The following is a 60948-nucleotide window of genomic DNA, read 5'->3' on the forward strand; positions in this document are numbered from 1 at the left end:
AGGAGATTTTTATAACAATCTAGGCAAAAGTTGATTATTACTTGGACAAAGTGGGAGCAGTGGATGTAGGAATGTATTGGAATTTAACGCTAAGGGAGGACTGAATTAAGTATGATTTATATTATATAAATGGTTTTGAAAGAAAGAAAGCAATGCTGACTCTTAGATTTGGGGGCTTGAGTAAGGAGGATGGACAATGGTGCAAGTTTCTTGGAGTAGGGAAGACGAGGGTAAGGATAGGTTTGGGGTGTAAGGTAACAAGTAGTTTTGTTTTATGCATGGTAAGCTTCAGATGCAAATGATCAAATTGAAGATGTTGAACTGGTAAGGGTGAGATCAATGCTTGGTATGACAGCCAAGGAGGGTTTTAAGTATAGTGCCACATAGACTGCTACAATGTGTAGCTTGAGGAATGGAATGTAGCGTATTTCCTAGGCTGGTTCATAACAGACAAATCCAGCCCAATCCACCTTTTACATGCCTGTTTTCTGCATTGATCTGGTCACCTCTGAGACACTCGGACCTCTAGAAGAGGAGCATTTAGTCCTAACAAAAGGAAAGTTCTGTATTGCTCTGGTTAGCAAGGCAGCTTTGTAATATTACAAGAAAGAACATGGACTGTGGAGTAGCACACTCTAGTCTGAATATTTTATTTACTAGTAGAGGTCCTTTTGCAAGATTTATTAATTTCTTTCAACCCTGAGTAAGAATGATAATAACTGTTAATAGAGTTTCTGATAAAATAAAAGCATTGGGGATAACAGTAGGCACTCCATAAAAACTGCAATCTATTATGTTAAGTTTAATAAGTAGGGAAGAAAGTTCATATCTTCATTGAGTTAGAACTTTATTATAAACCTACCCTGGACTAACTCCATCTATAATCTCAAATATTCAATTGCAGAAACACAAAAGGAGCCAGAATTCTAATAATGAAGCATAGCAAGTTCTAAGCCCATGGTTATTAAATTCTGGTATTAAATTCCCTAAAGACAAGGACCTATTTTATATTTCTTTTGCATTCTCCACAGTATCCTCCCTACCAAAACTCTTCTCTTAGAGAAAATCTCTAGCCAAAATCCAGAAAAGGAAATGCCCTAGATACTAAGTAACTCTGTCATCTTTAGATTGGACTAAGGGTGGACTTTGGCACAAGTGGGCCCATCAGAGTCTCTCAAGAATTAGAATTAATACAAAGGTTCAGCCTGACCTGTGGTGGCGCAGTGGATAAAGCGTCGACCTGGAAATGCTGAGGTCGCCGGTTCAAAACCCTGGGCTTGCCTGGTCAAGGCACATATGGGAGTTGATACTTCCAGTTCCTCCCCCCCTTCTCTCTCTCTCTCTCTCTCTCTCTCTCTCTCTTTCTCTGTCTCTCCTCCTCTCTAAAATAAATAAATAAATAAATAAAACTTAAAAAAAAAAGAAATTTCTTAAGAATATTTAAAAAAAATATTAAAAAAAAAATACAAAGGTTCAGAGAGTCAGTCAGATGCTATAGGGCACTTACACTGAAGGGTGTGTACACTGTCGGAGGGCAGGGGTATTGGCACCATGGCAGCTTTGTGTAAGCAAAAGTTATATTGGGATGAAATTAGAAAGCTGTAAAATAAGGTGGTCAGAAAAGAGGATAGATGAGCAAATACAGAGAGAAGAGCTGAACTGTCAAGACACACACAGCTTAAAAGAGAGACAAAAAGAGCAACAGAAAGGAACAAAAACAGACAGAAGGATAGACATTCAGGGAAAAGTGAGGAATATGGGGACAAAATAGCAAATGAGAAAGAATGGGGTTTAAGAATTGGAATTGTCATCTGAAAAGGATTCAGATAACTCCAAGTATCTGCTAACTGCAAACACCAGAGAGCCTCTGTTGTCCGCAAAAGCAGCCCCCTTACCCTTCCCTGATGGATGATGAGTCTACCCTGTTTGAAGACCTTGTAGTGACCCCACTTGAAGTGCTTTCCTGGCAAGTGAGTGTCCTATTCCACTCTCCTTCATTGCCTCCATATCTACAACTATAGACAGATCCTAAAATGTGTGTAGGCCAGTTGCCAAGTCTAATTAGGAGGCAAGAAGCTTGCACGGCAAGAGTTATAAAATAGCACTAATGTTTATCAGCAAGAATCTGAGAAATACATATGGAACTGAATTATAAGTGTACCAGACCAAAGATTGTAGAAAATAAACTTCAGTTATGCCAGCATTATTATATAGGTGCACTTACCAGAGATTCTGGATTCAATGTACTATTACATGCAGTTGGTAGAGTTCTAATTATTTTCTCTCTTTGTTGTTGATAGACTGAAAATTGGATTCATTCCTGGCCTATGCTGAGTTCAGATGTCAGAAATCCCTTGTAGAGGAAGGAATAGAAAGATTTAGGAAGATGAGAATGTTAGAATGAATCTATTAGGTATTACCCGTTTAGCCATCCTAGCCCCAAGGATATGCCTGTTGTAAGAGCATTGAGAAATGCATTAATAAAGGTAGTGTCAACAGCCAACATATTTTTAAAGCACTATAGTGGCTGTCTTCTGCAGGTCAGAGATGAAGGTGGAAAATACTGATATTAAAGTAGCTTCTATGATTTCTATAAAGCTAATGATATCTCAGAAATATTAAGTATTACCAAATTTTCAGAGACAACTGGGTTATTGGAATATTTTGTATTAAATAATTGATCATAGGGTCCCTAGTGCTAAAGTAGGAGGGTCCTTAAGTTTATCTGGGTAAAGAATGCTTTCTGTGAAGTAAAGGTCCTTTGGTGAACATTTACATAAGACAAATATTCTGACACTATGAGTTCATTCTGAGAGATCCCATCACATAACTCTTTCTCGTGACCAACTTGTTACCAGTTCTTATATCTTTTTTTTTTTTTTACAGAGACAGAGAGAGAGTCAGAGAGAGGGATAGACAGGGGCAGACAGACAAGAATGGAGAGATGAGAAGCATCAATCATTAGTTTTTCGTTGCACATTGCAACACCTTAGTTGTTCATTGATTGCTTTTTCATATGTGCCCCAACCGCGGGCCTTCAGCAGACCAAGTAACCCCTTGCTTGAACCAGCGACCTTGGGTCCAAGCTGGTGAGCTTTGCTTAAACAGATGAGCCTGCGCTCAAGCTGGCAACCTCGGGTTCTCGAACCTGGGTCCTCGGCATCCCAGTCCGATGCTCTATCCACTGTGCCACCGCCTGGTCAGGCACCAGTTTATATCTTATCCCTTTCATGTCTCCAACTGTCTTACCACATCATTAGCCCTGATCCATGTATACTACAGAGCTGCTCCAAAGGTCAGCTTTTCTATGGGCAAATGGGCAATGAGATGTCATGTCTACAATTCTGCTCATTGGAAGAAATTCCCTATTCTTTTATGGCAGGGCCACCCCTTGATGGGGCTACTGCATCGAATAAGTCATCTCCAGCTGCTTGCAAAACCATGTAAATTAGGCTCAAACATTTTATTTGCAGATTAACTTGCTATAGAGAACACTCCATTTGACTTAAATATGGAATGAGGGCAGAGTGGCAGTGCAATGAGAGTAAACACACCAGCAGTGAGAGCCATGTGTTCATTCAGTTTATACTTGTTTATGCCCAGTCCCAAATATATGACATGATGGATTGTTGCTGGGCCTGCCCAGGTCTATGGCTCAGTAGATCAGACACCTAATTCACGTGGGGCAGCTGCTATTCCACAGTCAAGTAAGTGTTCAGTCTCAATCACTCCTAATAGCAAGCCAAAACCTATCTCTCAAAATGAGGATAATTATTTTTCAAAATAGGCATAATTTTTCTCCAAAACCAGATGGATCTCTATTTGAATCTTCTATCAGGTATTCCACAGAGTCCATACAGCATCATGATCAGTCATAGATATTTTGCAAACCATTGGACTCAATGGTCATATATAGGGTGACCATATAATTTATCATTCAAAGTAGAACAGTTTTGAGATGGAAAGGAAGCACTAGTAATAAATATGCTGGGACCACAGGCATAAATTAAAACTATCCTGAGATGTATGCTCATCCAGTTGTGAGAGCCAAGTAATTTTCTTTGCTACACAGCCTTAACTAACCAGAGTGCACACTGAAAGATAGATCCAGAAAATTTTGACAGAGAGATCTCAATTCTAAGATTTCTTGGATTAGGTCATTGAATTTAAAAGTAACAAATCTTCAACTACAGGCAGAAAAAATAAATAATAGTTATTGAACTATAGTGTATATGAGAAGCATCTGGATGATTTATTAAAACATTCCTGGATTTTTAGAAAACCTGAATAGACCAATTACAACTAATGAAATTGAATCAGTAATCAAAAAGTTCCCAGCAAACAAAAGTCCTGGACTGGATGGCTTCACAGGCAAATTTTGCCAAACATTCAAAGAAGAACACCTAATCTCAAGCTATTCCAAAAAAGTCAAGAGGAGGGAAGACTTTCAAGCTCTTTTTATAAAAGGCCATATTTTTGCTGATATATCTCTTTGGGCAAGGGAAACAAAAAGAAAAATAAACAAATGGGATTACATCAAACTAAAAGGCTTTTCTACAGCAAAAGAAACCATCAACAAAATGAAAAAGAAACCCACTGAATGGGAGTACATATTTGCCAATGATGCATCTGATAAGAGGTTAATTTCCAAAATATATAAAGAACTTATAGAATTCAACACTAGGAAGACAAACAATCCAATTAAAAAACAGGCAAAGGACCTGAATAGACATTTCTCCAAAGAGGACACAGAGATGACCAATAGATATATGAAAAAATGCTCAATATCACTAATCATCAGAGAGATGCAAATTAAAACTAAATGAGATATCATCTCACATCTGCCAGATTGGTAACCATCAATAAATCAACAAACAACAAGTGTTGACAAGAATGTGGAGAAAAGGGGACCCTTGTGCACAGTTGGTAGGAATACAGACCGATGCAGCCACTGTGGAAAACAGTATGGAGTTTCCTCAAAAGATTAAAAATGGTATTGCCTTATGACTCAGCAATTCCACCTCTGGGAAGAATCCTGAAACACTAATTCAAAAGAACATATGCACCCCTGTGTTCATTGCAGTATTATTTATACTGCCCAGGATCTGGAAATAGTTCAACTGCCCATTAGTAGATGAGCAGATAAAAAAAAGCTGTGGTATATTTACACAATGGAATACTACTTGGTGTTAAAAAAAAAAAAAGAAAGAAAGAAATCTTACCTTTTGATACAACACGGATAGGCCTGGAGAGTATTCTGGAGAGTATTATGTTAAGTGAAGTAAGCTAGTCAGAGAAAGACAAATACCATATGGTCCCACTTATATGTAGAATCTAATGAACAAAATAGAAACAGAGGCATGGCCATGTGGAACAGACTGACAGCTGTCAGAGGGGAGGGGGTAGAGGAGTAGATGTAAGAAGGTGAAGGGATTAGCCAAAAAACGTATGTATTGTACATAACACATAGACAGAGACAACAGTGTGGTGATAGCCAGAAGGAAAGAAGGGTGAAGGGCAGGTGGAGGTGGGCAAAGGGGGATGGAAGGGGGACAAAAAAGGGCCTTTGCTTGGAGCACTGGGCTCATAACGCAGGGTGAAGGTGATGTTTTATTGAGTCATACACTTGAAACCTGTATGTTTTTACGAATCAATGTTACCCGAATAAATTCAATTAAAAAGAACATTACTGGATTCTATACCCTAAGGTCCTAATTCAGTAGCTGTAAAGTGAGGCCTGAGATTTGCATCGTAACAAATTCCGAGGTGATACTGATGCTGCTGATCTAAGGACCATACTTTAAGAACCCCTAATCTACAAAAAAGAGAAAAATATCCCCACAGACTGTCCTTAGTCATTTCCACAGCAAAAACTGATAACAAAAGATAATAAAGTGAAAATTATACCAAAATGTGGTTGAAATTTTAGGACCACTGACAGCTTTCATAAACATGAACAAACGCAAGGAAGACTGCCTTTATGAGAACCTCTTGCAAAAGCTATGTGATAATGAAATCTAGGTAAGAAGAGATGGATAAAAATAAAGAACTCAGGAATGAAAAAGCTATGGTAGATATAAAACCAGTACTGACTAATTATGAGAATGTGATTGGAAAGCACATTATATATAGAAAGTATAATAAAAAATATTGTACAGAAACAGAACAATATATCTCATCTACAAAGAATAAAATTTATGAACCTGACCTATGGTGGCGCAGTGAATAAAGCGTTGACCTGTAACAAACACAGGTCTCCAGTTCAAAACCCTGGGCTTGCCTGGTCAAGGTCAAGGCACATATGGGAGTTGATGCTTCCTGCTCCTCCTCCTGTCCTCTCTTTCTCTCTCTTTCTCTACACCTCCTTGCCTCTCTAAAATAAATAAATAAAAAGTTTAAAAAAATAAAAGAATAAAATTTATAAACCAAAATTCGAGCCTCCCTTTAACAAGGGCATCAACTTTAACTTAAAAAGAAACTGAACAAAATTAATAACAGGTCCTAAAAGTACTTTATTGTAAATCACTTCTTTTTCTGATAATAAAATCTAGGGGGTGCAATATATTCATGGCCAGAGTGTATATGGTTGTATTTATTAATTCAGGTGCAGATCAGGTCTCCAGTAATATAAAACTCAACTATGTTCTATTTTACCTACAATTTTTCTTTTTTGCTGCAGTTTCCTGCTATTCAAGGTAAATAAATTAAGACTTGTGCTGTGAAATAGTCTAATGACTCATCTGAAGTGTAAATCTTTTTGTTTGTCAAAAATTGTGAAATATGTTTGAGACAATGAAAATAAGTCCAAGGCCTGGCTAGTTCACATCTTGATGTAACTGAACTTAAAATGAACTCTATAAACTCAATCCTCCATGAACTCTACCCTAAGAAAAGTACAGTATTTTACTCTACAGAATTATAAAAGATGAGAAAAGCTTTTGCTTTTTAAAAATGGCTACCAAAAGTCTTTGTATCACTTTTGTAAATGTTGGAAAGTAATCCTGAATCAAAATTATGTCTTTTCAGGTTTACTAAAATAAATATACTGAAAAATTTGTTTACAGTGTGTCCATAAAGTCATGATGCACTTTTGACCGGTCACAGGAAAGCAACAAAAGACGATAGAAATGTGAAATCTGCACCAAATAAAAGGAAAACTCTTCCAGTTTCATACCTATTCAGTGCAGTTCGATGTGGGCTCACGCACAGATTTTTTAGGGATCCTTAGGTAGCTATCCCATATAGCCTCTACAGACTCGTCACTGACTGATGGCCTATCAGAACGGGGTTTCTCCACCAAAATGCCAGTTTCCTTCAACTGCTTATCCCACCGAGTAATGTTATTCCTATGTAGTGGCGCTTCATTATAAACGTGCCGATATTCACGTTACACTTTGGTCACAAATTCTAATTTAGCAAGCCACAGAACACACTGAACTTTCCTCTGTACCAGGGGTCCTCAAACTTTTTACACAGAGGGTCAGTTCACTGTCCCTCAGACTGTTGGAGGGCCAGACTATAAAAAAAACTATGAACAAATCCCTATGCACACTGTGTATATCTTATTTTAAAGTAAAAAAAACAAAACGGGAACAAATACAATATTTAAAATAAAGAACAAGTAAATTTAAATCAACAAACTGACCAGTATTTCAATGGGAACTATGGGCCTGCTTTTGGCTAATGAGATGGTCAATATGCTCCTCTCACTGACCACCAATGAAAGAAGTGCCCCTTCTGGAAGTGCGGCGGGGGCCGGATAAATGGCCTCAGGGGGCCGCATGCGGCCCGCGGGCCATAGTTTGGGGACCCCTGCTCTGTACTGTCCACATTTTGACTGGCATGGCTGTGGGCTGCTCTGCTGTATACACGGTGTTACGTCATCATCTGCGCATGCGCACATGCTGTCACATCATCCTACAGAAACTGGGAGGGTTTTCCTTTTATTTGGTGCAGATTTCACATTTCTATTGTCTTTTGTTGCTTTCCTGTGACCGGTCAAAAGTGCACCATGACTTTATGGACACACAGTACTTTAACAAGACATAGGTGTTAAGGAAGGAGCAGTGAAATTGGAGGAAATATGAGTTTCTAGTATTCTCATTTTTATACCAGGAAGTCCAGTTGCAACCTGAGGTTTTAGGCTTTGGCCAGCTGGCTCAGCAGTGGAGTGTTGGTCTAACGCAGGGGTCCCCAAACTACGGCCCGCGGGCCGCATGCGGCCCCCTGAGGCCATTTATCTGGCCCCCGCCGCACTTCCGGAAGGGGCACCTCTTTCATTGGTGGTCAGTGAGAGGAGCATAGTTCCCATTGAAATACTGGTCAGTTTGTTGATTTAAATTTACTTGTTCTTTATTTTAAATATTGTATTTGTTCCCCCCCTTTTTTTTTTTTAACTTTAAAATAAGATATGTGTAGTGTGCATAGGGATTTGTTCATAGTTTTTTTTATAGTCCAGCCCTTCAATGGTCTGAGGGACAGTGAACTGGCCCCCTGTGTAAAAAGTTTGGGGACCCCTGGTCTAACGTGTGGATGTCCCAGGTTCGATTCTCAATCAGGACACACAAGAGAAGCACTCATCTGCTTCTCCACCTCTCCTCCTCTCCCTTCTACTCCCACAGCCATAGCTTGTGTCCCTTATTTATTTATTTATTTATTTATTTATTTATTTAGAGAGGGAGAGACAGGCAGGGAGAGAGATGAGAAGCATTAATTCATGCAGCACCTTAGTTCATTGATTGCTTTCTCAAATGTGCCTTGGTGGGGAGCAAGTGGGGGCTCCAGCTGATACAGTGACACCTTGCTCAAGCCAGCGACCTTGTACCTCAAGCCAGCAACTATGAGGTCACGTCTATGATCCCACACTCGAGCCAGGGACCCCACACTAAAGCCGGTGACCTTGGGGTTTCAAACCTGGGTCCTCTGCATCCCAGGTCAATGCTCTATCCACTGTGCCACCACCTGGTCAGGCACATACCCCACCTTTAAATATCATTTTTTACAGTATTAGATAGTATTATAATTTTTGTCAATAATCAAATATGATTTGTAAAACCCATAAGGAAAAGAATTTATCCATTGAATGGACTCATAGTTCTGCTCTATTTGTTCCTTCTTGCTTCCTGATGCTCAAAGTTTCCTTGTTTTACCATTTCCTTTCTGTTTGAAAAATTTCCTTTAGCCAGTCTTTCAAGGATAGTTCTGCTAGTCACAAAATATTTTAGTTTTCATTCATCTGTGTTTTTATTTTCCCTTCATTTCTGATAGTTTTGCCAGATACAGAACTATGAGTCAACAGTTTTTTTCATTTAGCACTTAAAAATATTTTGTCATTTCTTTCTTTATGATTTCACTTGACAAATATATTCAAATTGGTGTTTCCCTACCAGGAATGCATTATTTTTCTCTGGCTGTTTTCAGGATGTTTTCTTTGTCTTTAGTTTTCAAAAATTCATTATTTTTCTTGGCATGAATTTTTTTAGTCTATCTTGTTGTTGAATTCATTATACTTCTTGGAGCTCTAGGTTGATGTCATTTATCAAATTCTAGAAGTTTTCAGCCATTATTTTTTCAAATGGTCATTCATCCCCACTCTTTCTTCTCTACTTTCTAGGACTCCAATGATATAAATGTTGGATATTTTTAAATTGTTTCACAAGTCCTGAGGTTCTGCTCATATTTTTAAGCCTATTTTCTATTGTTCATATTGGGTGAAATTTATTGTTCAGTCCTCAAGTTCACTAATTCTGTCCTCCATAATCTCCACACTATTGTTGAGCTCATCCAGAGTCTTTATTTCTATTGTATTTTTCAGTTCTATAATTTCTATTTTTTTCATAACTTTTCTTCCTTTTCTGAAATTTTCTATTTTTAATTTAAGAATATTTGTACTCGATTATTGTAGCATTTTTATAATGTCCACCTTAACATTTTTATCACATAACTACAAAATGATTTTTCTCAGTGTTGACATCAGTTGATTTCATTTTTTTTAATTCAAGTTGTGATTTTCTTGGTTTGTATCCTGGATCCTTTGTCTATCATGTTAGGACACTCTGGTTTCTACTTAAGTATTTTATTTTACAAGGAGTTACTTTACCTAGGTTTAGCATATGATTATTAGCCTACTTTTGTACATTCCAATGGCAGTCTGATTTTCAGAGTCTTTGTGGTATTATTTTGGTCTGTTTGATGTGTCCAGTGCTGCTGGGGCTTGCACTGGTCTGTTAATGCTGCCTTTGAGTGGGTGGAATTTTCTCTGGTTGGATAGCCAGTTATCTCTTGGTGAGGGAGGGGTATGGAAAACTCCTTCTGTTGGTATTCTCCAGGTACACAGGTTTCTCTGAGCCAGACTGGAGAGTCTCAGTTCCATGAAGACAAATTGACTTCTGGCACCAGGCTGCTAGTTATAGGGCCAACTGTGACAAGTTCTTTTTTCTGGCTCCACCCAACAGCCCTAGTATCTCTGGGCAGGGAAAGAAAGTCCCTAACCCTTAGGAATGAAGAGACTTCCCCAGCTGAGCCAGATGTTTTTCCTGTGTCTCTCTTACTGGTTCCCCCTATCTACCTTAGTCTCTGTCCATGGAAAAGAGGATTCTCTAGCCCAGGAGGGAAGGATAATTCATTCCTTATTTTTGGCAAGGCTCCCAGTTGGTCCCCCCTGCCTGAGGTTGTCCGACAGACTCCCACTAGATCCAAGGGGAAGAATGAGCTACTGGAATACCTTCTAGTAATAAGTGGGAAGTCAGAAAATGTCAGGTCTGGGTGACCACCTTTTGCTGATTGGGGGACGCAAGATGACCTGCCTCTGTGTTGTTCCTTTGATCCCGGATTCCCAAACAAGCTTGACTTCTTTTTATTACCCTTCGGAGTTTTCCTTTGGTTGTTTCTGGTACCATTTCTGAGGTTTATAAAGTTGTCTTTAGCAAAGAGGAGCAGGAAAAAAAGGTCTATGCCATCCTGCTCTAACCAGATTTCTTTCACCCACTAAATTATATTTATTCATCATCCATTAAAAATGTGTTTTCTGTTAATTTAGACTCAATTACATTATGGAGATAAAGAGTCCCAAAGAAACCTTTTCCCAAAGCAGGCATTTAACCTGTTTTTTTTTTCAACATATAATTAATGAGATGGGGGGGGGTGATATGTCAACACAATAAAATCTAAATGGAGCTGGGGGTCGTACACATAGATACTGTTGAGGGACACACAATCACATACACACACACACCACACCTCTTTACAGGCCATCTCATTCCAATTTTCTCAAGGAGGGCCTCTACATTAAGCACAAACGAATTTAGGAAGCCACCAAAAGAACTGGGGAAAATATGAGGGAGTGGTAGAGCTTATTACAGGGAGGGCACAGCCCCCTCTTTCTCCTGGCACCACTCAGCCTTCCTTCTTTCTGGGGCTATGAGTGGCAAGACCTGGCTGGAAGCTTCTGCTTAGGAAGGCTGAGTGGTGCCAGGACAAAGGCAGCTTCAGAACTACCCAGGCCGGTGGCTCTTCTCTGAGCATCAGTCCAAAAGCAGGCTTCATCCAGGCAACTGCACCAAAGTAGGTATTTATTTAGAGCAGAATCCTCAGGCCAACACACTTTATTTCTTTCTTATTTATATACTCTGTTGTTCTCAAGACACATTTAAAGTGATTTTAATGGATACATACCATATGCAAAAATATAAATTAGATATAAGCAAAAAAATAAAAAGAGGAAAACAAGGAACAGGAGTAGGAATGGTGCAAAACTGCTTCCCTGTGACTTTCTACATGTGCAATAAATAGCTCCTAAGAGCACACCGCTGGGGTATTTCCTGGGCCACTTCTTACCAGGCCCTCAGGAACACTCGTGCCCAGGCATGGGGGTAGCCAGGTGGACTCCTAACATGGAAGGACCCTCTATATATGCTATAGAGTGAGATAAGTTCCCATGGAAATTACTCTATAGTTCTCCATAGAGTTCCTGCTCCTGAATCATGTTTGATTTTTTTTGTTCAAGTTCCTGAGTTCTCACTTTGAGAATGGTCATGGTCCTGACCAGTATAACCTAGTTGAAGACTCAGGCTACTAAGTTCTTGAGAAATCACATCTCATTTGGGTCCATGACAATTTAGAGACTTAATCTAAATATTCAGAGAGTGTGAACCAATGCTAAAAATAAGTTATTAATTCATAAAACTCTTGTTTTAAAAATTCTTCTATTTGATTCTCAGAATGGAAGCCAAAACTTGTTAAATATAGACTTTCAGTGAACTTCCCAAGTCACCTGGAAATCTAAGTAATGCCGATGACAGGCAGGAGCTGAGAAGTAGTCACAGAAGTAGCGCTGTGCCCGGTGACTAAATGACCACACTCCTTCCACTATGGGAGCTCTCTCTCTCCTGAGGAATAGAAAAACACAAAAAATCCAGTCAGCTGGGCTCTGTCATCCACGTACACAATATACAAGGTGTGCTAGATTGAGGTGCAAATCCTAGGCACGTGGTGGCTGCTGGGGCAGCAGGTCTGAACCTAAAACACATTTCTTAACTCTGCATGAAGCCAGTCTCTCCGCCAGGGTTAGGTTTCTCTTCCCTCTTACCTCTCTGGAGCCTCCCTCAAACCCCTTTAATTTCTAAAAAATTTTCAAAGTCTCATTCACTCTGACTTTTGATTTGTAACATCTCCAAGCCTCCCTTACACTGAAAAAAAAAAAAAAAGCCACCCTGTTCCATTCATTGGTCTATCTGTTACCATTTGTTCATGAAAGCATGACCCAGTTCTCCTTTTCCTACTTATGTCTTCTGCATGATTCCTTCTTAGTCCTTGTTGACAAAGTTTAGCTTCATACTTTAGTATTTCTCGAGTTATTTTTCAAAAATCACAATTACCTCTTCCTGACCAAACTTTGTGGCTTTTCTTTTTTTTTAATGGTCTAGACATTGTCCTGTATGTATATGGTTGTTTTTTTTTGTTTGTTTTTTGTTTTTGCTTTTTATTAATTTTAATGGGGTGACATTGATCAGTCAGGGTACATATGTTCAAAGAAAACATCTCCAGGTTATTCTGACATTTGATTATGCTGCATACCTTTCACCCAAAGTCAAATTGTCTTCTGTCACCTTCTATCTGGTTTTCTCTGTGCCCCTCCCATCCCCCCCCATGGCTTTTCTTCAAACATTATTCCACTTGAGTTTTTAGCTTTTTCAATTTGCTCTATGAGGGCAAGGGCTATGGTTCATGTTTCTCTGTGTACTACAGGGATAGTTTTATTTAGGTTTTGATGATCGACAGCTGTAGTGCATGAACGTGACCTTTCTTACCTTATTTGAAATGGCAAGATAAGATACCTGTCCCAAAACATATGCATATTCATGTTGCTACTTAAAAATGTTTTCTGTTTCCATTTTATCAGAAAAGTGAGTTTTAGGGAATACAGTTTCTAATAAAAAAAAACTAGGGGTAAATATTCTCGGACACAAAGGAAAGCAACATGGGGCAAAATGAACTTGTCCTGGGCTTACTGAGGAAAAACCTAAACAGCTGTCCTCTTGCTTGGAAAACACATGCTCACCCCATTTCTTTGCAGCTCTAATGGCCGTCTGGGGCCCCGCAGTGGCACAGATGTCAAGCAGGGGTGGGGACAGGCTCTAAATGTGGGCCTGAGAATAGGACCAGCCTAGGCAAAACCAAAAAGATTATGCTGGCAAACTGGACTGAATCATGACACTAAGCTCTGGACTGGGCTTAATGAAGACAAGATTTGACTTTTCCCATAAAGGGACGGCCAGAGATAAGGCACTGGGAACCTGTGGGCAGCCTCCCATTTCAACTCCATTAAACCTTACCAAGCCATAAAAAGAAAAGATAGGAAAAGAAAAGGAAATCCTAGACATTATCAAGGAATAGACATTTTACTGAAAGGAAAAGATGAAGTATCCTGATCTAAAAAAGTGATTTTTTTTTTATTGAGTCAAGAAAAATAAAATAAATCCTGGATTCTCTACAGAAAGTCTGAGTTTAGCTTAGAGAGGAAAGAATGCAGTTTTTCTTAGAACAGGTGTGTACAGGCCAAGTCTGGAGCAAACCGGAAATGCCTCAAGAAGCCCTTTTTGATAGAGTGTGATTGGAAAAAAATCCATTTGAAGGAGCCCAGGAACATAGGGAACACCCAGTCTGAAACCACTAGAGTTTATTGGGTTTTTTTTTTTTTTTCATTTTTCTGAAGCTGGAAACAGGGAGAGACAGTCAGACTCCCGCATGCGCCAGACCGGGATCCACCTGGCACGCCCACCAGGGGGTGACGCTCTGCCCACCAGGGGGCGATGCTCTGCCCATCCTGGGCGTCGCCATGTTGCGACCAGAGCCACTCTAGCGCCTGGGGCAGAGGCCACAGAGCCATCCCCAGCGCCCGGGCCATCTTTGCTCCAATGGAGCCTCGGCTGCGGGAAGGGAAGAGAGAGACAGAGAGGAAAGCGCGGCGGAGGGGTGGAGAAGCAAATGGGCGCTTCTCCTGTGTGCCCTGGCCGGGAATCGAACCCAGGTCCTCCACACGCTAGGACAACGCTCTACCGCTGAGCCAACCGGCCAGGGCCAAACCACTAGAGTTTAAAGCTTGGTGTTACTGCATATATATGCGTATATGTATATCAGATTTTTATTTATTGATTTTGAGAGAGAGAGAGAGAAAGAGAGGGAGAGATAGAATGAGTGGGTAAAAGCAGGAAGCATCAACTTGTAGTAGTTGCTTCCTGTACGTGCTTTGACCGGGCAAGCCCAGGGTTTTGAACTGGTGACCTCAGCATTCTAGGTCGACGTTTTATCCACTGCACCACCACAGGTCAGATGCTTCTTATATTTCTGAGGTTTCAGCCTTTGGTAGAGTGAAAAGACCAGCAGACCTAAAAAGCGATCCTGGCTACCGCCCTAGTTCTGGAGTCAAATGGGAGATTCTTCAACATAACTTCCATTTTCCCATGGGCACTGTGCAGAGAATAGTTCTTACCTATTTTGTATTCCCATGAGGTCATTTATATGAGAGCCCTGTTTGTTGGTATCTACTTGTTAAACATTATTCTTGAGACAGAAGATCTCACGTTTGCCAAAAGATTTTTTTGATTAATTCATACTGCTCTGAATATTTAAGAAAGCCTTTTTAATAAATATTTTATTAGAAAGTTAGGGTGAAGCTGTAACTTCTGAAGGCCTGATTTCAGAAAATATACTAGTAATAAATCGTATCAACTCAAGGAGTAAATAAATTTCCTGTTATATATAAACCAAAGATCTCCATCTAGTGGCCTGATTGTATCATAACTTCTGAAGCTAGCGGTCGGCTCCAAACACTTCAGAGGCTAGGGAGCTAGCTATGCGGGCACGCAGCCAGCCCCACCAAGCAGGGGAGAAAAGAGCAAGCCTTTGGCCCTCGGTATTTTGGCTTCACTACAGAGCATTCAAAATTCAAGTTACACACAAAACACTGTGCCCTTCAAACCAACCAATCTTCCAAATCAAGTTTTGGTCCTGAGCCTCAGGTCACTCAAAATATAAGTGGACAATTGAATGTGATTAAAGTAAAGTGATAACTCTTTGGGAGATAAACTCAGAGACATCCAAAAACAATGAAAGCTTTAAAAATTATCTTCTGGGGAATCTTTGCCTCTCACCAGTAACTTTATAATAAAAATATGGCTTGCTTGTGGTAGAATTATTACTAGTATGTACATCTGGAGGACAAAGGAAGCTTTCAGAAAATGAAGAAATAAAATCACCAGAAAACATCATTGCCCCACACAGCATAACTGAAAAGGACACAGGTGTGAGAGTCAGAGGACTGTTCAAATTCTGACTTCACTCCCTATTGACGGTATGACTTTGGACATGTTCTCACTGAGCTTCAACGGGGCTGTTATAAGGATTATATGAAATAAAGCTTGAGAAGGGTTTACCAGAATGTCTGAAACATAACTGGTATTCCCTTCTCTAACTTACAAGAAACCACATAATTTAACTTAAAGAGAAGAAAATAAAGACAAGAAGAAACTTAAAAGCAAATAGGGTTTAGAGTTAGGGCCAAAAACTGGCTTTTAATTGCAATTCTCTGTTAAAATGAAGTTAAGAGTTTAGTTACTATATCATTAAAGTAACAGCAGCTGTCCCAGCTCTAACTGATTCTGTGTGTTCTTTCAGGATGTAATTTTCTTACTGGTAACATAGAAGGAAGAATTGTATCCACTGTTAAAATGAAGACAGTTGTACAAATCTCATAGTGTTGTAAGGATTAAATGAGATGCAGCATAAATGTCCATAGCTCAGTATCACTTAAGGTACAACTAATTCCTATTATTACTGATCGTTGCCTCTCTCATAGGACATCGGTGAGAACATGATATAATTGTCACCGATTATTTCAGAAATGCTCGTGGGCCTTTGCTACCTACCTTCTTCACAAATCCCTCTCTCACCACGGTTCTTCCCTAGAAAGACCAGTGCTGTGGCTCTCAGGAGTGCCTGTTCCTTTGTACAGACAGACCATGCATGTGACTGATTTTTCAACAAATTACAGCAGAATCTGCATTTCCAAATGAGAGTTGTAGCCATCAAAGTGTGTGAAAGACTAAAATTCTTGTTCCTATAATATCCTCCTACTCTGGGAATGTCTCTCAGAGCTAACTGCACATCCCCTTATCTCAAAAGAATCAAAACAGAAGAAGATTCTGTTCAAATAGAGAAATAGATTTTTGTGGATAGCTTATAAGTTGGCTCTGAAGGCAGTTCCTGAATATTTCTTGAGCAATGACAGCATACCTTTGCGAAGTTACAACATTAAAAGAATACTATCATTTGGGTATGTTAACTCTATAAAATTATTTTTTAAAGGCACATCTTTAAAATAAAGATTTATGTTCACAGGCCCAAAAGGCCTACATCCCTCTTAGTATTCCTTTTAGGTTGGTAAGCTGACTTGCACCATTGGTAACCTTGCCTGTTCACAGAATCCTAAAATTTGACCCATATTTGGTTTTTTTTTTTTTAAAATCAGTTCAATGATCCTTTCCTGGGAAGGGGGAGAGCGTGGATCTCAAAGGACCTCATCACTGAATACAACAGGGTCTGGCACACTGACTTGCAGAAGCCACAAGTGGCACGCACATCCTCTGTCAGGCCACCTGTTCTAATTTGGGGTATGGAAATATGGTTGCTAAGTACAGCAAAGCAGCTGTGACAGGAAGTAAAGCCTTAGCCATCAAGACCAGTGGTCAAGTCCTAGCTCCACTATTCACCTGGTGGGCAATTATTCTGAGCCTCTGTGAAATGGGGGACCCAAGGATGGAAAAGCCTCTGTAAGACACCAGCACCTCCCCTGCCCTCTGCACTCACTACGTCCCTTCTAGCTCTGTAACAGGTGTCTCAACCAGCCCACAGGGCTCGCTGTGCAAAACGGAAGAGGCACCCCCAGCGGTGGCGTGTGAGCTGGCCCGTGTCAGCTGGGGTCAAGCCTGGCTGAAGGGTCCTTGCTGCCTATGCCCTTCCCTTAGCAGGATGCCCCAGGCTCACCGAGTGCCTCTCCACATTCCCTTTTTTCCTGCCATTCTTGCCTGGGATGACATCCAGTGAACGGTAGCTGGGAGGCTTCTCCTCAGGACAGTTTGGGGAGTGGGAGCGGTGGCGGCGGTGGGCCCCCCAGCTCCGGGGTTGCCTCTCCTCCTCCTCGGAGCTCCAAGAACTGAGGCCCGAGGGCAGGGGCGGGGAGTAGCTGCGATGCCGGCGCCTCGGGTGCCTGCGGGCGCTCTCCCTGCGGGCGCTCTCCCGGGGGCTGGGCCTGCGGGGCCTCTCTGGGTAGCGGCTCTGCAGAGGCGGGTAGTTGAACTGCCAGCGATCCTCGCTGGAGGAAGGGACATCACTGAGGCTGTCCCTGTCTGACCAGGGCATGGGTGACCTGTTCAGCCTGGAGCTGCGGTGCCTTCCGCTCCGAAGCTGGTCCAGATTCCTTCGCTCCAGTGCCCAGCGCTTAGGCGGCCAGTCCTGGAGCTCCTCATGGAAATCGGAGCGGTGGTACTGCCTTCTCTCCTCCCTCAGATCCCAGGGTCCAGGGGGAATTGGGGCGAGCCACTGCTGGTGGGAGGAGTTGCTGGTCCTCCGAGAAGATGGCAGGTCCCTGATCAGCGGGGGCAGGTGGATGATTCTGCGTTCCACGACCTCTGAGCCCAGGGAGGACAGCATACTGTGAGGTTGGCCAGATATGGCTTTGAGGTCAGGGGGCAGAGGCTGCGCTGGGTTGAGGTTCCGCAGCTCTTTCTCCAAATAATCCAGGACACCATTGGCGATGGGAGGGTGAGCAGCGGTCTGGGTCATTGGCATCTGTGGGAGGCTGGACCTCAGGGACAAATCTGTATGGAAACAAGGAAAAGAACATGCAGAAATGTGGCCACAACATACTCAGAACTGGGGCACTGAGAGGCCACATTACCTAGCATGCATCATCCCCTCCCATCCCCAATCATAAAGATACCCACCATATTGGTCAGGAAGGCCCAGCAGCCCGTGTTCCTACTCTTGCCCTCTGCCCTCTCCCACCCTAAATCTCTGGCAAGGTTTACCTTGCTGCAGCAGTTGGTTCATTGGATAAGATGAAAACTGGGAGCTCCTGTCCGCCCCCCAGTACAGGGGTTTTTCCATCAGCTGAGGACCTAGGGCCTGAGCCTGCTTCATGTAGCGGTGGCGGGCCAGGGCTGCAGGGGGAAAGGAGAAATGCAGACCCTCAGCCAGGGCAAGGCCCACACCTCCCACTTCTCTCCACCTAGTGGCCTTGCCAAGAGGCCAGTCTCCCTCCTCAAAGTTCAGGATGACCTGTCTTGCACAGGAGTATAAGGTAAGGGAGTAGTGAACCAATTGTCCCTCTGGGAAGGAACTAGGAATAAATTGCTTAGGCAAGACTGCAACTCCTGTACCCCAGGACAGTACCCTCTTAGAACTGACTTCCTGATCTTGAAAACATTTCATCATCCTGCGTATTCCCGGGATGCATACATGGGTAGTTAGCAGGTAGTGAAATCTCAGGCCAGAAGCCAACAAGGCCTTCAGCCACAGGCCAAATATAGAAGGTACAGGTGCAAAGAGTGTAGAGGAGGCTGTGAGTCAGGGGCTGCCAGGGAAGCTCAGGGCTGGCTGCTCAGAGTGGAAAAAGAGAAGGACGTAGATGCTGAGGTCAATGGGCAGAATTACTGGTAAAGAACATTTCTAGATAGTACACCAGCCCGGGGGGGGGGGGGGGGGGAGGGAACCAGTGGGAGGAAGGCATGAGAATGCAAAAAGTGGACCTTTCACACTCTTCTCACCTTATTAAGTGTGGGGTTTTCCCTAAGTGGGGGGGAATCTCTGAGGGGTGGGGTTGAGGCGGAGAAGGAAGAAGGGAGATACCATTTCCTTTCAGAGTGATGAAAATAGTATAAAAACAGCACAAGGGATCTATGGAAATATCACTCTGGTCTCCTAGGTGCAGCTGGTCTGAAGCTCATAACTCATAGCGAGTGCATGTCAAACACAAACACATTTAGTGGTTTTTGTTCATAAATTTCTATTTTGCGGTAATTGTGACTGAGAGCCACGTCTCCCAAAGTCCTCGTCTATCCATGCGTGTAGGAAATGCAGTTGTGTGTTTACGTGCAGGAAGTGCCTGCCTCGGGCCCCCAGCTGCACTCCCCCCTCCTCCTGGGTTCCCCAACCCCTGTGGCCTCGCCTAATGCTGCAGGCTCTGCCTGAGCCTCCCTCCTGCCACAGAGGGGAGAAAGGAGGCAGCCATTCTGGACCCCACAGCACAGGGCAGGGGATTTGGTGAGTCCAGCAAATAAGAGGCCGCAGGACAGCTCTCCAGTGGCTCCCATTTGAAACAAACTTCCAGCTTCCCGCACAACAGGAAGCGGTTGCAGCATGTCCCCCCAGACACGCCTGGAGCTACACCCCTGAAGGTGAGTCACAGCCCAGCCTGGAGGAAATCAGAAGCAAATGGACAGCACTCCATACCCTCCAGAGACAAGTCCACATACTCAGCACTTCCCTCTCCCTTTTGCTAACACATGCCTCCCCTAGCTCCCTATACATGTCACCGTGAGCATACATAAAGCCCTGCTTAATACGGGGCACTTTACATAACCTAACTAGTCCTCCGAGAAATCTTCAACGTGGGATCAGATGCGGAAGTTGGGCTCCTAGAGGTTACCTCTCCAACTCGGCTCCACACCTTCTAAAACCCACTCCAGACTAGTCTCTGCCTCCAAGGCCTAAGGACATTCTGATTCCACTGGGAAAATCCCTGTACATCCCTTGCCCCTCCGATGGCTTCTGACAGCCTCCAAATGGTACCATTACCCATTCTGGCCATTTCTTCCTCCTACTCCACCTACACAGATAACTCTCTACAGATCTGTCCAGATCCTCCATGAGCATTCCTGTCAAATTTTCATGGACCCACCTGCTCCCTTCTTAGCTGCTACCACTTTTTTCTCAGGGCTCCTCCCTTCCTGAGCTTCTCCCTTGCCATCCTGTCCCTGGAAACAGCCCCATGAGGATGTCTAGACTAAAAGGGTTTTCTGCTGCTCACCTAATGGGGAATCAGACAATAAAATAAGAAACACAGAAAAAGTAACAAAGCTTCAAAAGATTCCTAGTAAGTTATGTCTGAACCTCAGTGAAGTAGAGTGTGCCTTGGCCATCTTTAATGAGCTCGTTAAAAATACAGACTCCTGCATCCCACTCCCCAGAAACTCTCCTTCAGTCTAATGCAAGGCAAGAAAATCTGTGTTTCCAACAAGCTCCCTGATTCTAATGCAGAGTCAAATCGGAGTTGACTATTGCGGATCCTCACCACAAGGGGAAAACGAGGTGGCAGCAGAGAAGCACACTTGGAATATATTTACCCCAGATAATCCTATATGTTCTTTCAAGCAAGTTTCAACTACCTCTCACCTTAGAATTGATACAAATCATATTTCTTGGTGTCATTACACTATAATATAGTAAACAGTAATAAAATTAACTAGAGTTAATTGACAAATATCCTGGGGTTAAGTTTCCTTAAGTACAGGCTTTGAGGGTCATGTGGACTTCAACTGGAATCCCAGCATGTACTAGCTGTGTGATTCTGAGTGAGTTTTCAGGGGGTCTGAGCCCAGCGTGAGATGAGGATAATACCTATTTCACAAAATTGTTGAGGTTAAATGAGGTAATACCCATGAATGCCTAATATATGACAGTCAATAGATAGTGATGCTCATTGTTTTAATAAATTGTTATGTCGCTTCTTTTGCCTTAGATCCCACAGGAGACAAAAATACATGTTTGGAGACTAAACCACCAAAGACACATTCATTTTCATTTCTGAGGGAAACCTGGGGCATATTCTTTAAGATGTCTCCTTCCTGACAGAAAGGACACTCAGCACCCCCCCTCCTCCAGAGACCTGCGCCTCCCGTCCTCTGCAGCCCGCATCTGCTGGGGGCCTCATCGTGGTGCCCCTGAAGACCTGCAGCTGCACCTGCTCCTCTCCCCTCTTACAGAACTCATTATTTGCCCTCTTTAGACCTCTGGTCACACAGTCCTTTTCCCATACTACCAGCCCCTATGATGTGGCAAGCCAGTCATTTCAGTAACATCTTCAGGAGCTTTCTAGAATCCCACACCCTTTGAACTCTTACCATCTCAGCTTTAGGGAACCACCAGCCCATGCTTCCTGGCCCCCACACCGACAGAGCTGAATGCACTGTCGGGCAACTGACCTCAAATAGCCTCTTCCCAACCTGACTTTCCCTGATCTACCGACCCTGCTTCCCTCCTCTAGAGCAGCAGTTTAAACACACACCACTTCTCATGTGTTCCCCTCCTCACGAACTTTCAGCCAATGACATCATCTTTGTTGAGGAAGAGGAACCAGCTGTGGGTAAGGATTCAAGAGGTCCAGATCTAGTCTATAGCCCTGGCTGAGTATCTCAATTGGTTAGACCATCATCCTGATATGCCAAGGTTGCGGGTTTGACCCCTGGGTAGGGCCCACACAAGAATCAACCAATGAATGCACAACTAAGTAGAAAAACAAATCAATGTGTCTTTCTCCGTTCCTCTCTCTCAAATCAATAAATAAATACTTAAAATTCAAAAGAGAGAAAGAGAGAGAGACTTAGTTCTAGTCCAGGCTTCCCCACTAAAAAATTGAGTATATTTGTGAGAAAGTCTCAGTAGGCCTCACATTCCACATCTGTGAGGAGGGTGGGAGGGGTTGGCACAGCTCAGAGGTTCCCAAGGTGGCCTGTGGCCCATTGCAGGCTGTGCCTGGAGGTTCCGTGGGAAGGACGGCCAGTAAACAATCTGGGCGTGAAAGTTGCGTTTCCAGTTCTCACAGAAAAAAATTAGGTTCCGTTTCAGTAACTTTCATCTTTAAGTTCTACTGTGGGTTGTTTACTAGTGCTAAGTGAATTATCAAGAGTTACTAAAACATAGTGTCATCTTCATTTTTCTCCTCTCTGGTCCTCTAGTGACTCTCACTAGAAAGTGGGAGCAGGTTAGGGAGACTGGCTGTGGTCAGGGAAGTTCAAGAACCACTGACATCATTCTTGAAGCTCCCTTCTGTGTCTAGAACTTTGCTTTGCTAAATGTGAGTTCCCTCAGCTTCCTCCCTTGTATTTAATCATTGTCTGTGTTATAATGACTTCCTTTCTCTCTTCAGAGGTCAGACGGTCTTTCCTTTCCTTCCTGAAGACAGTTATTTCCCTATAAGCCTGCTATCATTCCCACTGGCTCCATCACTCCTCAGTGACCACCTTACTTTACTTATTTCCATAGGCCTTGATTCCTTGCCTACAGCTATGCTTAGAGTTATCTTATTCTAAAAACAGAACAAAAGTCAAACACACACACACAGACCCTCTTCTCTATCCGAGAGCTTTCCTTAACAACTTCTGTCCCCTCCATATAATCTCCCTGTGTCACCAAACTTCTCAGGACTGTCTGACTTAGTGACTCATTTCAGAAGTGACCTCGTCTGCTCAAGTCTAGGGACCTTTATTTGTGGCTTGCATTTCTTGACTACAACAGTTCTTCTAAATGAACTCTAACCACGTAGGAGGAACTACTCTCCCCCAGAACCTGTTTATCAGCTGACCGACAGTGGATACATTTACTAATTCTGTTGGGTTTGTCCCCAGTCCTGCCTGTTTTGAGTGTCCCACTGACCTAGGGATTCTAACAAGGCACCTTGAGATGGTTTTTCTCCTCTCCTCCTGCATTTTACTACTCCAATGACAGCGACATCATGGCATCTCTCCCATAGTCCCCGTAAAGGTAGGGCGCTCCACAGCCCAGTAAGGAGTTCTCTGCTATTTTTCCTCCTTTTGAGGAGCTTGTTGGTATTTCAGCCAACCCCACCATGATGTGCACACAGGGGTTGTGGCAGACTGTGGGAAATTCGGGCTCTTCTAAGTCAGACATCATGGATGCAACACTGTGTTACTGCTGCTGCTTACTTACTAGATGTGTGACTTCTCTGACTTTCAGTCACTTGTCTATTAAATAGTAATGATACCTGCCTTCTAGGGTTGTGAAAATTCAGTGGGGAAATATAGGCAAAGGGCCTGCACAGAGGGATATCCGATAAGAGTTAAGTTCTGTTTTCCTATAAGCAGCAGCCTGGGGACACAGGCCTGAAACCAGACTCAGACTGACCTTTTTGATGTTGTAGATTAGGTTTTGTTTCCATCTTAAAAGGCAATTCCTTACTTTTCCCATAAAAAAAAATTCCCTTTAAAATAGACCAAAATGATAAAAGTGGTTATCTCTGGGCGCTAAGATTAGTCTTTACATATTCCAGAATTTCTCAAATTTTCTATGCTGTAATACTTTACTTATATCATCATGAAAAGGAAATGTTATTTTAAAAACACAAATGCTCTCTGTATTTAAAGAAGCTGATTCTACTCCAGCTATTTACTAAGAAAAAGATCATTGTGGAATAATTTATTATTCTTTTACCTTCACTAGGCATTCTGCAGCCAAATTGTTTAGGGCATGTCATAATTCTGTTTTAAAAAGTCAAATTTCAGTCCAGAGAGAGATCACACTAAAAGCGAGATGCTCTTCTGCACCCTCTTCCCTTCCTCTAGCACAGACCTTCTCCACGTGTGGGCCCCAGAGCAGCAGCAGCACGTCACCTGGGAACTTTGAGAAATGCAGATTCTCAGGCCCACTCAGACGAGTTAAATCAGAAACTCTGGAAGTGGGGCCAGCAATTAAGCTTTAACAAGTCTCTAGGTCAGGGGTCCCCAAACTTTTTACTGAGGCCAGTTCACTGTCCCTCAGACCGTTGGAGGGCCGCCACATACAGTGCTCCTCTCACTGACCACCGATGAAAGAGGTGCCCCTTCCGGAAGTGCGGCGGGGGCCGGATAAATGGCCTCAGGGGGCCACATGCGGCCCGCAGGCTGTAGTTTGGGGATGCCTGCTCTAGGTGATTCTTAAATTTAGAGCCCCTGCTCCAACACCTCTTTCCTCTGATCTGCTCTTTTCAAGTCATCTCTAGGGAGTGGCTTCCTCTCCTGCTGCTACATTTAAACCACTCCCTCCATCCGCCATAGGTTCAAGCAAGGCCCGCGCTAGGAGCAAATAGTGGAGCGCAGGCTCATCCGAGTTGCTGAGGAAATGCCATCAGTAGGCAAGCTAGAATGAGGACAGAAGAAGTCCTCTCACTTGACTCTGTTGCTTGCACAAGCATCATTTTGTGGGCTGGGGCCAAAGATAGATCCCTGAGCCTACAGTGGGAGAAGGTCATGGATGAGAACCTGGAAGAATACAAGGTCTTGAAGCTGATCTGTTTGGGACATCAAGCGCAAGCAGCACCCCATCCCACTGCTTGTCCATCCCCTCTCACCTTCCTCAGGGCAGCAGCAGCGGGCGGGACAGCAGGGGCAGCGGACGTAGCAGCAGCAATACTGAGGACAGCACTGGCACCAGCATATTCCAATCAACAGGAGCAGGAGGAGCGCTCCCAGAATTATGAAGATCACTGTCAACCAGTCTGCAGGGGAGAAGCCAAGCAGGGGTTGAACTACATATACAGGGGCATGTTTCCAGTTCTAGTATCCTAGAGGGCTAATAAATACAGCTGCTGACCTACAGGCTAGGTTGAGAAAGAAAAGAAAAGAAAAGAAAAGAAAAGAAAAGAAAAGAAAAGAAAAGAAAAGAAAAGAAAAGAAAAGAAAAGAAAGAGGGAGGGAGGAGGGAGGGAGGGAGGGAGGGAGGGGAAGGGAAGGGAAGGGAAGGGAAGGGAAGGGAAGGGAAGGGAAGGGAAGGGAAGGGAAGGGAGGAGGAGGGAGAAAGGGAAGAAGGAAGGGAGGGAGGGAGGGAGGGAGGGAAGGAGGAAGGAAGGAAGGAAGGAAGGAAGGAAGGAAGGAAGGAAGGAAGGAAGGAAGGAAGGGGAGAGGAGAGGAGGAGGAGGAGGGAGAGAGGAAGAAAGGGAGGGAGGGAGGGAGGGAAGGAAAGGTAGGTAGAAATAAATTAGCTATGCTAAGGGAACTTTGGAGGTTGGCAATCCAAAAATAACAACATGGGCTTGTTTGTTTCTGTTTTCTGCTTTTTTCTGTATGAAATAAGTGTTATGTGGGGTGGACAAATAGAAAGTTCCTGCAGCACTTACGCAGGACAATGAGCTTCACCTCCTTATCTGGGTCACCTGATGTGTCCCCTGGAGCCTCAATGGTACAATAATACACTCCATGGTCCCACCACATCACTTCATTAATCACAAGATCTGCTCCTGCAAGAAAGGAGGGAGGAGGTGCCACTGGTTAGAGGAGAAGGAAGTGCTTTCTGACCGATGGGAGCTTCAAGACCCTAGCACAGTCCTCCCACATCCTAAGAGGGCTCCTCATAGTTCCCAGAAAGGCTTCAATTCCTTCTTTTGAGATCCTTCTCTTTCTCCAAATGGTATAATGACGGTAGAACTAATCATTCATTGAGCCCTACAAGGTGTCTTGAAAGGATTTTGGATATATCACTTCATTTCATTTCCACCACATGCCTGACCTGTGGTGGCACACTGGATAAAGTGTTGACCTAGAATGCTGAGGTCGCTGGTTTGAAACCCTGGGCTTGCCCGGTGAAGGCACATACGAGAAGCAACTACTACAAGCTGATGCTTCCTGCTTCTCCCTTGTCCCCTTTCTCTTTCTCTCTCTCTCCTTTCTCTAAAATCAATAAGTAAAATCCTAAAATAATTCCCACCACAACTCAATAAGTAGGTGCGGTGGAGATTACCACTGGTCTCCCAGTATCTATTCTCCCTTTCTCTCCTAGTCATAGAATTTTTGGCTGTATAAGTGGTCACCCAGAATAAAATCAATATTTCCCATTCTCTCTTACAGATAAACATGGACACATGACTCAGTTCTGGTGAATAAATGCAAGCAGAAGTGTTACATGATGACTCTCAAGAACTTTCTTAAAAACAGTCTGGGAACACTTTTGCCCCTTTGTTCTTAATTTCTTCTTCTACTCTGTTATGGAAAACAAATGTGACAGCTACTATCTTGGACTATGAGGAAGAAGATGATATTCTTGGTAAGCTGGAAGGAGCGTGGGACCCTGAGGACTCAATGGAAGAGAGCCACCATACTAATTCTGGACTATCTACCTTGAAACCTATAATGAGAAGAAATAAACCTTATTGTTTAAGTCACTAATATTTTGGGCCTTTGGTTACTCACAATCAAAATTAATCCTGATACAGTGGATACAATTATTAGCTGCATTTCAGATGAAGAGACCAAGAGGCTTAGCAGGCCTTAACCTTCTCCAGGAGACTAAAAAACTGGCCTGACAACATGCAGTTAATGCTTAGCAGAGGTAGGTTCAACCCCATGTCTCCTCACCTCACCACTGATGTTCTTAACACTCAGCTCTACTGTCCTCTCCAAACTAGATGGGAAAAAGCCACAGCCTGGATCCCTTGCCAGCTGTGAACAGACACCTCTGGATCTTGAAGGGGTAGGTTATGAGATAAACCTGAATAACTAGGGATGAAATGCCAATATTTTCAGAGTAAATATTATTCAAAGAAAAGAATTTTAATTCTCATGAGCACCAAATGCTGCACTACCCCACTAAGACAGACAAATACTATATTCAAGATTAGCAAACACAACAAATGCTTACTAAAGACCTTTTGTGGTTTCAGCATTGTCAGACCCTATGGAAGCTCTCAAGAGGAAATGCGAGTGATCTGAGGGGAATTAAGGTCCATCTCTGTCTCAAGAGGGCTTAAAGTCCAGACAGAGGCATCAGGGCAGCCTCCATGTCCCCATTGTTTTAGCCATAGTAAGTGTCAGGGGACATCTTCAAATTCTTAAAGAGCATTACAGATTAACTCCTGCTTAGTTAACAGTCATATCTGCCTTTTAAATTTTTTAAAATTATTTTTATTTATTTATTCATTTTAGGGGGGGGGGAGAGAGAGAGAGAGAGAGAAGGAGGGGAGGAGCAGGAAGCTTCAACTCCCATATGTGCCTTGACTGGGCAAGCCCAGGATTTTGAACCGGCAACCTCAGTGTTCCAGGTCGACGCTTTTATCCACTGCACCACCACAGGTCAGGCTAAAATTTTTTTTAAATTTAAAGTATAGTTGGCATATAATATTGTATTAGTTTCAGGTATACAACATAGTGATTCAACATTTATCCACCACATGAAGTGATCACCACAATAAGTCTAGTAATCATCTGTATATTTGCAAATATTTATTGAGGAAATGAAACAAAAATGTGAGATCATGAACTACTGGAGCGAACTTTGACTTCAGTTTCCTTCTCTTTCTACGTCAATCCCTCTGATTATTTTCCTACCGATGGCTTTCCAAACCCACTACCTTTCCCAGAAACAAGCTTACCACAGACTTGGAAGAATGGTGAAAACGATTTGGGGGAAATTCCCCCTCAAAGGTCAATGTGTACTATAAATTTGCCCCAATTTTTATTAGAGACATAAAACATCATTTTAGGGATGTCAGAATAATAAGGACATTCAAATATGTTAACATTTTAAATAATCCAAGAACTGATTTGACAGGGTCATCTCAAATAGCGCAGACATGGTCATAAAAGGATCAAGGACATCAGATGTCACAAGCCTAGAAATAGAAATAAAAACCAAGGGGAAATACCACTTTCCCCTGGGAGTAGAAAGGCAGAGTCTCATCCAAGTGGTTGGCTGGGAGTGGAGGTAGCAGACAGGACTGCCCAACATTAGAAAAAATGATAGAAAAGCAGGAACTACTACCCATGGGGACTTTCAACCTTCAAATACTATAAAGAAGACTTGCTAATTACAGACTTCAAACTTTGGAGTCAAGTCAGAGCTAATTCTTTGGGCTCAGGAGAAAGAACCACCCTGAATCTATGAGAACTCCCCTGAAGACTGGCAAAGAAGAGTGTGCCCTAAGGCCATGAATTTGTAAAAGGATCAGACTTAAGTATTACAGACAAAATATTAGGAACAAAGTTGGAAGCAATTGTTAAACTAGTTACCTTTAAATAATCTACCTTTAAACAGTCACAGAATATTAACTGATTTCTTCACATTGTTGCTATGGGTATCCTAAGTGTATTCCCCCTACCCTCTTTTTCTTGTTTCTTTCTTTTTTATTTTAGTGAAAGGAGGGGAGACAGAGAGACAGAACTCAAATACACTGGACCAGCATCCATCTGGCAAGCCCACTAGGGGGCAATGCTCTGCCAATCTGGGGCCATTGCATCCAGAGCCATTTTTTAGCACCTGAGGCAGAAGCCATGGAGCCATCCTCAGTGCCCGAGGCCAGCTCACTCGAGCCAGTCAAGCCATGGCTGTGGGAGGGGAAGAGAGAGAGATAAAAAAAGAGAGAGAGAGAAGGGGGAGGGGTGGAGAAGTGGATGGTTGCTTCTCCTGTGTGCCCTGACTGGTGATCGAACCCAGGATATCCATACCCTGGGCTGACTCTATACCACTGAGCAACTGGCCAGGGCCCTCTTTTTCTTTTTAACAAGCAAATGTTTACTTAACATAGGACACAAAACTCACTGAAATAGGCTCTGAGTTTTGTGTCAATAACCCATCACACTAATTCTGGTTTACAAGATATGAGTGTGGGGTGCTAACCCATCCACCCAAAAGTATGCTGAGTGACCTTAACTAAAGTTCACTGCATACTTACTGTTTGCTAAGTGACTTATACGTATTGTCTCACTTAATCCTGACAACTCCCTAGGTCCGTGATGGCGAACCTATGACACACATGTCAGTGCCATTTTCGATGACACGTGACCGCATACGGCCGCATACCAAAGAAGTATGGGGCAGCATGCCGAGAAAGACGTTTCATCCTCGGCTCCTGCATGGCCAGGTGCAGGAGCAGAGGATAAAACATTTGCTGTAGTGTAGACACTCTGTACCGGAGGTCTGTAGGCCAAAACAACAGAACTCCAGCACAGAGTGTCTAGTTCTGAGACTTCCGGTTAGGCCGTCAGGGGATCTTTGACCTCACTTCCGGCCAGTGGAGCAAGGAGCAGCGGAATGCCTGCCGTGGGGGACACATCTCTGGGGGCCCTGTGATCACCATCACCAGCAACCACATAACTACAGCAACCATCATCCAATCTACTGTTCTGGGGTGTTGTAAAGCTAGTAGCCACAGCCACCATCAGAGCCGCCTGGCCCATGCAAGTTCGCATTAGATTCGGACAGACGGTAATGAAACAACGGAGCCAAGAACTGGTGGGCCATCATCTTTAACCCTACCTTGCACCTGGCGGGCAAGTAAAAACACACACTGGCATAAAATCCACTCATTCAGTGCTCAGAAAGCTGACTTATCCGAGTTTCCTAGAATCAAAGGTTTCTACCTCACCAGTCTCATTCATCTCTGTTCCTCATCTCCCTCTCTGCACAAACTTTGCACAAAACTGGCTTTTCCTTGGGGTCCTGGCCAGTTGGCTCAGTGGTAGAGTGCTGGCCTGGCGTGCAGGAGTCCTGGGTTCCATTCCCGGCCAGGGCACACAGAAGCGCCCATCTGCTTCTCCACCCCTCCCCCTCTCCTTCCTCTCTGTCTCTCTCTTCCCCTCCCGCAGCTGAGGCTCCACTGGAGCAAAAGTTGGCCTGGGCACTGAGGATGGCTCTATGGCCTTGCCTCAGGCGCTAGAATGGCTCTGGTCGCAACAGAGTGATGCCCCAGATAGGCAGAGCATCGCCCCCTGGTGGGCGTGCCAGGTGGATCCTGGTTGGGCGCATGCGAGAGTCTGACTGCCTCCCGATTTCCAACTTCAGAAAAATACAAAAAAAAATAAAAAATAAAAAATAAAACAGACCCAGAAAAAAAACACAAAACTGGCTTTTCCTTCAATGCTCTGCCATCTTGGCTGCTTCTCCTGGCTTCCTCCACATGGCCTTTCTCTGCTCTCCTCTCTAATGCTAATCTCAGGAACCAAGAGAGCAAGCTCCCGGTCTGCCCCCATTTTATGGTGTAGAAATCAACACCTTTAATCCAATATACAAATAAGGAAGTCTCTGATACAAAGTCACTTATTTGAGGCATAATGGGATTCCTTATGAGAGTGCACCATCCTACATCAAAAAGGGTGGGAAAGGCTTAGTCCTAAAACCAAACTCCAGGCTACAAGGATCCTGCCTGCCCACAGCCCACCTCAACACGCATTAATGTAATCACACCCATTCTAAGCAAGAAGGGCAACTAATATCACCTGGGCGATGGGCTTCCACGTGGGCAGCGCCATCTTTAACAAAGTGAGTATAATACATTTTATCTGCCCAACAGGTGTCATGGATTTCTAATTGACCATCATTACTGAGATAAGTGAGAGGGAGGCTGGAAGAGGCGAGGGCCTGTGCTATGGGTGCCATTTCCTGCCATTAGAAATAGCGGCAGCCATCTTAATTTACATAAGATGCAACTTGCAGAACTTCAAGACAGCATCTGGGCTCAGGTGTTTGTCAACTTGAGGTCAAAGATTGAGAATCTGGAAAGGTGTCGTTTGGAGAATCAAGAAGAGTGCCACTACGAACAGGAAATTTGGAATGCCTGAAACCGATTACCAGACACTTTTAGCACCCTGAAAAATATAGCAATGGATTTACTCACAATTTTTCCCTCTATGTACTTTTGTGAGACCTTATTCTCAGTGTTAAATAATATCAAAACCAACAAAAGAAACAGATTGACAGATGAAGTTAGTAGCACTTGCTTGGGCTTGAAGTGTACAAAATATCAAACCTTCAATTGAAGATTTAGCCAATGAAATTCAGCAAAAAAGAAGTCACTAATAAGCAGGTTAGTTAAAGAATTCCCCCTCCTCCTCACTTATCTTAGTTCACGGCACCCCACACAAGTTAAATAATATCAAGACCAACAAAAGAAACCGACTGACAGATGAACAAAGAAGTCACTAAGCAGGTAAGTTAAATACTTAGTTTTTGGTTTATTAAATAGTTATATATTATAATTATACATTTTTGTTATGTAAACTATAAATATTGCGAAATTATGTTTTTTTCTCGAAGTGACACCCCCCTGAGTTATGCTCAATTTTTTGTGAATTTTGACAGACCAAGCTCAAAAGATTGCCCATCACTGCCCTAGGTACCATGGCAAGTTCATTTTATAGAAATTGAGGCTAAGAAAATTGAGGGGACTTGCCCAAGTTCACAAACCCTGTTCAGTGCAGAACGGGGACTCACACCTGAGTCTAATCACCACTCCCTGTACTAGGCACAAAGGATAGATATGCTTTAGACAGAGCTCTCGGATATCACATGTGATATTCACTTCAGTGTGGGGAGACAGAGACCATTATGCTCATTTCTCAGATGAGGCAACAAAAGCTAGAGAAAATATCAGCTACTGGTCACTGAGCCAGCACGTGGAAATAATGGGACGCTCAGCCAGGTGTCTGATTCTAAGCCTAACACTCTTTTCTGTTTCAATGAAGGATGCCAGTCACAAGGTGACCATCTCCTTGGAAGGCCCTATGTCCTTAGATGTGTGTAACAGCTGTGACCAGAGGGAAATTCAGGAGCCTGGGGTTCCAGCAGACACTGAGAGCAATTTGTGGAAAGGATCAAAGGAGCTTGATCCACACCTGAATTCCAGGGAAGCAGAGGAAACCATACCCTCCCAGACTGTTAGCCAGAGCTCATCCAGAGACCAACTTCCAGGGAAGTGACTTCGAAGATGCAGCACATTCAGTACACCTGGCATGTTCCTCAGACAGTGATAGGGACCAAGTAGATCATCTGGCAGCAGAGAAAGAAGGAAATCCCCACAGTGACTCAACCTGGCATCTGTACCTCTGCCACCCTCAGTTCCCTGCCGCCTCCTTCACACTCACGATTCTGGATGGTGATCTTGCGCTGCCGGTAATCCACCCCCAGCACAGGCTCATTCTGCCCCCGCCTCTGGGCCACGATGCGAACTTCCCGCTGGCTGTCATTGCAGTCATTGGAAGGGTCCTGGCCCAGGGATAAAGCCGCCTGGTATGCTGAGGAAAGAGGACACACCCAAGTCAAACAGCAATGGGAGCTCCCAGAAAGAACAGTACCCTTAGTGTGTCTGTGCATCCCCAGGGAATCTTGTTAAACATGAAAATTCTGATTCTGTATGTCTGAGTGAAAAGCAGTGGTTCTGCATTTCTAATGAGCTCCCAAGTGATACCAATGAACCACAGTTTGAGAAGTGAGCCTCCAGACCCCCCAATAGGCCATCATTTACATATCCTGGCTGCACCCCCATGTCCTATCCCAACTTCCCTTGTCTCATTTTCAGATGCCCCAGACTCTGCCCCCCTGGGGCTTACCCTTACAACACGAAGTTGGACAGCTCTTAAATCTGCTGGGCCTAACGCCTACTACCCTAGTCTCTCTTACCTCCCCACTTAACCCAGGCATTTTACGAGTAACCTTCCCAGGAAACAATGTCTCAGTTTAGAGAGGAAGGGGTTTTTGGGGACAACATGAGGCTCCGTGGATGGCTCAGACAGTTAGGCTGCAGTTTCATATTGTGAGACATTAGTAGGACTAAAAGAGCAAAACTGAGGTCTCCCCCTCCTTTCCTCATCTCAGGAAGCTCACTTCCTTCCTACAAACAGGACAGGGCATCTACTTCTGTTCCCAAAATTTCGACGAGGTTAATTGCCCCAGGTTGACAGTGACTACCTGGGTTCCCTTCGAGAGTCTGAGATGGGCGGCTAGGAAGAGCTTTGGTTCCAGACAGCAGGACTGACGTGAATGGGGCCATTGTTACTTAAAGGTAGGATCTGATTTGGCTAAACATAGGGGGAGATGTGCACCTCAGAGATATCAAACAACAACTGTGCTCGCTGGGTGCAGTGAGCTCTACATCACCGAGTGTTTAGTCAGCAGAGGAATGACTGTCCACCAGGAAGGCTGGCCGCTGAACTGAAATCAGCAGTGGGCAACAAGGTTCACAAAGGACCATTCCTCTTGCACCCCCGGGGGTATAAGAGTCTTCTTGTTGGCTTTCTAAGGGTGGGGAGATGAGTGGCAGGTCTGCATCCTCAGCTCAACGCGCTGGCATGGACTAGGAGGCGGAACTGGCTCTGTCTTCTACTTAATGTCTGAGCTGCTTTATATCTTTTTTAAAACAAGGTGGAACATAAATTTTAAAATAAATATAATAGTATGTGACCTTCAGTAAGTGACTTCATCTGTGTGGGCTCAGTTTGTTTATCTATAAAATGAGGAGACTGGATTAAGTGACCTTTGTGGCTTCTTCTAAGACTTATAAGGATCTGTGATCCTAAATAATTCCTACACTCTAACCGCAATGCTTCACAAAGGCACCAGGGCAGAGCCGGAGGGGAGGGCACTCACATGCAGAGTAGTAGTCAAAGATGGGGTCCTTGCAGAAGGACTTGAAGCGCCATGTCACTACTACGTCCTGGAGCTGGGCAGAGGTGGTGTAGTCACATTTGAGGATGACAGAGGCGAACAGGGTGACATAGCGCTCTGTGTGCTGGACGGTCACCAACAAGGACAGGCACCCTGAAGCCGAGAGCAGGAGACAATACTGAAGACAGACCAGATCTCTGGGAGGTGACCTACTTCTGTTCATGGGGTAATAAAAGCAATGCAAATGAACAAACACAAGGCCTGTCTGGCTGGGAGGTCACAGGCAGAGTCTGAGTTCTTACTTGGCCTGGGTATAATGTCAGGTGGATACTGCAACAGACAATGGGGAAGACAGCAGAGAAAAAGATCAAGGGCAACTCCCAAGGAGCTCACGGTCCATCGATAGTGACAACACATGTAACAACAACAAAAAAATTATATTAAAATAAGGCCATATTTGTACTGGAGTGACCTTGAAAATATATATATTTTTTCACAGCACTTTCTTTTAAGATGTTTTCCCATTCCCCTAGGGATAAAGTTCAACCTCTACAATGAAGCCCACAAGGCAGGTCAGGTCTGCCTTCAGCCTTTCTCTCTCGCCTCATCTGCCTTCGTGGCCTCCCTTAACCTCAGCTGCAGCCACTCGGCACTGGCTTCAGTCCTTTCCACGCCGGGACCGCGTCTTTGCCAGGTTTTCCCCCACGTGGACCTCTCGGCTGCGGCACTCTCCCATGCCACCACTCTACCCCCTTCACTGGACTAATTACTATTTATTCCTTAGATTTGCAGCTGCACCCTTCCCTCCTCCAGAACCCCTCCCTAACTGCAAATCTGGGAAAGGGGCCTCTCTCTGTCTTCCCAAAGTGCTTCATCTTACCCTAAGGAAGCATTTTCCACACTTCTTGGTGATGGCCTCTTTGCTGTAGGCTCTGAGAAGGCCGGCATGCTTTGTCCAAAACTCACTGTTTTAAACACAATCACCACGTACTGTGCCTGTCGCCTCTCAGGCAACCAACACGTTTGTTGAATAAACGATGGAATGAATGACCAAAAATACATTAACCAGTGGATAGTGGCAGCTCAGGTCAACAAAAGCATAAAGCAGATGAAGGAAAAATTATCAGACTGTTAAACAAATTTTATCAAGAAAGACTTGAAGAGATTAAAAGTTTTTCTTTTTAAAACCTCCCTCCTCTTAACCTTCCAAATATGCAGACATACTCCAGGTCTGCCTTGATAAAGAACCAAGTGGCACAGAAATGTCTGGCAGCACTTCGGCACAGCCAGAGGGCCACACGTAACTGGCATCTTGTCATGTTCCTATGTCAATATGGTTCCCAGGCCGGCTTACAGAGGATCTTTCATGGCAGGGTTAGTGCGGAGCAGGAGGACTCAGAGCATACACCACCAGGAAACTTGTGACAGCCCAGATCAATGTCAGTAGGAGTTTCTGATTCAGTAGGACTTGGGTGGGGCCCAGGGACTCATATTTCTAATAAATTTCAGGAGAGGCAGATGCTACTGCTCTAGGCACCATACTTTTAGAAACACTGGTGTAGACTTGATTTAAAAAAAATCCAGGCTTTGGACTCAGATATAACTTGGTTCAAAACTTTAGTAGTTATTTAGACATTGGACAAGTTATTTACTCTCACTAAGTCTGTGTTTCCTCAACGATAAGTGAAGATTATAGTAGTACTAACATCATCAGGTCCTCACAATAATTCAATGAAATAATTCATATCCAGGGCGTGGCACAGTGCCTGGAACATATGCTACCATGTTAGCTAGCATCAGCACATGAGTCACTCTCCCTCTCCCTTTCCCCCAATTACAAGTTCTCAGGTGGAGTTGCCTTTATTTTGACTGACTTATTTCCATAAACAAAACGAATACAGACCCCCCATTACAGGGCAGCTGGTGGGTCTATCTCCATGGCCACTGGTTCTGGGTCCCACCTCACTTTCTGGACATAGCCCATATCAGATTGTCTGCTGAGGCTTACGAAGGGCACCTGCACCCACTTTTCTCACATCCACCGAGAGACGACAGAATGCTGTTCAGGACAAGCTCTGGCCCCCAGAAATGACCCAGGCCATCTCCAGGGCTGGGCTATAAACGGCCGTGGAGAGAGGGCCTGCAGAAGTGGAGAGGAGACCTGCGGGTAGGAGAGACCTCATGAAGGAAAAGACTTAAGCTCGATCCTAAGACTCAGATAGGATAAAGATTACACATGAGAAATAGAGAGCAGACAAACTAACCATTTCAGGATGGAAGATAAGCAAAGATCCTTAGCAGGATGGAGCACTTACTTGGGGAACCTGGAGGGAACCAACCTAACTGGCATCTTGGGCTTTAGGGGAGACAGAGGGGATAAATAAGGTGGTGCTGGCATTGGTGACGGGGAGGTGGGGAGATGGACTGGAGTCTATATCACACTCCAATGTCTTTTTCTAGTTAATAGATCATCACTGAAGGGTTTTCTGAAGAAGAATATGGTGACAGTGGTGTTTTTAGGAAGATAGGTAACTTCCTTATTCAGCTGTGAATGGAAAAAGAACATCATTTTGCAAATAAGCCTTCAATAGTTTGGGGGAAAATAGCTACTGTCTCTAACAGCTGTAGGATTCCAGGAACCCTTTCAGACCAGAAGAGTCCAGTGAATAGCATCGCAAGCCTAATATGGATTCTATCATGACCTGTTTTCTAAGTTTTGCTTCTCCACCCTCTATTTATTTCCAGAACTGACCTGAACTAGACTTTGGAGCCTGTGCTCAACACAGCTTTAACCGAACAGAAGGAGCTACAGGTGAGATTCTGACAATAAGTTTGTCAACATTAGCTTCTTTTGTATAGTAACATATGGATTGGAATAGGGAGAAAACCACCGATTTGCAGTCTAAACAAGGCCCTAGGTTCACACAGAACTTTCAGATATTTTCTTTTACATACTAAATATGAGCCCTGGGAAGAGAGGAGCTGTGCCCATTTCATATGCAGCAAACGTGAGATTGGAAACGTGACTTGTCTGTGGCTGGTCATTCATTTTCTAAGAGAACATGATTCAAGAGTCTTCCCCTGAGCAGTGCTCTTGCCAATCTGCCTGGCCATTCTCTAAATAAAGGAGCATGCTTGATATCTATTAGCTTGCAAAGAATTTGGAACATGGGGCCAGGCTATGTGAGCAATAATTAATATACAATTGGCAACTGTCATTCTGATACCATAATTAATAAACTATAAGTTATTTTCGCTGAATGGTAATTCAACATAAATAGCGGTTTACACTCAATATCATTTGTATAGAGGTGAAACATTTTGGGTGAGAAGGGTACTCTTGCTGGGAGTCAGAGGAAGCAATTTGGTTGGAGCCAGAAGTCGCTCTGGAGTAGCTTTGAAGATTGCTGAATCCGACACTCTGAGGCAGGCGAATAGAGATAGGGGTGATCACCTGCATGATCAAGTCCTCATTCAGCTCCCCTCCCGTGAATGCTCTTATTATGAGCAAACCACACCTGGGGTCAGAGAACTCACCTTTACCAACGTCAACACTGGCTGTGCCGCCTTTTATCCTCTCTTCAATTTCATCCCTTATGTGAATTTCAAGCCTTAAAATATGCCAGGTTCCCAGGTTCCCAGATGTTTTGATCACATTGAACTTACTCATAGTCTGTCCAGGGGTCTGCCAGCCTGACAGCATTCTGCACAACTCTCAGGCCTCCCCACCCCCATGCCCTATAACCCTCAGCTGGAGAGTAAGGAAGGGTCTCAGGATAAAAGGTAACTGAGCAACCTGCAAACCCTTCTCCCTTCTTCTGGGTTGTTGCTCTGGACCTCAGCATCTATTGTGCTGCTGAGTGAAGTGCACACATTATCACAACCCTCCCTGTGGTGGCATCAGCCCTACTCATCTATGTGGGCAAAAGTTTAGACAATAAGCCAAACCCTCTCAGCTTCAGAATTTGAATTTGAGGCTTGCTGACATCAAAACCCAATCTTTTTATTTATTTTTAAGCCAATCTTTCCCAAGCAGGAAAGTATAACCTTCCAAGTGGAAGTCAGGCACTGGACTTTCTAAAAGCAAGAGGATATTTCAGATCAGGAAGAAGACAAAGAAAGCAGCAAGTCCATCTCAAAGGCAAAGACCTCCCCTCTTTCCCGTTAGCTTATAACTTCTCTATAAAACTAACCACATTGGACACACATACGACTAAGCAGATAAAGTTTTGAAGAAGAGGCCATAAGCAGCAAAATCAAGGCTGCAAAAGATTCAAAGGGATAAATGCCCTGTTTATAGACTACATCATTGCTCTTTTAAACATAGAACTACAAGTTTTCCAATTTGTAAATTATCTTATTATTCTTAAATTTCTTCATCTATGATATCTCCTTATCCCCAATTCATTGCCACCTAATTTCCTAGCTGTCTCTATCACTTTTCCCTTGAAAACCTTTTTTTTTGTATGTGTGATAGGGACAGAGAGAGACAGAGGGACAGATAGAGACAGATAGACAGGAAGGGAGAGCAATGAGAAGCATCTTTGTTGTGGCACCTTAAGTTGTTCATTGATTGCTTTCTCATATGTGCCTTGATGGGGTGGGGGGCTACAGCAGACTCAGACTAAGTGACCCCTTGCTCAAGCCAGCGACCTTGGGCTCAATCTGGTGAGCCTTGCTCAAACCAGATGAGCCCATGCTCAAGCCGGCGACCTCGGGGTTTTGAACCTGGATCCTCCGCGTCCCAGTCCGACGCTCTATCCACTTCACCACCACCTGGTCAGGGTTCCCTTGAAAACTTTAATTCTAGAGACTGGCTTCCTGAATTCAGATTATACCTTCACTTCCCACCAGAGACCTGGCAAGTTATTTCCAAACTCCAGTGGTTTCTTTACACGCAAAATTGGGATGAACTAATACTAGCCTGGTAGGGCTGTTGTGAGGATTGAGATAAATGTCCAGCACTTAGCAAAGAGCCTGGCACATACTAGACACTCAATAAACATTAGCTTTAATTTGCATGCATCTTGCCTACCTTAAAATACTGAGATCAACTGAGACCATTATGCAAAAGCCTTTGGAAGAATTAAAATGATACAAATGTAAACTATCACAACTGTCTTCTCTTTGCAAAATGAGTAAGTGCATAAAAGCTTTTAAAGCTGTGTTGCTTTATACTCTGGCAAATCCGTTCACAATTTACCTCCTCTGTGAAAGAGGAAGGGAGGAAGACCTGTCATTTCAGGGTGGAAAGGTAACTTCAGATGACATACCAGAGCTCATGGGAAAGAGGGAAGGGGAAGGGGATTCTCTGTTTCCCACTATGAGGTACTTTCCAAGACTACTGTGCAAAGTGGGGACTACCATCTGACATTCAAGTAGAAGAAAAACACATCAAAAAAAAGAGTGTCTTTACAACTAAATGCCATGTGTTCTCGGATACATGCACATCTTTGTAGATTTATTTTTGCATTGTCTTCCCAGTCTATAATCAAATTGGGCAAGATGTTTTACAGTTTCTAGAACATACTATCTATAGAGCATAGGGATATAGGTGCAAAGCTTTTTTATCTTTTCTTTAAATAAGAACTGCTTTCAGCACATGAGATGGCATTTCCCCTCCTTCCCACACGGAGGGTCCTGCTTGGAAGGGGATGGTACCAGGGAGGGAGAGCATGGTCCTTCCTGGTAAGGGCGGTGGCCTAGTGCTGACGCTGAGGTCTTGATTCTTGAGTGCTTTTCAAGTACACAGGTACCTCCGCTCCAGTATGCAGCTTAACAAAAAGTACACAGGTTTAATCCTATCAGAGTTTATTTCTGAGCAAGCTATCTCCCCAAGTATATTTGCCCTCTGTACTTCTTACATTTCCTTAGATAACAGTGCAAATATGAGAGAAATAAAGGGGAAGAGGGGCTGGCAGTGAGTACAGACAAGAAGTAAGGGATCTAGAGAGTTAGCAGAGAGCTGGGGTGAGGGAGGAATTATGTCTACATATTACAGATTTAACAAAGGTCTGGCCTGTGCTACTCAGCAGTGCTAGACATGGGGCGGCACTAAACGTGGCTACGCTGGGGAAGAAACTGACATACGCTGAACACTTGCACACTGTTAGACATGGCCCTGCGGGCCTTATTATACAGCATCTCATTTAACGTTTGCAAAAATCCAACGAGATAAGCTTTATTTTTATCTCAATTTCATAGGTAAGTAAGAAAAATCCACTGGGAGATTAAGTATCTGGTTTAAGATTACACAGCTAGAAAGCAGCAGAGCTAGATTTAAATTTACCCCTCTAAAATTCCAAAGCCTACACTGTTTCCAGTGTACTGACTGCTTTCTGGGTACATCTTTCCAATGGTGGAGGTTTCACCTTTAAGGGATAGTCACATAGTTAAGGCACATTCACAAATTCATTTTAACCATTTTGCATAGGAACCTTTTTTTTTTTTTTTTACTTTTTTTGTAATATTAAACAAATAATAAGAAACTTGAAACAATTAAGAAGGATATAAAGTAAAATGTTCTTGCCATAGGTTCCACTCTCCAGAGGCTGAGAATTTGGTGTATATCCTTTCGTATCTTTTCCTATGCAGCTCTTTAAAAAATTAATATTATGCATATTGTAAAAATTGGCTACATGAATGAACCATGTTTATTTACACATTTTCCTAATAATGGGCATTTAAGGTGCTTCTGATTTATCACTATTACAAACAATGATAACATGAATTATTAAAATGAGTATCTTTATATAAAGTATCTCTTCACATGCATGCCTTTCAGTAGAATATAGTTCTTTTCTTTCTTTTTTAAATGTTTATTTTATTGATTTTAGAAAGAGAGGAAGGGAGAGGGAGAGAGAGAGAGAGACAGGAACATTAATCTGTTCCTGTATGTGCCCTGACCGGGGATCAAACCAGCAACCTCTGAGCTTTGGAACGATACTCTAACCAATTGAGCTATTTGGCCAGAGCTAGTATATATTTCTTAAAGTGAGATTGCTGGGTCAAAGTGAATAAGGCTTTTATATTTTAATAGAAACTTCAGGACAGAAATTTATATTCACATCAACAGTGTGATAGCCCCATATTTCACCACAATCTTTCCAATTGAAGAACATAAAAATCTTTAAAATTTTTTGATAAACTACCAGGTGAAAAAATAGTCACTCAGGTGGTTTGAACCTGGTATTCCTTTAGGGGTAGAAGATAAAACCTTGTTGAAAGGCAGAGGCTTGGAGTTTCCCAAAGCCTGTCAATTAGATCAGTGACTCATCCATGTCCCTACATGCTAATCTCAGAAAATATGCAAATTTGGGTCTCACCAGAATGACAAATTTCTATGTTCCCTGTGTCTTCAGAGGTCACTCATTCACTTAATTTATCGAATACCTACTATGAGCCAGGCACCATTCCAGATGATGGAGGTACAGTAGCAAATAAGGAAGACAATGTCTCTTCACTACTGGAACTTACACTCTTGGTGGGAGAGTCAGCAATAAATAAGTAAACACACAGACAAGGTATTCTGTGGCTAAGCTTTACAGGATTGCTCAGAAGCTGAGAGAGCTTTTTTTTTTTTTAATTAAGTGAGAGGAGGTGAGGCAGAGAGACAGATTCAAGCATGCGCCCCCACCAGGATCCACCCTGCAAGCCCCCTACTGGGCGATGCTCTGCCCATCTGGGGTGGCTGCTTCATTGCTATTTTTTAGAGCCTGAGGTAGAGGCCACAAAACCATCTTCTGCACCCAGGCCAACTCGCTGAACCATCAAGCCATGGCTGGGGATGGCGGGGGGGGGGGAGGGTGGAGAGGAGGAAGGGTGGAGAAGCAGATGGTTGCTTCTCCTGTGTGCCCTGAGTGGAATCGAACCTGGGACATTCATACACCAGGCAAGCTCAACCAATGAGCCAACTGGCCAGGACCCTAAGAGATCTTTGAATATCAAATCTTACTACTATACCACAGGGACAAGAGGGGCACACGAATCCAAATACTCCTGACAGCTCTTCTGGGTTGTTTTAAATTCTAAATCACGCCCCAAATTAAAGAATAATCCTTCCATACAAACTGCGCCTTCTCAATGTTTTCCATCTCAATGAATGGGCAACACTGAAAACTAGGAATCATCTTTGACATCTCTTTGTCCCTTATTCTCCATATAGAATCTATTATTAAATTGGGTTTATTTATCTTCTAAGTATTTCTGGAATCTCTTTATCTCTCTGTCCATCCTCACTCCTACCCTAGTACAAGCTACCTTCACTTTCAGCCTAAATATTGCCTCAGCTCTACTGATACCTGCACCTACTCTGGTTCTCAGCCATGTAGATTCACACTGCTGTCAGTCTCCCAACTCCTTCTCTTTAAAAATATTTAAAAGCTGTCCACTGTTCTTAGGATAAACACAAAGCCTCCTACCATGACCCATGAAGCCATATATATCTGGTCCTACCCACACCTCTGGCCTCATTTCCACCATAGGCCCTGTGATTTCCTCCACTCAGTCCCGCTAACATTCTTCCCTCTCCACATACTCGCTGAGCTCCTATCTAGTCGTCTTGCACATACTATTCCTTTAGTTTGAAATGATGATTTCTCAGCTTTTAACTCAAGCATCACTTCTTCAGGGAGGGCCTCCTTAATGAACAAAATCCATCTATTAGATGTTGTTGTGGTACCTACAGCTTTTTTTCATGGTTCCTGTCAAAGATATATTCTATTACATTTTGCTATAAATACTTATGGCTTTTAAGGATCCAAAGTAGACAAATGATGTCTTATATTAAACCCTTAATAAGATTCCAGGAAAACAAAAACAAAAACAAACAAACAAACAAAAAGTAGTATTTCTACATGTGCTTGTATTTTCTTTAGACTTTAAGCACCACTGGGCCAAGGCCACATCTGCCTTTGTTTGCCAGCATGCCTGCCAGTTAATTACCCAGCATCTCATTCCATTGCATTGCTATGCATTAAACATTTGCTAAGTAAAACCAATCAATTCATATGAGACAGGCCAAACTGCTTGGAACAAATTTTAAGTGCTCTAAAAGAACAGGAAATAAATGGTTAAAGTTAACCATTTATAATGTGGTCTGATAAAAACCAAGAAAGAAGGGTATATGTTGGGGCAAGAGGTGGTACAAGAGCATGCCATTCAGTGGGGACACAGTGAGCCTTGAATTCCACACAAAGAGCTTTAAGCCACTCTTAAAAGCTATGGGGAAGTTCCTGGAGGATTCAAGTGAATGTAGGAAAGATGAACCCAGGTAAGGTAAGTTAACCTATCATCTGGGTTGAAGAATGGTTGGAACTAGATGGAGAGGTAGTAGTTTTAGCGGCAAGGAGACTGTTAAGATGCTTAAAGTAGGTTAGGGTGAGGTTTGTCACCTAGAATAGAAATGAAGGAGCATTGTGATTAACTGAATTTGGGAAATTAAAAACGTGTCAAAATTGCTTTCCTCTGAACTCACCTTGCACTAAGATTTATACATCAGAAGATACAGAAATAAGGACTGGAGAAAGACGATATAATCAGAGTCTTCTCAATTTTTTTTTTTAAATGGGGTGACATTGATCAATCAGGGTACACAGGTTCAGAGAAAACATCTCCAGGTTATTTTGACATTTGATTATGTTGCATACCCACCCAATTCTTAAAATACATAATTTTATTTCTTTTCCAAGGACTTCAAAAAAGAAAATAAAGAATTAGGCTGAAAGAAATCCAGGCAGATGATACATTAATTACCTGGTATCTCATGCAACTTCATTGTGTTAGGCAAGGTGTTCAATAAGTAGCATTTAATTAGACAATCTATTTCTATTTCTGTATACCAGGATCCAATTAGACAAAACAATCCCACTCCATGACATGAAATAGACAAAAAGCAATGGACTAAGAGTGAGGAGCCTGACCAGGTGGTGGTGCTGTGGATAGAGCATCAGACTGGGATGTAGAGGACCCAGGTTCGAGACCCTGAGGTCGCCAGCTTGAGCACCAGTCTGAGCAAGGCTCACCAGCTTGAGCCCAAGGTCACTGGCTCGAGCAAGGAGTCACTCTGTCTGCTGTAGCCCCCCCCCCCCCCCCGTTCAAGGCACATGTGAGAAATCAATCAATGAACAACTAAGGAGCCACAATGAAGAATTGATGTTTCTCATCTCTCTCCCTTCCTGTCTGTCCCTATCTGTCCCTCTCTCTGACTCTGTCTCTGCCACACACACACACACACACACACACACACACACACACACAAAGAGTGAGGCTATCAGGATTCTGGTGACGGCTCACAAACTAACTCCATTGTGTCCACCTGAGATGTGTGACTTCCCAAACACAGATTTCCTTATCTGTAAAACTGGCCAGGAGGGGAAGACAGGAACTCAGAGTGACTTCTACTTATGTTTAGCAGAACACAGGGATTCTGGGGAGATATTTCAGGGGGTCCCATGGGGACAAGGAAACTGCCGAGTGGGCAGCCTCCCATCCACCACCCATAGGCCCCTCACCCTGAGAAGCTCCACTTTAATATCTACTATGTTAGGCCCTGGCCGGTTGGCTCAGCGGTAGAGCATCAGCCTAGCGAGCGGAGGACCCGGGTTCGATTCCCGGCCAGGGCACACAGGAGAAGCGCCCATTTGCTTCTCCACCCCTCCGCCGCGCTTTCCTCTCTGTCTCTCTTCCCCTCCCGCAGCCAAGGCTCCATTGGAGCAAAGATGGCCCGGGCGCTGGGGATGGCTCCTTGGCCACTGCCCCAGGTGCTAGAGTGGCTCTGGTCGCAACATGGCGACGCCCAGGATGGGCAGAGCATCGCCCCCTGGTGGGCGTGCCAGGTGGATCCCGGTCGGGCACATGCGGGAGTCTGTCTGACTGTCTCTCCCTGTTTCCAGCTTCAGAAAAATGAAAAAAAAAAAAAAATCTACTATGTTAGGGATCAAGATGTCATCAAATCTTCAGTTTGATTCTAACCTTCATTCATACCTCTTAAGTAAAAATTATGAGCTTTAGATGCTAAGAATCTTGTCCCTTAGGATTCAGCTGTCTGATTTCCCATGAATAATATTACATGTTGATAGCTATAGGGATCTATATAAGTTACCACCACTCTATGACCTTAAAATTTTTTCAAAAAAGCACAAATGACACACCCTTTTAGAATTTGGGGGTAGGGAACTTAACTTTCATTCCAGGAATCAACTTTGAGGTTGAACAAGACAGGAACTGTTAGCCAATAATGCAATGGGCTACAGGTACTTACTTTCACCTTATCTTAATGTTTTGTTTTTAAAAGCAAGTACTACTTGTGTGATAAAAATTTATTTCTTTTTAAAGAAGAAAAATACCTCTGACAACTGATCTCTCACAGCTCAGAGCACTGGGACTATGGCAACTTCCCAGGACTCTGTGACCTCACAGGCTTCATCAGGGGCCCCAAGCCACACCAAATAACAAGTACCCAAATCTGACATCATTTCACCAGCGGCCCACGCTTTGCAATTGCAGAAGCTTAGATGCTAATCAGAGGACTGGGTTGACTCTTCTTTAGAAACAGAAGAGAACAAGGTGATGGACCAAAATGAACACACTCTAGTATAGGGATTTCCAAAGTTCATATAGCAATTTGCAGTGGATCTTGAGAAAATCAACTTACTGGATTTTTTTGTTTAGTATTGTTAATTTGGAGAATATTTTCTATGAATTTAAATATTATTAACATAATATTTGATGTCAATTTTTATTCCTTTTATTCAACGTAGTAACAGGGTTTGTGTGTGAATCTTTTGTTTCTGTTCTATAAATCTTATGTATGTGTTTACATGTCACAGTGTAATGGTATTTCTTTCTGGGAGCTGTGAAAAAAGTTTGAGAACCAGAGAGGAAGCGGATCTTCACCAGTCTGATCTTAGAGATATTTTAGTAAGTTTAGCTTAAAAATAAAGAAGTGAGGGCAGTAGGGAGAGACCCAGTATTTTCTGAATGATGACCACATTGTCGACGCTGTGTTTGATTTTAACCCACCCAACAAGAGTTAGAGTTTTGAGGGAGGGAAGCGAGTGGAGAAGAGAAGGGTTCTGTCAGGAATTTTGCCTGCTTTCTAGATGAAGGGAGATTCCTTCAAAGTTACAACTTGTAAGGGGCAGATTATGAAATCCAACCTGATAATCATCTACTAATTGCAGTTTTTTAGCTGCAGGTGAAAGAGGAGTAGAAAAGGCTAAATTGTTTCTTTAAAATTAGCTTTATAAAATTCTACTGGGGTCTGAGTCATGACACCCATTGTCACCACGGCTGGCATTTATTAAGCCCTCACTTTGGTCCAGGAACTGTATGTATTAAGTGCTTTAAAACCTTCATTTCATTTAATCATCACAAAAACCTTACGAGAGATGTACTATAATCATCCCAGTTTACCGGAGGCTTTTAGCAATTCAGAAAGTTGACCAACATCAGGGATACAAAATCCAAATGCACATTAAAGTAGTTGAATGCACCTTTATTTACATTTCTTGCCCATATTCAGGGAAAATGCCTGCTAAAAGAGCTATTTCTCCCTTCAAGTGTTGGAGTCAAAAGAGTTGAAATCTCAATTTCTCATCTATGATAGAAAAGCGTGGTTAGATGTTACTTAGGACTTTTTTACGTTCGGCACTCTCTGGTCCTAAAATGCATCATGCAGGTAGGCTTCCATTTAAAGAATGCCAGGTAGACTGAGCAGTCTTTATTATTTTACTTCCAGCATCCTAGCTACTCACACTACATGTTCATGAACTCTTGGAGCAACGTTTTCTGAAGTCCCTGTCTATTTAGCAATGTGCTTATTAGAACATACCCTTTGGTTAAGCATCACTATGGTTGGAAAATGTTCATTGTTTGATATTCTTCAGAAAAACTAAATAGCTTTTAAAACATTATGTTGATAATTTAAAGATTGGAGTTTATACTCTAATGGGATTTTTGTCTGCAAGGCATCTTTTCTTATTCTATTGACCTGGATTACTGCTGGCTACAAAAATCCATGCCCCCTTTCAGCTCAGGAGCACTCTGAAGATGGGGTACCCAGGGGCAAAGGTGGGGGTAGAACTCTATTTTCCTAAAAAGGCAGCTCAAGCAGCTTCAGAAACTTCTAGCTGCTATAGACTCTGAGCTGAACACAAGGCACTGAAGAAAAAACTATGCAAAACTGTGGGATTTTTATGAATTAGCTTCTATAGTCCAAACTGATGTCTACCCTGGTGGAATTTCAGGCACTTTGATTTAGGTGAAGTGTGGTCTATTTTCTTGTGTATCATCAGTGTTTAACATCTAGTCTAGCCAGCTTCAGATAATTTGTAGGCCCTATATCCTGCGGAAAATGTGGTAAGCTACCGGACCTTAGAGATACCAATTTTCTAGTTTTCCTACCCTTTTGCAATCCTCCCTCCCTCAGTATTAAGCTTAAGTTATTGTAGAATCTTATCTGAATGAGTTTTCATTACATCTGAATGATTTTCATGTTCTATTAAGCTTGTAAAAATGGAATTCTGCCTGTACCTTCATATAACATCTTTTCTCTTGGAAAAATACAAGACTCAAATTGGTCTGTGAGCAAATTGAGCTGACCTTCCACTGACAAAGAGGTAAGAAGGCAGTTATTGTTTAAAAAAATGGAGAAAAAGGTAAAACAAAATAAAACAGGGCAGAACTTCAAAGGGAAATGATCCGTGCTGGTTTGCAAGGTGACACCTGCATCCTCACTGAACAGGGCTGAAAGAGCCTGCACATGCCATCATCATTCCCTACCTGGTTTCACTCGTGCAGATACACACTTCTCTCATATTCCCAAGAGATAAAAACTGAGACACACAAAACCATGCTTTCCAAAGCAGACAGAGGATTGGCATAGAGGTTGTGTGTGGCTGGAAACCTGAAGGGCAGATACTGAACAAGGGGGAAGTTAGAAAGTTAGAGAAGAGGGTGAATAGCAAAAAAAAAAAAAAAAAAAAAAAAATGCAAGTGACCCTGAAGATGGTTAGCAAAGAGCTAAAAATGTTGTGGTCCGTAAAACAGGTTCTGAATCATACCGAACATCCATTATATATACCGAGTTTCCCCGAAAATTAAGACAGTGTCTTATATTATTTTTTGCTCCTAAAGACGTGCTAGCTCTTATTTTCAGGGAGGCCTTATATTTCTAAGCTTGAAAAAAATTGCACTAGGTCTTATTTTCGGGGGATGTCTTATTTTGGGACACATTATAATCTCCCAGGAGTGAAATAAATGCATTTCTGGGCCAATATAGCTGTCACCAAATCTAAAACCTAAAAGCAAGTATCAGATGAAAGGAAAAAGTAATCAGGAATTACAAAAGTGGTATTACCGCATCTATCACGTCAGCTTTGGAGACTAAGAAATGTCTAATGACTGCAGGAGGGGAAACCAAGAGATTCCTTTCTTAGTTGCACCTGTTTCTGAGGGGCTTGGGATAATAAAAGAGGAAAACAACAGGTTCCCACAGGTGAAACTATCCAGTCCCCGAGAGCCAAGAGCCACCGAGCGCTGCCCAGGCCTCCGCTGCCCTGCGTGGCCAGCTCTGCAAGGCGGGCAACAATGGCTTCCAGTTTCCCCGGGCACAGGGTGGGACCCATCTCCCCACGGCTCACCTGTTGGGAGCCAGGTGAAGAGCAGCAGCCAAGGCGCAGGTAACTCGAGCCCCATGCCGGCCCCTCTCTGACCCCTTTCAGCACAGGGGTTCTGGGGTACAGTCTTCCCGCATCAGCGGTCGCCCCGGAACGCAGCACTTAGCCAGGAATCCCTCCGCTTCGCCCTCTGCGCACCGCGGCGGAGGGCCGGCCGGGCGGGGAGCAGGTACGCTCGCTCCCTCGCACCTGGGGCGCTCCGCGAGGCCCCGCCCCCGACCCCGCGCCGCCGTTTCCTGCTCCGCCCCCGGTCCCTGAAGACCCAGCCGCCTTTCCTACCTGCTACCGATTTCTCTGCAAGCTACCAGGTGCTGCCCCACCTCTCCGAAAAGGTGTCTCCAGCCACTCCCGCCTATAGAGAATGTGCCATTTTCAACAGAAGTTTTTCTGCACTCTTAGCCTTGGATAAATTCTTCCCCTCTTTGTGGAATTACGTAAATATAATTTTCTAGGGAGTATTTCCTGCGTTATGTTTCCATTCACTCATACGTGCTTGGAAAACATCCCCCCCCCAAAAAATACTAATATGAAGTTTACACATTTATGTCTATTCAGGTTTTCTAGAAACTAAACATATAGGGTATGAACTAGAAAAATAAACTTGTTTTGACCATTATAAAAGTGACATTTACTATAGAAAAGTTAGAAAATGTAAATTAATAGAAATAAAAAATCCTGCTCCCACCACTGTCAGTGTTCCTTTGTGTTATTTTCATCCTGCATGCAGCTCGCTGGCCCTTCACAGGACTCAGCCCTCCCAAGGTTAAAGATTCTAGGTATCTTTTCACCAGGCCACTTAGGATATAATTTGTCTTTACTTCTTCCTTGGCAGGAAACCTCAAGAAGGGGTAAAGAAAAACAGAGGAGGAAGGCAAACTCACCTTCAGGAACCAATCAAAAACATTTTGAAAATCACCTCTATAGTGGTCAATGTAAATAGACAGTAAGCCATTTTATACACATCTCCCTTATTAGAAAATTTTTTTTCTTTCTTTTAAAATTTTTTTCATTTAAAAGTCATTTTTATTTTTCAATTACAGTTGACATACATTATTATGTTAGTTTCATATGTATACTACATTGATCAGACATTATACAACTTTCTAAGTGATCATCCCAATAAATCTCCCACTCAGCTGACACCATGCATAGTTATTAGAATATAATTGACTATATTCCCTGTGCTGTACTTTGCATCCCTAGGACTATTTTGTAACAACCAATTTGTACTTCTTAATCCCTTTACCCTTTTCACCCATCCCCCTAAAGTGCCCTCACATCTGGTAGCCATCAAATGTTCTCTGTATCTCTGAGTCTGTTTTAGTTCTGCCTGTTGGTTTTGTTTTTTAGATTCATTGTTAATGGATATCTATTTCTTACCATTTTATTGTTTAAATCTTTAAAATCTTTTCTTCTTCTTCTTCTTCTTCTTCTTCTTCTCCTCCTCCTCCTCCTCCTCCTCCTCCTCTTCCTCCTCCTCCTCCTCCTCCTTGTCTTCCTCCTCCTCCTCCTCCTCCTCCTCTTCCTCCTCCTCCTCCTCTTCCTCTTCCTTCTTCTTTTCTTCTTCCCTGTAACATGTTATATAATACTGGTTTGGGGGTGCTGAACTCCTTTAGCCTTTTCTTGTCTGGAGAGCTCTTTATCTGTCCTTTGATTCTAAATCAGGAGTCCCCAAACTTTTTACACAGGGGGCCAGTTCACTGTCCCTCAGACCGTTGGAGGGCCAGACTGTAAAAAAAACTATTAACAAATTCCTATGTACACTGCACATATCTTATTTTAAAGTAAAAAAACAAAATGGGAACAAATACAATATTTAAAATAAAGAACAGTAAATTTAAATCAACAAACTGACCTGTATTTCAATGGGAACTATGGGCCTGCTTTTGGCTAATGAGATGGTGTTGCCCCTTCCAGAAGTGCGGCGGGGGCAGATAAATGGCCTCAGGGGGCCATATGTGGCCCATGGGCCGTAGTTTGGGGACCCCTGTTCTAAATTATAGCTTTGTTGCGTAATCTTGTGGTAGGCCCTTGCTTTTCATCCTTTGAATAGTTCTTGCCGATCCCTCCTGGCCTACAGAGTTTCTGTTGAGAAATCAGATGGGAGTCTTTCAGGAGCTCTCCTGTAGGTAACTAACTGATTTCTTCTTGCTGCTTTAAAGATGATCTGTTGTTTTTAACCTTTTGCATTTTAATTATGATGTGTTCTGGTGTAGGCCTCTTTGGGTTCCTCTTCTTTGGGACTCTCTGTGCTTTTTGGACTCATATGTTTATTTCTTTCACCAAGCTAGGGAAGTTTTCTGTTATTTTTTCAAATAGGTTTTCAATTTCTTTCTTTCTTTCTCTCTCTTTCTTTCTTTCTTTCTTTCTTTCTTTCTTTCTTTCTTTCTTTCTTTCTTTCTTTCTTTCCTTCTCTCTCTCTCTCTCTTTTGTTCTTTCTTTTTTATTGTATTTAGAGAAACAGAAAGAGGAAGGGTGAAAAATAGAGGAAAACATTCATTCATTGCTCCACTTAGTTGTGCATTCATTGGTTGCTTCTCACATGTGCCCTGACCAGGGGTCAAATCTGCAACCTTGGCATTTCAGGACAATGCTCTAACCAACTAAGCTAACCCACCAGGGCCAGTTTTCAATTTCTTGCTCTCACTCTTCTCCTTTTGGCAACCCCATGATGCAAGTGTCAGCAGGCTTGAAGTTGTCCCAGAGGCTCCTTATACTATCCTTTTTTATAGGTTCTTTTTTCTTCTTGCTATTCTGATTGGGTGTTTTTTGCTTACTTATATTCCAAATTGCTTGGATTTGATTCCTGGTTTCCTCTACTCTACTGTTGATTTGCTGTAAATTATTCTTCATTTCAGTTAGTGTATCTTTCATTTCTGACTGGTCCTTTTTATGATGTTGAGGTTCTCATTAAGTCATTGAGCATTTTTATAACCAGTGTTTTGAATTCTGCATCTAGTAGATGATTGTCTTCATTTTGATTTTGTTTAGTTCTTTTTTCTGGGGTTTTGTTCTGTTCTTTCATTTGGGATGTGTTTCCATGTCTCCTCATTTTGGCAGCCTCCCTGTCTTTGTTTCTATGTATTGTGTACAGTTGCTACATCTGCCAGGCTTGATGAAGTGGTTTAATGTAGGTGTTCTGCAGGGTCCAGTGGTACATCTTCCTTGATCACCCAAGCAGAGGACTCGCACGCACCCCCACCCTGGGTGGGCTTTGTTCACCTCCCCTTGTAGTTGAGCCCTGATTGCTGTTGGCACATCAATGGGAAGGATTTACCCCCAGGCCAATCACCTGCAAAGACTGGCTGTGACGATTGACCACAGACCTCTGAACACTGTGGAGGATCAGCTGTGCACCCCCACCCCCAATAGAACAGGACTTACTTATCTCAGCAGGACTCAGGTTCCTGTTGAGTCTTCCCCTTGAGTGTGTTGCTTGTGGAGATGGTGATGTTTCAACATATTCTGAAGCTATTCATTGGGTTCCCTGGCTCTGGGGCCTCCCAAGAAGTGTAGAGAAAGGTCAGCTACCACCTGTGTTCTTCCCAGGACCACTCGGCATGAGCTACAAAGTGATCTGCAGATGACTGTTAGTTGTACTGGGCTTGGAGGTACCCAAGCAAGGTCAGGCTGTGAACTAAGGCCAGTTGCTACTAGTGCCAGGGCTGGGGCCAATTAGCAAGAGGTATGGGGCATATTGAGGGCCAGATGCTGCTTGTTTGAAAGATTTTAGGAGAACCTGAAGCATGAACCAACACAGGTCATTTTATGGAAAAGCCACTGGAAACAGCTTGCGGTGGGGGCGGGTGCCTGAAAATTGGGTGGGTTGAGGCCTCAGAGAATCATCAGGGTGGGGCAAGCAATGGGAGCCAGGTTGATGGAGTCTCAGATATGGTGTCCATCTGTTCTGTGGGGGGAAGGCTCAGAAAAGAAACAATGGCCTTGGCTAGCACTTCTGCCTGGGAGAAAGCTGTCCCCCCCCCCCCACTCCAGCTTTACCTGGATGCCGAGCAATTCAGTTCCGCCCATATGTCTCTGGTGCCTGTTGAACTGTGCCCCAGAGCTGGAACTCAGAAGGAGAGAGTCTGAGTAAGTCTGTGCACTGTTCCTTCACAGGTACTACCTGAGACTCCAGCAGCCCTCTTGTTTCCCTCAGCCTCAATCCCCACTGGTTTTTACAGCCAGAGGTTATGGGGACTTCTCTTCCTAACACTGGAACCCTGGGCTGGGAGGCCGAGAGTGTGGGGCTGGGACCCCTGGCTCCTTCAGGGAAAACCTCCTCCGCTGAGATACCCCTCCCAGTCTTTGTCTGCCACATGTGGGTATAGGACCGTCCATTCCGCATCTCTGCCTCTCCTACCAGTCTCAATGTGGCTTCTTCTTTAATTCCCTAGTTTACTTATGCCACCATTTTGTCCAAAAGTCTCAGGAATTTTTTTTTATCATGCTACCCTTCCTGTAACAAACACAATTCTCCTCCCTCTTTGTCATCATCTTTTTCCTCAAGAAAATAATTATAAAAGTGTATTTAACATGTTTTCTGCTCCTCTGGAAGTTTCCATTTTGGTCACTGACCTTACAAGTCAATATTATTTCTCTGAAGTGTATACCTGCTCTGTTCTGCTCTGAAGAGTCCTTCTCACTGATGTTACTGGTGTCCCTCATTTCAGCTCCACCCAAGATTATCCTTGTTATGAATCTGATTAGAGATTTCAAAGCAGTCCCTTCTCCCATTTTCACTCCTCCTCCTCCTCCACTCCTGGGTCTGGCCTCTGGTTTCCCAACTCAGCCCTTCCATTTTAAGTGTTTTTTCTTGTAGCTTCTTTTCTTCCATTAAATAGGAAGTAAGTTCAGGAAGTCATGGTCAAGGGCAGATGGTACGGTATGTTTAGGAGACTTTAGGTCTTCCACAGTGGTATCCCAGCATAGCAGCAGGAGGAAACAATGTAAAAGATGGGTGCTCCCCTCCCCCCTCCAGAGATCCCACACATGCTTCCATAAACATTGTGTGTGTTTGAATGACCCAGAGGGATTGTGTGGACGCTGGCTTGGTGAATTGTTCTAGGCAAATTTTCAATCCCAGTCTAAAACTGTATAAAACCTCTCCTCCCCATACCTACTTCCCACCACCCTTAGCCCTTGCTTTGGTATAAAGGTCATTTTAATATTCATTGAAGCCAGTGTTGCTCCGTGTTTATTTTATAGAACAGTAGTTCAATGGGATGTTAATAAATAGTATATGGGGAAAAGACTCTGTGATTAAATAAATTCAAGACATGCTGGATTAAACTAAATAAAATATTTTTTCTCCAGGACTTATCAAACCCTTAGTGTGCTAGTGTACATTTGAATTTCCAAAGGAATATTTCTCAGCATTATTCAACCATAAAACATTTTTTTCATATTCAATACATATTTCAGGGCAGATATTCCATGGAGGATATTTTAGGAAATTCTGGTTTTCTAAACAAAACATAATTGAGGGGATGTGTTAGAGACTTCTATAAAAACAAAAAAATAAATGTCTTTAACAAAGGTTATCTCAAGTGCAGAAGAATAGAATTTTCTTATTTTCTCTTGGGAATTGCTTATTCAGTTGAACATCTACCTCCATTTCTTCTCTTAGAGTGAATACCTTAGAGTTAACTATGTTTCTCTGCCTACTACATGGATCTTTTTTTCTTCACTACTTATATATTATGCAGCAAGCAATGTTCTATGTATTTTACATGCACGAGCTCATTAAATTCCCACAATAGCTGTGTAAAATAAGAGCTGTTATTTTCAATCACATTTTACAGTTGTGAAAACTGAGGTACAAGGAAGTAACTTGCCCAAGGTAACAAATCTAGTGAGTGGTAGAGTTATCAGTCTAAGTGACATAGTCCAATTCCAGACGTTGTGGTCTTACTATTATACCATACACGTTCATAGACCTGTCTCAATCTGTGTGTGCTGTTAACTGGCTCCATCAGTGTGTGTTGATGCAGTTTTTTTCTGTATATGTCACTTAGCTTTACATAAAGAAAATCTCATTCTACTGTCATGAGCTCTCCTGGGCCAGTCATTGTGCCAATATATGCCATTGGTTCATTAAAAATTAGACAAATGTACACATTTGGCTCAGAACAAGCAGTTCTTTCATTGCTAGATATAGAAGTAAAAATCACTTGACCTGTGGATATGACTAAGACAAAAGTGTTACTCATATACAAAGTAATAATAATAACAACCATTTATTAAAGATGTGCTAGGTGCTATTTTACGCACTTTTTATATTAACTTCAACAATTCTCTTAACAGCACTATGAGGCTGGGACTATCATTGTCTTCATTTTATAGATCAAAAACTTGAGGTACAAAGGTTCAGTTACTTACTCAAGGTCATTCAGCTTGTAAGTAGCAGAAATAAGATGCAGACTCAGGCCATCTGCCTTCAGAGCACACACCCTTAATCACTAACCTAGCCATACTGTGCTCCTTTGTGTCAACTGGTCCAGGTTGTAACCACAAAGTCCTGAGTTTATGATCTCATCACTTATAATCACACTTGCTAGTTGAAACTGTGTCTATGAATGTTTCTGAATACTGCATCTATTGTATATACACACATGCATCTGTATTTGAGAATAATATATTTGCTCATCTACATGTATATTTATCAAGAATTGAGAAAAGAAATGTCAGAAAAAGAAAATAAGTAAGTAAAAATCATGCCATAGGTAGTTAAAGTTAAAGGACAAGGCAAAAAACCTTGGCTGGTTGGCTCAGTGGTAGAGCATTGGCCCGGTGTGTGGAAGTCCCGGGTTCGATTCCCAATCAGGGCACACAGGGAAGTGCCCATCTACTTTTCCACCCTTTCCCCCTCCTTTCTCTCTATCTCTCTCTTCCCCTCCCACAGCCAAGGCTCCATTTGGAGCAAAGTTGGCCCAGGTGCTGAGGATGGCTCCATAGCGTCCACCTCAGGTACTAGAATGGCTCCAGCCACAACGGAGCAACGCCCCAGATGGGCAGAGCATCGCCTGTTGGTGGGCATGCTGGGTGGATCTCGGTCAGGCACATGTGGGAGTCTGTTTCTCTGCCTCCCTGCTTCTCACTTCAGAAAAATACAAATAAATAAATAAAATAAAGGATGAAGCAAGAAATGAAAGTACTCATTAATACTGCAACATCCAAATACAGTTAGCCCTCATATCCAAGGTTCCACATCCACGGATTCAATTATCAGAATCCAGCAAATACAGAGGGCCAACAAAGGGAATTGAGCGTCCACAGGTATTAGTATTTATGGGGAGTTCTGGAACAAGTTCCTTTGAGGTAAAGCTGTATATATTACTCATCTTTGTGTGCCTAGAATCTAATAGCATAGTACCTGGCATATAGGTACTGCTCTTTGTCCCTAGTTCCTAAAGGAAGTGAGCTGTGAGCTGGGTGTAAAATGAATAAGACTTTGCCAGAGCAAAGCAAACAGAGAGAACAGCATGTGCGAGAAATTGTGGCACCAGGAAATACCATAGCTGAACTATAAGCACTTCAGATTTGTTAGACTATAGCACAGGGTGGGGATTGGCAGTAAAGTACGTTAGAGAGCTCGCCAGGGTAAATGAAGGGCTTGTGTGACCAACTAGAGAAATGAGACAATGGGCAGCCAGTGAAGGGCTTTTAGTCTGGCAAACATGATGAGACCTGTATTTGAGAAAGATAAACTTGGCAGCAGTGAGAAGAATTTTAGGCAAAAATTGAGATGAAAGGCAGGGAAAACAGTTGGGTAACTGTTACTATAGTCAAAGGGGGAGATACTTCGAGCTCAAGTCAATCACTGGTGTTGGGAATAGAGAAGAGAGAATACATTGGCTGATAAAATTAGAATCTAGAATGGATAAGATTGATGATAAATTAGATGTGGAACTTGAGAGAAAAATGTAAGTTTCTGACTATTGAGCCTGGGTGGATGGCAATTCCTTTAAAGAACATAGGTATATAGAGGGTTATGAATCACTACAGATACACTGTACCTGACAAAATAGTGGACCATCCTATGAATGATTGGAATACTGTGTTAAGTGCAACTGATTGAATGAAGTTGGTAGGAGCTGCATACCTATTTGGGAAGTCTGGGTCAGTAGGGTCCTGGGTGACCTAATTCTTGGTTAGTGGACATAACAAGATAATTAAACTTGAAGTAGAGCTAAAGGCAAAAGGTAGTGAAATCTAGTGAATCTAGTGAAAGAAGCTTGGGAGAAAAAATGCTCATTATTACCACTCCTATTCAATATTATACTGGATATTATAACTAGCATAATAAGAAAAGAAAAAAGGCAAAAAAGAGCCTGACCCGGTGGTAGCACAGTGTGGGATGTGGAGGACGCCGGTTCAAAACCCCGAGGTTGCCGGCTTGAATGCCGGCTCATCTGGCTTGATTGAGCACGGGCTCACCAGCTTGAGCACAGGGTTGCTGGTTTGAGCATGGGATCATAGACATGACCCCATAGGTACTGGCTTGAGCCCAAAGGTCACTGGCTTGAGCAAGTGGTCTCTCACTTTGTTGTAGCCCCCCCAGCCAGGGCACATATGAGAAAGCAATCAATGAACAACTAAGGTGCTGCAATAAAGAATTGATGCTTCTTATCTCTCCCCTTTCTATCTGTCTGTCCCTATCTGTCCATCTCTCTGACAAAAAAATGAAGAATAAAGATTCAAAGGATTATGATTACACAGAATATTGGAGAGAATCTTATATATAAGGATTAACAAGAGAGGTTGCTAGAAACAAGGTCAATCTATTAATGTCACTGGCATTTGTATATACCAGCAACATCCATTAGGAAGATACAGGTATAACTTTAAAATACACATTGCAACAGCAATAAATCTATTAAAGTAACTAGAAATAAACCTAACAATACATGTGGAACAGTTTTATGGAGAAAACATTTCTTTTAATGTTTAATTAATTAGTGTGTTTACATAGATTCTAGTGTCCTCCCGAATACTTCCTCCCTTCCCCCATGTTCCCCAGTACATCACCCCTGTCCCCTCCTCATAACGCCCTCCCCCCATCCCTCCAGGATTTGCTTTTCTGCTCTCATCCCATCCTATCACCCTATCATCCCTTTCCACTGTCCGCTTTCCTTTTGGATCCTTTGATCCCACCTCTGTCTCTATTCCACTCCTCAGTTCATATTATTTGTCAGATTCCTCAAATGAGTGAGATCATATGATATTTTTCTTTCTCTGCCTGGCTTATTTCACTTAACATAATAGTTTCCGGGTCCATCCATGTTGTCACAAAAAGTAATATTTCCTTTTTATCATGGCCCCATAGTATTCCATTGTGTATATGTACCACCGCTTTTTAATCCACTTGTCCACTGACAGGCACTTGGGCTGTTTCCAGATTTGGGCTATTGTGAACAACGCTGCCATAAACACGGGGGTGCATTTCTCCTTTTGAATCGTTGATGTGGTGTTTTGGGGATATATTCCTAATAGTGGGATGGCTGGGTCAAAAGGCAGTTTGATTTTTAATTTTTTGAGGAATCTCCATAATGTTTTCCACAGTGGCTGCACCAGTCTGCATTCCCACCAGCAGTGCAGGAGGGTTCCCTTTTCTCCACATCCTCGCCAGCACTTATTCTGTGTTGTTTTGTTGATGAGCGCCATTCTGACTGATGTGAGGTGATATCTCATTGTGGTTTTAATTTGCATTTCTCTAATAATTAGGGATGTTGAGCATTTTTTCATCAGCCTATTGGCAATCTTTATGTCCTCTTTGGAGAAGTGTCTATTCATTTCTTTTGCCCATTTTTTGATTGAATTATTTTCCTGGAGAAAATATTTTTAAAGACTTAAATAAATGCAAAGATATACCATGTTCATAAGTAAAAACATATAAAAATGATGATTTTCCAAAATTAATCAATAAATTCTATATATGTCTAACAAAAATCTGAAAAATCTGTTCAGAACTTTATAAGCCATTTTTAAAGTTAAATGAAAATTATAGGGTGGTACATAGCCAAGCTAGTATTGAAAACCAATAAGGAGGAAGAGAAAGATTTACCTCTTCTTATGATAAAGCTAAAGCAAAATAATATGGCATTTATATCTAGATAAACAAACAAGTGGGGCATAAAACATTCTAGAAGTAGACATGCATATAGATGGGAACTTGATATATAACAAAGACGACATTATAATTCAATGGGACAAGCATAAACTATTCAATAAGTGATGCTGGGACAGTTACATTAAAAGATAAGATGTACAGACCTACCTCAGAGGTACTGCAGATTTGGCTCTAGCCCATCGCAATAAAGCAAGTATTGTAATAAAGTGAGTCATAATCCTTTTGCTGTTGGTGAGTTTTGTCTTCAATTTGTAGAAAACACATCTGTGAAACACAATAAAGTGAAGCACAATAAAAGGAGGTATGCCTATACCTTTTCTTTATACCACCAGCAAAATTCCGATCTGGTTAAAATCTAAACTTCAAAAGCAAAAATATCAAGCTTCTAGAAGAATATATGGTAGAATACCCATATGACCTTAAATAAAAAGTGAATTCTTAAACAAAAACACAAAGAGTAATTTATTAAGGAAGACATACATAAGCCTAGGTTAAATTTAAAAGTTCCGTAAACAAAAGACAACATATACAAAATGAAAAAACACACCACAAACTAGAAAAAGGTATTTTCTGTGCTTTTTAAACAAAAGCAAAAAAATTACAAAAACTCCTAAAAAGTAGGTAGGAGACAACACAGTGGTAAGGGAGATGAGCAGGCAGTTCACATAAGAGAAAATCTGATTTACTACCAAACATATTAAAAGATGCACAACTTGCCTGACCAGGTGGTGGCGCAGTGGATAGAGCATCGGACTGGGATGCGGAAGGACCCAGGTTCGAGACCCCGAGGTGCCAGCTTGAGCGCGGGCTCATCTGGCTTGAGCAAAGAGTTCACCAGCTTAGACCCAAGGTCGCTGGCTCCAGCAGGGGGTTACTCGGTCTGCTGAAGGCCCGTGGTCAAGGCACATGTGAGAAAGCAATCAATGAACAACTAAGAAGTCGCAACACGCAACGAGAAACTGATGATTGATGCTTCTCATCTCTCTCCTTTCCTGTCTGTCTGTCCTTGTCTATCTCTGCCTCTGTAAAAAAAAAAAAAAAAAAAAAAAAAAGCACAACTTGACTAGTAATCAGAAATCATGTAAACCAATAAATGCTATTTCACAAATGGCATATTGGTTAAAATGTGAAAGTCTGAGCCAAACAAGTGTTGGTAAAGATGTAAGAAGTGTAAATTGACTATACTACTTTGGAGAATAATTTGACAAAACTCTATATAATTCTAGGACCTTGTGATTTTCCTTCTTGGTCTCCGTTCTAGAAATTCTCACTGTGCAGACAGATACATGTGCAAAATGTTCGTTGAAGAACAATCTGTGGGAAACTTGAAAAAAACTTTCCATCAAGAAGAATAAATAAATAACATGAGGCTTATCAATAAAATGAGATAACAAGCTGCTATAAAAATGAATTAACTAGATCTATACCATGGATGAATATTAAAAATTAATAAAAAGTTAAAATACTATTAACAGAAATTTGCCAACTGTTAGGACATAAAACAGCATCATATAGTATTATGGAATATATATATATATATATATATATAAATATATATATAAACATTGAGGGGAATGGGATTCACCAGTCTTAGTGCATCCTTATTCCTGAGAGAAAAAAGGAGAAGAATACCTCAGGAGGGACTTTAGCTGAATCTGTACAATTTATTTATTTTTTAAATATCTAAAACAATTACACTAAAAATGTAAAATCAATTAAATTTAAGTGGTATTAAGGGGTGCCTATTATACTATTTTATATGCTTTTTTGTATCTTTGGCATATTTTGTAATTAAAAATACTTTTGGCCCTGGCCAGGTGGCTCAGTGGATAGAGCGCCATCTGGGCAAGCTGAGATTTATTGCATCAGGTACATAACAGAAGCAACCAATGAATGCACAGCTAAATGGAACAACTAATTAGAATGAGAGACTCTCTCTCTCTTCCCCCTCACACCCTGCCTTCAAATCAATGGAAATAAACCTTTTAAGACAACAAAGACTGAGCAGCAGTAGGTGTAGAAGCAGATCAAGTATGTTTGTGCCGGGATATTTCCACTGACACAGTGTGATGTTATGTAAGTCACTTTGGGCTGAGAATGTTTTAAACTATCAAATGGGAAACTGAATGAGACTCCATGTTCTGCTAAAATCCTGCATGATACCAACGTACTTTAATTGCACTTATGCAAGGCCCAAGAATCTGGTTTTTCAATATTTTACTATAA

At 42.6% G+C, this 60948-nt stretch overlaps 1 protein-coding gene across 4 annotated transcripts; it reads right to left on the reverse strand.

The window, feature by feature from the left end:
• Nucleotides 1–11564: 11564 nt before the first annotated feature.
• On the reverse strand, nucleotides 11565–48759 carry ILDR1 (immunoglobulin like domain containing receptor 1). Of its 4 annotated transcripts, none has more exons than XM_066241576.1 (8): nucleotides 48558–48759; nucleotides 33898–34068; nucleotides 32397–32546; nucleotides 25664–25783; nucleotides 24899–25045; nucleotides 18585–18716; nucleotides 17583–18374; nucleotides 11565–12386 (listed from the first exon to the last, which is right to left on the reverse strand). In XM_066241576.1, the coding sequence occupies exons 1-8, from the start codon at nucleotides 48610–48612 to the stop codon at nucleotides 12367–12369; spliced, it is 1587 nt and encodes a 528-aa protein (XP_066097673.1). In that variant the 5' UTR covers nucleotides 48613–48759; the 3' UTR covers nucleotides 11565–12366. The 4 variants fall into 4 exon arrangements, with proteins under 4 accessions (XP_066097673.1, XP_066097672.1, XP_066097674.1 ...); XM_066241575.1 differs by having other exon boundaries at nucleotides 17542–18374; XM_066241577.1 differs by lacking the exon at nucleotides 18585–18716 and having other exon boundaries at nucleotides 17542–18374.
• Nucleotides 48760–60948: the final 12189 nt, after the last annotated feature.

The sequence above is a fragment of the Saccopteryx bilineata genome, chromosome 8 (assembly GCF_036850765.1).
Source record: "Saccopteryx bilineata isolate mSacBil1 chromosome 8, mSacBil1_pri_phased_curated, whole genome shotgun sequence".
Taxonomy (NCBI): Eukaryota; Metazoa; Chordata; class Mammalia; order Chiroptera; family Emballonuridae; genus Saccopteryx; species Saccopteryx bilineata.

What these genes read in the sequence shown, in the direction of transcription:
- ILDR1 (XM_066241575.1), bottom strand. Translation starts at nt 48,612, where the DNA reads ATGGGGCTCGAGTTACCTGCGCCTTGGCTGCTGCTCTTCACCTGGCTC. An exon ending in GGTGAAGCTCATTGTCCTGC is followed by an intron (nt 25,046 to 25,663) that starts GTAAGTGCTGCA and finishes TCTCCCCTGCAG; the next exon opens with ACTGGTTGACAGTGATCTTC. An exon ending in CTGCTGCTGCCCTGAGGAAG is followed by an intron (nt 18,717 to 24,898) that starts GTGAGAGGGGAT and finishes TTCCCCCTGCAG; the next exon opens with CCCTGGCCCGCCACCGCTAC.